Genomic DNA, 72,089 nt, shown 5'->3' with positions numbered 1-72,089 from the left:
AGTTACAGCAGGCACAGCATACCTGTCCAACCTGTCGCCACTGGACCTCCCCTGTCCGTATTTCTCAATAAACTCTATGCCTCGTACCCCGTCTCTCCCTTGGTCTCCTGGGAGCCTATCCCACTACCTGTAATAGTTACATGGCCCTATCTACCTAAAATCTAAATCCTCCGAAAGATTAGCTAGAAGAAAAGAAGACTAGAGTTGAAAGCATGCTCAGGGCCCAGGCAAACTTTTTACCAAACTATTATTTGTTCTTTGGGCCTTTACATCTCCCCTAAAAATCATCTACTCTTCTAAAATTGCCTACAGCGTTCACTTCCCTCTCCCCTATGAAGAGGGTATTTAAGCTTCAACCATCTGGCCCTTCTTCAAGTTTATTATTTTGTGTGGCTCCTTTGTACTTGCATGTTAAAATTTGTACACCTTTTCTCCAGTCAGTTTGTCAACTGTCCATCTGCTATCCAGACTCTCATTGTCAAAGCTTTTGGGGAGTGAAAAGTTCCTTTCACCTTACACACTTAAGAGTTAGATTCTGTGTAGGTAATTGAGATGGTCATCTATGAAACAGCCAAGGCTGGTCACAAAGCCTCTCAACCAATGCAGATTTCAATGAGCCAAGAATTCAGATAAAAAGTCCTGAAGTTTTCCTTGACTCTTCTTCTCAGATCCAATCCATCAACAAATCCAACTGAACAATTCCTATTGGCTGGATATTTAAAACGTGCTCTTGAATTTCCCACTGGGTTAATTGCACTGGTGTACAACTGTAATCTCAGTACTTGGGAGGCTGAGACAGGAGGATGGCAGGTTCCAGGCCACCCTCAGAAACCTAGGGGCGCCCTTAGCAGTTCAACAAGACTTTGTTTCAAAATAAAAAGGGCTGGAGCCGGGCGTGGTGGCGCCCACTTGTAATCCCCGCGCTTGGGAGGCGGAGACAGGAGGATCACTCAGGTTCGAAGCCAGCCTCACTGGCTTAAGAGATCCTGTTTCCAAATAGAATATAAAAAAAAATAGGTCCGGGAGTGTAGCCCAGAGGTAGATGGGTTCCATCCCCAATACCACCAAAAAATAATAAATAAATAAATAAATAAATAAATAAAGGCTGGAACAGTGTCTTACAACCCCCTTGGCTGGACCCCAGGGTAATTCTATGCGAGCTTGGCAAGGCTCCCCCACGATAGGCCCTAGACCCTAGACCCAGGGCTCTGGCAGCCTCCACCCACCGGCCCACCCTACATTAGTGCATCATGTGACCCTGGATCCATGTGACTCTGGAAACAAATGGCTGAATGAATATCCATATGACGAGAAAAACAATAAAGAATATCAACACCTTTGAGAACAAAATGTTAATGCTTGAATGGATACTGGCAGTCAGTCAAAACAGTTTTCGGAATCTGAACAAGAGGCACCAAATATAGATGAAAAAGTAGACCTTCATTTTATTGCATTAGTACACGTAGATAAGCATCTCTATGAATTAGGTGGGTGGAAACCATTTCCAATTAACCATGGGAAAACTCTAGTGGTGAAACTTTATTAGAGGATGCCATAGAAGTTTGCAGGTTTATGGAATGTACTCCTGATGAATTAAGATTTAAAGCAATTGCTCTTTCTGCAGCATAGCTTGTCAATAATGGAAACACCAAGTACTGTATTATATGCAAAAAAATTTAAACATCCGCTGCCATACACTCACAAATTTTGATATTTTCATTAACTTGACTGAATAAACTTTATGTGAATTAAATAAATGAATAAATAAATAAATAAAAAGGGCTGGGTGGGGTATAATATCCTCAGAGGTAGAATGTCCCTGGGTTCAAACCCCAGTACCACCAAAACAGAAAACAAAAAGAAAGAAGAGAGAGAGAATGAATGGGCAGTGCTCACTGTCACAACATTTATGAGTACCACACACTAGAAATTTGACATAACCCTGATGACTGCCTTGTCACAGAAGTAAACTTAGAATGGTCCTCCCAATGGCCAACCACAGTGCTTCAAAAACTGTCTGAGTTTTCAAAACACCATGATAAGCATAACAATACTGCCTGTAGAATACTGGCTATGGCACTGGGCCCAATGTGGCCTGGAATTCCATCTCTGCCAGCTTTGTGGCTGTGTGATCTTGTACATGTCCTTTAACAACTTCTGGGCTCTCTCACTCCCACACGGTCTGTATAACTCAGGTAAGAACACCTGCTCCTCAGAGCTGTGAGAGGATGCCACCTCCAGCGTCATGGAGTCCAAGTACATCTCGCCCTGTACTTCTCGCCCCAAGCAAGGAGAGACTGAGACTTGAGAAGCCAGCCTGCAACCGGAGGAAGAGCAGATCGCTGGAAGATGGGAGTCTGTGAAGCCGTAGCCCCCCAGCCCCTGCGCCTGCAGAACACCACCCCCAGCAGTCTGCTAACTGGAGTCACTATTAGGTGATGGACACACACACATTCTTTCTCTTTCTCTTTCTCTTTCTCTTTCTCCCTCTTCTCTTCTCTTCTCTTCTCTTCTCTTCTCTTCTCTCTCTCTTCTCTCTCTCTCTCTCTCTCTCTCTCTCTCTCTCTCTCTCTCTCTCTCTCTCTCTCTCTTCCCTCCCTCCCTCCCTCCCTCTCTCTCCGCACACTCAGACCACGAGATGCAAGGAGGAAGTTGTCCGCGAACCCTGCTCCCCTCCCGCCCGGGATCGCGGCGCGGGATCTGCCCGGTGGGCGGCGCCGGTACCTGGATCACGCCCCGCTGGAGCAGGGCGCTGTGCACGCAGCCGGGGACCGAGCCCAGCAGCTCCAGGGAGCCGTTCTCGCTGCGGATCAGCCAGCTTCCCCGCAAGCTGACGCTGCGCGCCGCGGCCTCGGAGCCCGCCGGGCACAGCGCGAGCAGCAGGAGCAGGAGCGGCCGCATCCCCGAGGCCGGCGCCGCGGAGCCCTCGGAGCCGGTGCAGCGGGGCGCCCGCTCCCCCGGGGCCCAGAGCCGCGCAGGCCTCAGTGAACCCACGGAGGGATCGCCCGCCCCGGCCAGGCCCCGCCCCCAGGCTAGGCCCCGCCCCGGGATCGGCCCCGCCCCCACGGCTAGGCTCCGCCCCCTGCTTAGGCCCCGCCCCAGGTCCGCTGAGCGCGGGCCGCAGGACTCCAGGCCGCAACTGCGGGACAGAAACCCGGCGTCGGCCCTTGCGAGTGGCTACAAACTGAAGGCTTGAGGGCTGCGTCTTCTTTCCGCTTCCCCCAAGGACAGGGCGGAAAGAAGAACCCTTGGGCGGTAATTGGCACACACATCCCTGAGCGCAAAGTTGCAGCTGTTATGGGAGATCAGGCACCCACAGTAAGTGGAGCCCACAGGGGAAGAGGAGCCCCGAAGCCGCAGAGAGCCGAGCAGGGAGACAGCCCCCTTCCGGCCCTGACGAGTCGCCGGGCTTGGCCACGCTCGGGCGGCCGGGCAGTGGGATGCACACCCAATGAGGCCCGGCCAGCTGAGCTCCATGCACACCCGGTCCTTTTTTTTTTTTTTTTCCCGGTGGTACTGGGGTTCCTGGAAGCCCTTCTACCTCCGGGCTACACTCCCACGGGTTACACTCCCAGACCTTTTTACTTTTTATGTGGAAACAGGGTCTCTTAAGCCAGCAAGGCTGGCTCCGAACCAGCGCGATCCTCCTGTCTCCGCCTCCCAAGCTGGGGATTACAAGCGTGCGCCACCACGCCCGGCCACCCGGTCCTTTAAAGACATGAACAAGTGCTATCGTGCCTCGCTGCATGGGAGTTCTGAAGACAGAAAATGTGACTACTGCGTGCAGCATGGGGCCGGGCCCAGAGAAAGAAAGCACAGGCCTGTTAGGTGCTAGTGGCTAGTAGCCTCCTTAGGTTTCCAAGGGGGCAAAAATTTATTTGAAATTCTAAGCCTCACAGAAGAGGCTCCTGAGGTTCTGGGAATGTGCAGGTGAGTTTAAATTCCTCTGCCCTCACTAGCTGCCAATTTGGGGCAAACCATGAAATCTGTGTAGACAGGCAGTTCTCAGATTATCTACATAAAGTGACTTAGCTCACATGACTGCATCTAACAATGCCAGGGGCCTCTCGCAACACCACGCTTGTTTCAGATCTCATAATTACATAGTCTACCTGAGTCCCAAATCTGCAATAGGGTGTTAGGCCAGTAATCCCAGTAAGGTGAAGAGAAATGTCACAATGTGTAAAATACTTATGCAGGTATTGATGGTATCTGCAAGCTCTCCTCTCCTCGAATATGAACTTTGTTCTGCTTTCTTATTTTTATTTTATTTTATTTTATTTATTTTTTATTTTTTGGTGGTACTGTACTGGAGTTCCTGGAAGCCCTTCTACCTCTGGGCTCCACTCCCACACCTATTTTATACTTTTTATTTGGAAACAGGGTCTCTTAAGCCAACGCAGCTGGCTTCTAACCTGCGTGATCCTCCTGTCTTCGCCTCCCAAGCGCGAGGATTACAAGCCTGCTCCACCACGCCCGGCCTATCTTGTTTTATTTTATTTTATTTTTTTTTTTCCTGTACTGGGAATGGAACCCACAGGCATTCTACCTCCGAACTGTACCCCAAACCCTATTTTTTATTCTGTTGTTTTTTGGTACTGGGGATGGAACCCAGGGGCATTCTACCTCAAGCTATACCTCCACCCCTACTTTTTATTCTTTATTTTGAAACAGGGTCTCACTGAGTTGCAAAGGTCCTCACTAAGTAGCTGAGGCTGTTTATGAACCAGATCCTCCTGTCTCAACCTCCCAAATGCTGGGATTACAAGACTGCACCACCTTGCCCAACTCTATTTTGTATTCTTCCCCCTCCCTCTATTTTTTATTCTTTGGAAGGGTCTGGGGATGGAACCCAGGGGCATTCAACCTCTGAGCTACACCCCCTGCCCTTTTTTTATTCTTTATTTTGAAACAAGGTTTCACTGAGTTCCAAAGGGCCTCACTAAGTAGCTGAGTTGTTCAAGAACCTGGATCCACCTGAGTCTGTAAGCCAGAAAGATAAGTCACTTCCGCAGGGTCAGCATTTTTATGAGCCTAGCATCTTGCTTAGGCTCACAATACATTTTCTAGCTCAATCCCCTGGGAGACCTGAGTCCAAAGGGGTCAGCTGACTTGTCTATCATACAGTGGCAGGCAGGATCAGAACCCTCTTTTCCTGGTTTCTACTCTCCTTTCAGTGGAACTCAAACGATGTTACAGGAGAAAGGCGATAGCTGATTCAAAGCCTTCTTTACTCCAAGGGCATTTTTACTTTTGATAGGAACAGAGTTCTCCATTCAACAAGTGTCTGTGTGACAGTGATATTGCAGCTTATATCAATAAGAGCAGCAATTGAATTTTTTTATAAGTCCCAGAGAATCCATTGCACCAAATCAAAGGAAAATTCACCCAATTCCACATGTGGATCTTTTCTGCTTTCTATGGAGTATTTCAGAGAAATCATTTTCTAGGAAAAAAAAAAATATTGAGGTGGTCCCACCTTTCATTGCAGGGGTCGTGCATGGTATCATTTGGGTCACTGCACTTTGAGAATGAGTTTCGAAGACAGATCAAGGCTTCTCCTAAAATTGGATTGACAGAGATGACAGGACAAACTTCTTATTTTGTTGTAGGATAATTTTTTGTCCATGATTTCCTTGAAAATGAATCTTCCTTAGAATAATAATAGACTCCGGGCGTGGTGGTGCACACTTGTCCAGCATTCAGGAGGCTGAGACCAGAGGATCGTGGTTTGCAGACAGCCTCAGCTACTTAGGGAGGCCCTCCGCAACTCAGTGAGACCCTGTTTCAAAATAAAGAATAAAAAAATAGGGAAGGGGTGTAGCTCAGAAGTCAAATGCCCCTGGGTTCCATCCCCAGACACACACACACACACACACACACACACACACACACACACACACACACAAATAATAATAAAGTTTCTCAGCTACATACAATTTAAATTCATGGCACTAAAGACAACTATTTATGTATTTATTGTGGTACTGGGAATTGAACACAGGGAATTCTATCTCTGAACTAAATTAAACCCCCAGCCCTATTTTATTTTTGTATTTTGAAACAAGGTCTCTCTAAGTTGCTGAGAAGTTGCTGAGGCTGGTCTCTAACCTGTAACTCTCATCTCAGCCTCCCAAGCACTGGAATTACAGGAGTGCATCAACATGACCAACAAGACTAAAATTTCATTTTATTTTATTTTATTTTGTTTTGTTTTAGGGGTACTGGGGTTGAACCCAGGGGCATTCTATCTCTGAGTCTCTGAGCTATACCCCCAGCCCTATTTCATTTTCATTGTGAAACAGGGTCTCACTAGGTTGATGATAGTCTCCCTACTTGCTGAGGCTGTCCTCAAAACTGTGATCTTTCTGTCTCAGCCTCCCAAGTTCTGGGATTACAGGGATACATTATTATTATTATTATTATTATTATTATTATTATTATTTTATTTTTTTGCAGTACTAGGGACGGAGCCCAGGGACTCTGTACCTCCCAGCTACATCCCCAGCCCAATTAGCCCTATTTTTTTGTCTTTTTTTTTTTTTGGTGGTAGTGGGGATGGAACCCTTCTACCTCCGGGCTACACTCCCAGACTTATATTTTTATATTTTATTTGGAAACAGGGTCTCTTAAGCCAGCAAGGTTGGCTTCGAACCTGCGCGATCCTCCTGTCTCTGCCTCCCAAGCGCGGGGATTACAAGCGTGCGCCACCACATCCGGCAACCCAGGGGCTTTCTACCTCCGGGTTATACTCCCAGACCTATTTTATATTTTATTTGGAAACAGGGCCTCACTAAGTTGCTGAGAGCCTCACTAAGTAGCTGAGGCTGGCTTTGAACCTGTGCAATTCTTCTGTCTCAGCCTCCCAAGCGCAGGGATTACAAACGTGCGCCACCACGCCCGGCAAGTCTTTTTATTTTTGAAACAGGGTCTCACTGAGTTGTGAAGGGCCTCGCTAAAAAGCTGAGGTGTAACCCTAACCCTAACCACAATCCTCTGGACTCGGCCTCCCAAATGCTAGGATTACAAGCATGCACCACCACTCCCAGCTTCGGCCTAAACTTTTAAATTGAATTGAACTGGACTTTTTTAATACCTGAAGACAAGAAAAAAAAAGTTCCACTATCTAACTGAAATATCATTAACAGGAGAGATCAAACAATGAACTCTCTCATGAGAACTTTGCCTGTTTGTTACATTATAACATTTCTGGTACTACAAAAGAAACTTATCTCTTAGTGATTCAAAGTGTGCATTTTAATACTCTCACTACCAATATTCCTGTGTTACCTAGAGTGAAGAGCAGTGATCAAGTTGAGACCACAGAGCCTGAGTTATGGAAAACATGATTATTACCCTTATTTTCAGTAGGTAGGCATAAAGACCTAATTGTGAGCAGGGTGTGGTGGGACTCACTTGTAATCCCAGGTGTACTGGGAAGGAGGAGACAGGAGGATGACAGATTTGAGGACAGCCTCACCAATTTAGCAAGACCCTCAGCAACCTAGTGAGACCTTGTTCCAAAATTTAAAAAATAAGCTAGGTGTGGTGGCATATGGCTGTAATCCCAATATTGGGAGGATGAGAGAGGAGGATTGTAGATTCATTGTCAGCTTCAGCAACACAGGCCCTTCGCAACTTAGTGAGACCCTATTTTAAAATAAAATAAGGCCGGGCGTGGTGGAGCACACTTGTAATCTCTGTGCTTGGGAGGCTGAGACAGGAGGATCGCACAGGTTCGAAGCCAGCCTCTCTGGCTTAAGAGACCCTGTTTCCAAATTTAAAAATATATATAAAATAGGTCTGGGAGTGTAGCCCGGAGGTAGAAGATCTCTGGATTCCATCCCCAGTACCACCAAAAAAATAAAAAATAAAATAAATAATTTATTACTACTACTACTGCTGCTGCTGCTGCTACTATTTTGTAGTACTGGGGGTAGAACCCAGAGGCTTTCTACCCCCGGACTATACTCCCAGACCTATTTTATATTTTATTTGGAAACAGGGTCTCACTAAGTTGCTGAGAGCCTCAGTAAGTAGCTGATGCTGGCTTTGAATATGTACGATTCTTCTGTCTCAGCCTCTCAAGTGCAGGGATTTCAAGTGTGTACCACCAGGTCCAGCTAAAATAAATAATTAAAAGGCATAGGGGTGAACCTCAGAGGTAGAATGCCCCTGAGCTCAATCCCCAGTGTCAAAAACAAAAGAATACAAAATGAACAAAAATCAAATTAAAATAGGTTAAATATTTCAGTGAAAGACCCAAAACTGAAAGTATGAGAAGAAAACACAGAAAATGCTTCAAGAAGGCAGGCGTGGTGGCGCACGCTTGTAATCCCAGCATTCAGGAGGCTGTGACCAGAGTATCACAGTTCGAGTACAGCCTCAGCTACTTAGTGAGGACCTCTGTAACTTAGTGAGACCCTGCTTCAAAATAAAGAATAAAAAATAGGGCAGAGGGTGTAGCTCAGAGGTTGAATGCCCCTGAGTTCCTTCCCCAGACCTTCAAAAAAAAATGCTCAAGGACATTGGTTTGGTCAAAGGATTTATGTTTGCTTTTTTTTTTGTTTTGTTTTGTTTTGTTTTGTTTTGTTTTGTTTTGTTTTGTTTTGTTTGCAGTGCCAGGGATCAAACCCAGGACCTTGTATGTGCTAGGCAAGTGCTCTACCTTTGAGCTAATTAAAGAACTTTTTAATATGCTCCAAAGCACAGGCAACAAAAGTAAAAACTGACCAATGGGATGATATCAAACCAAAAGGCTTGAGCATTGCAAAGGAAATGATCAAGAATTAAGAGATGGGGCTCGGGGGTGTAGCTCAGCGGCAGAACACTTGCCTAGCAAGTGAGGGGCCCTGAGTTAGAACCCAGGCACTGCAAAATTACACAGATAACAAGAAGAGTTATGAGAAACCTACAGAATGTCAGAAAATATTTGCAAGCTATTTCTATGACTAGGGATTAATATTAAGAATATATGCTGGAGCCGGGCGTGGTGGTGCACACTTGTAATCCCAGCATTTGGGAGGCTGAGACAGGAGGATTGTGGTTCGCCGACAGCCTCAGCTACTTAGTGAGGCCCTTTGCACCTCAGTGAGACCCTGTTTCAAAATAAAAAGAATAAAAATGGAGCTGGGAGTGTAGCTCAGAGATAGAATGCCTCTGGGTTCTGTCCCGAGTACTGAAAAAAAAAAAAAGAAAAGAAAAAAGAAAAGAAAGAATATATGCCGGGAGTGGTTGCGCATGCCTGTAATCCCAGCATTTGAGAGGCTGAGACAGGAGGATCCAGGTTCGTGGCCAGCCTCAGATACTTAGTGAGGCTCTTTGCAACTCAGTGAGACCCTGTTTCAAAACAAAGAATAAAAAAGAGGGCTGGGGATGTAGATTAAAGATAGAATGCCCCTGGGTTCCATCCCCAGCGCTGCAGAAAAAAAAAAAAAGTACAGGCTGGGCATGGTGGCATCTGCACACCCAGAGCTTGTTGCAACAGCCTCAGTAATAGCCAAGGTGTGAAATCAACTTAGGTGTCCAGGAGTGGAACTGGAGGACATTATGTTAAGTGAAACAAGTCAGTCACAGAAAAAAAAAAAAAAACAGTGCATGTTCTCACTTGTACAGAGATTTCATAGAAATAGAGAGTAGAATAGTGCTCTCCCATGGCTGGGAAGGGTTGTGGCAAAAAAGGATGTTGAGAGAAAGGTTAATGGGTACAGGGCACAGTTGGATAGGAGAAATGATGGCTGATGCTTTATAACAGAGTAGGGCATCTATGATTGAACACACTTAATCCACTATTCAAAGAGCTACTAGAGAGTAGTGTGTGTGTGTGTGTGTGTGTGTGTGTGTGTGTGTGTGGCGCGCGCACCTAGTGCTAGTGATAAAAGCCAGAGACATTCTACCTTTGAGCTATACTCTCAGCCTATTTTTTTTTTTTTTTTTTGGTGGTACTGGGGTTCCTGGAAGCCCTTCTACCTCCGGGCTACACTCCCAGACCTATTTTTTACATTTTCATTTTGGAAACAGGGTCTCCTAAACCAGCGCGCGCGGCTGGCTTCGAACCTGCGCGATCCTCCTGTCTCTGCCTCCCAAGCGCGGGGATTACAAGCGTGCGCCACCACGCCCGGCGTTTTTTTGTTTTTTGTTTTTTGTTTTTTTTTGAAACAGGGTCTCACAAAGTTGCTGAGAGACTTCCTAGATTGCCAAGGCTGGCTTTGAACCTGCGATCTTGCCGGGCGTGGTGGCGCACGCTTGTAATACCCGCACTTGGGAGGCAGAGACAGGAGGATTGCGCTAATTTGAAGCCGGCCCCACTGGCTTAAGTGACCCTGTTTCAAAAAATAGAGGTAGAAGGGCTTCCAGGAACCCCAGTACCACCAAAAACAAAACAAAACAACAACAAAAAAACCAACCAAAAAACAAAACAGAACCTGTGATCTTTCTGTTTCAATTTCCCAAATACTGGGATTACAGAGGTATGTGTTACCATGCCTGGCTCACTAGAGAGGATTTTGAATGTTCTTGATACAAAGGAATGATAAATGTTAGAGGGTAGGCGTACACCAGTTACCCTGATCTAGCCATTGTACGTTGTTTAGAAGGCCCGTGGTCTCCTGAAGACATTAACCTTGGCATCTAGGAGCCGAAGACCTGTCATGCCGCAGGAGTCAAATGTGGGCAGGGCCTCTGTGCAGGGGCAGCGGGCACACCTGTCCTGCCTCCCCGAGATTGTCTCTCGGTTTGCTTCAGACACACCGAGACTGCCACAAGGAGGCTGCCGTTTTGGGTGTGTTGCTGGGGATCGAACCCAGGGCTCCAGCATGGTAGGGGACAAGCCCTCCACCACGCAGCTACATCCCCAGGCCCTTAGCTACTTTTTCTTTCTTTATCCCAGAAACTATCATTGTTTCATATTTCATACAATTAATGTTTGTTTGATTTACGCAATTTTTACTACTTTATGATTCCTCCTTTCATATCTGAGATTTCATCAAAATATCTGTACAAATATATTTGCTTCTTCTTGGTAGCCATTTTCTTTTTCTTTTCTTTTTTTTTTTTCCCCCGGGTCTAGGGATGTAACCCAGGAGCATTTGACTGCCAAACTACACCCCCTGCCCTATTTTTTATTCTTTATTTTGAAACCGGATCTCACTGAGTTGCAGAGGGCCTCACTATATAGCTGAGGCTGTCGGTGAACCACGATCCTCTGGTCTCAGCCTCCCAAATGCTGGGATTACAAGAGTGCGCCACCACACCCGGCTGCCATTTTCTTTGAATCAGCTCTGAAAAAAGAGTTGTCAGATTTTTTTTTTTTTAACCCAGGGGCATTCTATCTCCAAGTTACACCCCAAGCCCCATTTTTTTTTAAATTATTATTCTTTATTTTGAAGGGTCTCACTAAGTTGAAGAGAGCTTCACTAAGTAGCTGAGGCCGGCCGTGAACCTGTGATCCTCCAGTCTCAGCCTCCCAAGTACTGGGTTTACAAGTGTGCGCCACCACGCCCGGCTGTTGTCAGTTTTGTTTTATTTGTAGTGCTTGGAATGGAACCCAGGGCCTTGTACATGTAAAGCAGTTATCTGAAAATTGAGCTCTACCCCTGGTGCCAGAAGCCAGCTTTTTATTCACTTGATTGTTTTTAGTTCACCCTCCTCTTCCTCCTCCTCCTCCTCCTCCTCCTCCTCCTCCTCCTCCTCTTCTTTCTTCTTTTTAATGAGGTAATGTATATAATGCTCAGATCTTAAGCATACAGCTCACCAATTTGGGGCAAATGTATTCACCTGTGTGAATACACCTGTGTTCAGCAAAGCTTGAACGGAAAGATAGGAGAGGAAGAAAGCTGAGGTTGTTCAATGGAGGAGCTACATACGAATATGTGTAACAGCATAAATACAACATGGTTAACCTGGACACTCGCTATTGGGGGGGGGGAAATGGAGGAGGAAGGGCATGAAGCACAACCTAAATGTACACCACTTTCAATATGTTCCATTTATAAAAAATAAAAAATAAAAATTAAAAAAGTATAAAATAGGTCTGAGAGTATAGCTCAGAGATAGAAAGCCCTTGGGTTCCATCTCTAGGATCAAAAAAAAAAAATCGCCATTTTAAAATATCCTTGTTTTTGAAATAGGGTCTCACTAAGTTGCTGAAGGCCTCACTAAGTAGCTGAGGCTGGCTTTGAACCTGTGTGATCCTCCCGCCTCAGCCTCCCAAGCACTGGGATTACAAGCATGTACCACCACGCCCAGCTTAAAATGTTTTAAATATTTAAAAATCTTTTTCATTTAGTAGAGTGTCTTTTTACTATGATTATGTCATTTGACACAAACATTACAATTTTAATAAGTCCAGCTATTTTTTTCTTTTGTTGCTTATGCGTTTGCTTTTTTTTTTTTTTTTGCAGTACTGGGGGTGAAACCCAGTGGCATTCTACCTCCAAGTGACACCCCTAACCCTATTTTATTCTTTGTTTTGAAACAGGGTGTCACTGTGTTGCAAAGAGCCTAAGTAGCTGAGGCTGTCCGCGAACTGCAATCCTCCTTTCAGCCTCCCAAATGCTGTGATTACAAGCGTGCACCACCAGGCCCGGCTTCATTGCTTTTGCTTTGGTATCATATCTGAATATTGCCAAATCGAAGGGCATCAACATACTAGTTTTCTTCTAAGAGTTTTGTTTTAGCTCTCACTTTTAGGACTTTGAGTTAATTTTTGAATATGATGTGAGGTAGAAACCCAAATTATATATTTATCTAGTTGTCAAGTACCATTTGTTGAAGAGACTATTTTTCCCCACTGAACACCCTTTTTAAACATCAGTTGACTATAAATGTACAGGTTTCTCAATCCTATTTCATGGATGGGCCTATATATTTATCCTTATGCTACTACCAGTTTAGATTATGCAGCTTTGAGGTGGTGGTGGAGTATACCCTGGAGGTAGAAGGCCCCTGGGTTTCATCCCCAGTACCACCACCAAAAAAAAAAAAAAAAAAAAAGATAGCCAGACGTGGTGGCACGCGCTTTGTAATCCCAGCATTCGGGAGGCTGAGACTGAAGGATCGTGGTTCACCGACAGCCTCAGCTACTACTTAGTGAGGCCCTCTGCAACTCAGTGAGACCCTGTTTCAAAATAAAGAATAAAAAATGGGGCAAGGGGAGTAGCTTGGAGGTCAAATGCCTCAGGGTTCCATACCCAAACCCGCAAAAAAAAAAAAAAAAAAAAAAAGATTATGCAGCTTTGTAGTAGTTTTAAAATTGGGAAGTCTTTTACTGTGTGTGTGTGTGTGTGTGTGTGTGTGTGTGTGTTGTGTTGTTACTGGGGATTGAAACCAGTGGTATTCTATTTGAGCTATATTGCCAGTTCTATTTTTATACTGAAGCAGGGTCTTAATAAGTTGATGAGTCTCACTACTTCCTAGGCTATCCTCAAATCTGATATCCTCCAGTCCCAGCCTCCCAAATACTGGGATTACAAGAGTGCACCACCACACAGCCAGTTTACTTTGTGTGTGTGTGTGTGTGTGGTACAAGGGATTGAACCCAGGGGCAGTCTATCTCTGAGCTATACCCTTAGCCCTATTTTATTTTATATATATATATATATATATATATATATATATATATATATATATATATATATATATATATCTCCTCTGGTCTACACTCCCAGGCCTATTTTATATATTTTTTAAATTTGGAAACAGGATCTCTTAAGCCAGCGTGGCTGGCTTCGAACCTGCGCGATCTTCCTGTCTCTGCCTCCCAAGCGCAGGGATTACAAGCGTGCGCCACCACGCCCAGCTTTATTCTATATTTTGAAACAGGGTCTCACTAAGTTACAGAGGGCTTAAATAACTGAGGCTGGCTACGAATCTGAGATTCTGTCTCAGCCTTCCAAGTACCGGGATTACAAAGCCACGCCCTGCTCTGGTTTACCTTTGTGTTTTTTTAATTTAATTTTAATTTTTTTGTGGGTGTGGCAATGGGGTTCCTGGAAGCCCTTCTACCTCGGGGCTACACTCCCAGACCTATTTTGTATTTTTAAATTTGGAAACAGGGTCTCTTAAGCCAGCAAGGCTAGCTTCGAACCAGCGCGATCCTCCTGTCTCCGGCTCCCAAGCAAGGGGGATTACAAGCGTGCACCACCACGCTGGGCCTTACCCTTGTGTTTTAAAGTGCTGGAGTCTATAATACCTCATAAACTTCTGAATCTTTTTTCTATAAGGCAGTCACTGGATTTTGATAGGTGTTGCACTGAATCTGCAGACTGCTTTGAAATCATATCACAACTATCAAATCTTCTAATCCATGAATGCAGGATTGTTTCCATTTTGGTACTTTTCTAATTCCTTTCAGAAATGCCTCATAGTTTTCAGTGTACCAGGTTTGTCCTTTCAGAGTTGATTCCTATTTTATTCTTTTTTATGCTATTGTAAATGTATTTTTGTTAATTATAAAACTAATTTTTTTCTGTGATTTTGTATAAATTTGCCGGAGCCAGGCATGGTGGCACACACTTGTAATCCCAGCATTTGGGAGGCTGAGACCGGAGGATAGCAGTTCCCAGACAGCCTCAGCTACTTAGTGAGGCCCTCCGCAACTTAATGATACGGTTTCAAAATAAAGAATAATGGCGGGGCTTGGTGGCACACGCTTTTAATCCCAGCGCTTGGGAGGCTGACAGGAGGATTGCACAAGTTCGAAGCCAGCCTCAGGAATTTAGTGAGACCCTGTTTCCAAATAAAATATAAAATCTTATTTGGAGTATTTTATTTGGAATATAGCCTGGAGGTAGAAAAAGATCCTGGGTTCCACCACAGTACCACAAAAAAGAATAAAAAAAAAGTAGGGCAAGGGGTGTAGCTCAGAGGCCAAATACCCGTGTTCCAATTCTGGACCTGCAAAAAAAAAAAAAAAAAAAAAAAAAAAAAAGCTGAATTCATTTATTAGCTGTTTTCCAATAATTTTCTTTTGTGTGTATGTGCATGCACACACGTGTGCATTCGCACTGAAGACTGAACCCAGGGTCTTGATGTAAGACATACAGCCAGGCATTCTATGTATGAGCTAGGATTTCCCACATCCAAGATCATATCATCAGTGAAAATAGTTTATTCCAATTTGGATGGTTTTTTTTTTTTTTTTTGCAGGTCCGGGATGGAACCCAGGGGCATTTGACCTCCAAGCTACACCCACTTTTTATTCTTTATTTTGAAACAGGGTCTCACTAAATTGTGGAGGGCCTAAGTAGCTGAGGCTGTCCGTGAACCATCATCCACTGGTCCCAGCCTTCCGAATTGGGATTAATTCGGTGGCACAGGTTTGGGATTACAAGCCTGTGCCACCACGCCCAGATGACCAATTTTTTTTTTTGGGGGGGGGAATGGGGGTAGAACCCAAAGGCTATCTCCGGGTTATACTCCCAGACCTGTTGTATACTTTACTTGGAAACAGTCTCACTAAGTTGCTGAGAGCCTTACTCAGTAGCTGAGGCTGGCTTTGAACCTGTGCGATCCTCCAGTCTCAGCCTCCAAGCACTGGGATTACAAGCGTGCGCCACCACGCTGGGCTGGTTGACCTATTTTTAATGTTTAAGATTTTTGCACATTGGCTGGCTCCCACTCATAGTGCTATGTTCCCTTGTATGTTTCCTATTTTAAACTGAGCTGTCGAGTTCCTGCAGAGTATTTTGCTTTGGTTGCTCTATGGATTTGTAACTATTTTAAGACAAATCCTCTGCATGAGCTTTTCTGGGACCACTTACATAAAATTTTGGGCTATAAATCTTCAAAAAGGCCAAATTACTTCAAACCCTTAGAGCAAATATTCCATCATGGAGCATCAAGGTTCACAGTACACAGAGAGCTGTTTGACACTTTTTTTTTTTTTTGGTCAGGACCATAAAAATCAATGCTCAACATTTACTTAGTGCTTAGTGTTCATGATGAAAGTTGGTTACTGGGTATGTCTGCTATCTCTTTGGGTTCCTGATTTGTTTATGGCCTGAGAGTGCTCATTTCTTGATAAATCATTCATACATACTTTTTTTTTTGGGGGGGGTCTGGGGATGGAACCCAGGGGCATTTGACCTCCGAGCTACAGTCCCTGCCCTATTTTTTATTCTTTATTTTTTTTGGTGGTGCTGGGTTTCCTGGAAACCCTTCTTCCTTGGGTTACACTCCCAGACCTATTTTTTATACTTTTTATTTGGAAACAGGATCTGCGTGATCCTCCTGTCTCTGCCTCCCAAGCGCGGGGATTACAAGCATGCACCACCAGCCCAGCTTTATTCTTTATTTTGAAACCGGGTCTCACTGAGTTGCAGAGGGCCTAAGTAGCTGAGGCTGTCCACAAACCATGATCCTCCGGTCTCAGCCTCCCGAATGCTGGGATTACAATGCTGGGATTACAAGTGTGTGCCACCACGCCTGGCTCTTAAGCTTTTTTGAGCAAATTTGTTTTATTAAGGAATCATTCTGACAGAAACTCAAATGTCTACTCAGTTAATAAAAAAATTCAATTACCTGGGCGTGGTGGCACACATTTGTAATCCCAGTAAGATCGCAGGATCAAGGCCAGCCTCAGCTAGTGAGGCTCTCAGCAACTTGGTGAGACTGCTTCCAAATAAAGTATAAAATAGGTCTGGGAGTATAGCCTGAAGGTAGAAAAGCCTCTGGGTTCCACCCCCAGCACCAAACACACACAGAATTAAAAAATAAGGCTGGGTGTGTATCTCGGAGGTAGAATGCTCCTGGGTTCCATCCCCAGTCAGTACCACAAAAAAAAAAAAAAAGGAATATTTTTGGCAAAGACTAAGTTTAGCTTATAGCCACTTTAGTGTAGCAAATATTTGGCCACCCACAAAGTGCAGTCCTATAATCATTAAACCCAAAAGAACAAAATATTTGTCCTAGCAGTTTACATTCTGGGTGAGGGAGAACCAAACAATAAATATCCAATTCTCGGTGGAGGGAGGCCTCCTTGAGTTGGGATGAGGAAGCAAGCAAACAAGAGTGATTAGATGTAGAGGCATGATTGCAGAGAAGTCATACATAGACTTTTGGGTTCCTTTAGATATTTGGTTTTTAATATGAATGATGACAACTATTGGGTTAGGAGGAAAGCCATGTCATTATCTGACACAGTTATGTTGCCTATGGGATAATTACTGCAAGACAGGAAGCAGGGAGATCACTCAAGAGGCTACTGAAATAATTCAAATGATGGAGCTTTAGATCAAGTGGGCTTCGTGAAACCAGCAGATTCTCCAGTGGGTAGTTTTCTTTTCCTTTGGTGGTACTACTGGAGATTGAATCCAGAGACATTCTACCTCTGAAACACACCCCCAGCCCTACTTTTTCTTTGCAGCACTAGGGATAGAACCCAAGGGGCATTCTACCTCCAAGCTGTACCCCATCCCTGCCCTATTTTTCCTCACTGTGCTGCATAAAGTTTAAGTAGCTGAGGATGTCCCAACCACAATCATGTCTCAGCCTCCCACTAATTTTTTTTTTTTTTTTTGGTGGTACTAGGGGTGAAACCCTGGGGCGTTTCTACCTCCGGGGTATACTCCCAGCATATGTTTTACTTGGAAACAGGATCTAAGTTGCTGAGAGCCTAAGTAGCTGAGGCTGGCTTCAAACCTGGGCGATCCTCCCGTCTCAGCTTCCCAGGTGCAGGGATTACAAGCATACACCATCACACCTGGCACTTTTTTTGGTGGCACTGAGGACGGAACCCTTCTACCTCCAGGCTACACTACCAGACCTACTTTATATTTTTTATTTGGAAACAGGGTTTCTTAAGCCAGCGAGGCTGGCTTCAAACCTGTGCGATCCTCCTGTCTCTGCCTCCCTAGTGTGGGGATTACAAGCATGCGCCACCATGCTTGGCACTATTTTACATTTTGATACAAGGTCTATGTGTTGAGGCTGGCCACAAACTTGCAATCCTGTCTCAGCTTTGCAAGTACTGGGTTTACAAGTGTGTGCCACCACACTCAGCTCTGAAAAGATTGCTGTTAGTTTCTGGGAGACTGAAAAGTCAGATGTTTGGGCCAGAGCATCTTACATTTATTGAGGAAGATGACCGTGTAAGAATGACCAGTTGTAGCCATTTTAAACATGCCCTTGAGATGGCTGAGTAATGAATAGGAAAAAAAGCTACTAGTAGTAAACACTGATGGCTGTGTTCCTAAGCACTCAGAGTATCAAAGCACTTGTTTGGACTTTCTTGCATATGGCAAACAAGAAATCAAGAAGTTACATAGAGGTTCAGTCAAGTCTGCAAAAAGCAATGTTGCTGGTCATGGTGGTACATGCCTACAATTTCAGTACTTTGTAGGGCTGAGACAGGTGGTCTTAGGTTCAAGAACAGTAGTACTGAGATCCTATTTCAAAAAATTAAAATGGAGCTGGGGTTATAGGTTGGAGGTAGAATACCTCTAGATTGCGTTCACAGTGCCACCTCCCCCGTTTTTTTTTTTTTCCATAAAACCATTACAGGGAAAAACTGAGGGGTCTTAAAAAAGATCTCGTTTGGAAATAGCATAGGTTGGAAAGAGATAATTGACAATGGTATCTTAAGGAAAATAAGACTCCAAGAGTCTTAAAATGAGTACAGAAGAGTACTGCAAGTTATAGGGTAGGAAATAATGCAGTGATTACAGTCGACATCAATCCTCCCTACAGAAATTTAACATTGTTCCTGTTAGTACTTTGGTTGTTGCTAAGGGCTTTGTGGCCTATGCTTGTAATCCCAACCTTTGGGAGGCTGAGGCTGGAGGATCATGGTTTGCAGATAGCCTCAGCTACTTAGTGAGGCCCTCCACAACTTACTGAGACCCTGTCTCAAAATAAAAACTAGGGCAGAGGGTGTAGCTCGGAGGACGAAAGCCCCTGGGTTCCATCCACAGACCCGCAAAATAATGAAATAAAAAATAAAACCCCATCTCCAAACATCTTTATCATTTATTTTCCATTACCTTGAGAAGGCACAAAGAAGCTTTAAAACACCTAGAATACATTTATTGTGTTAATTCAAACTGCCTTTTTGGTAACACTGGGGAATGAACCCAGGAGGAGATACACCTCTGGCCCCGTTTTAATTCTGAAACAGGCTCTTGCCGAGTTGTGGAGCACATTGCTAAATTGCTGTCTGTGAAACTCCTGTCTCATCTTCTCAAGTACTGGGATTGTAAGCAGGCACCACCAAATATTTGGTTGCTGCAACATTTTACTTTCCATTAGGAAGGAAAAAGAAATTGCCTAGTAGAGAACAGGGTTCAAATCTTTATTCAGCTATCTATCCAGCACACTTAACAGGTAGACTCTTGAATTTGGTTACTTTTTTAATACTTAACCATTGATTAAATTATGCATAGTAGAAATAAATTCATATAAAAATGTAAGGTAATAAAGTTTAGTACTTAAGACACACAAGATACATTCTCTATATAACAAATGAGCAAAGCTGTAAAATTACTACAGTTTCAAAGATTACTAGTTGTAGTTTGTCACAGGGGAATACTAGGAACAGCCTTTCTGAAGCAGTAGAACAAGGGCAGGACCTGCTAATTTGCATTTTTAAAGAATCTCCCAAATGATTTTGGTATTGTTGCTGAGTCATTTTGAAAACCATTGTATCTTCATAGGCCAGTTTTTCTGTAACTGCTAGTATGTCCAAAATCAAGCTCACACATAAATATTAAGTGTGACTTCATGTTATCTAGAATTACTGAGTAAGACCAAAGTGTCTTTAAACACAGACTTTAATGGTAACAATTCCTTTAAAGCTCAAATTAACTTTAGCTTTTACAAGTCTTATGCAGATGTCACTAGACAACATTTAGTGACTTGCACTGGGTTCCTCATAAAATAGACAAATTCACTTGAGTGTAATCAACAATCATTTAACAGTTTTATGTCCAACACAAAACATGGCTAATTTGAGTCAACCCCCCAAATCACTAACACAGCATGATCAGTATCTAAAGTATACTCCAAACTAAGCCATAAAAAAAAGTGAGTGTTTCACTACCCCTGAGACCACTATGTTTACTGTGGTTCATACTTAATGTGAGTACACCCACACAAAAAAAGCAACTTTAATCAGTTAAAAAAAAATCTGATTATCACATTGCAAACCTGCCCAGGAAAAAGTGAGCCACTTAACATGTAAATGTACCATTAACAGGTCAACTGGACTCTAACTCTTACAGATTAAGAGAAATTTAAGAATTTAAAGTTTATGCATTAGAAGATACAGGAAACACAGGAATTCCCAACCAATACTTAAATCTAATAATCACTTCAGTTCTATACATGGCACAAGCAATGTCAAATTTACTGGGTGGGGCAGGGAAACAGCAAATTCTTGAACTCTTTTGAAAGTTTCATTGTAGATGATCCCTAGGTGTTCATACATTCAACAACGTTGGTTTTCCAGGTACTTTACTGTTCTTTTAAACCTGGAGAAGCCGCTATGGCTTATTCCCTTAGAAGCGACATATGAAATGTTGTATAAAGCATCAAGTCAAAGACATATTCACTAATTATTACATCAATGGTTTAAGAAGTCACCTCTGCAAATACTTGATTGCCCATAGGCTAAAAAAGATCAATTTGAAAGCCAAATTAGGGATCCACTGTTTTGTTATAAAAATGTTTTATTCATGTTTGGCTTTCAAGAAATATGCCTACTAAAGCTGTTGAGAGTAGAATCTCAGAAGTATTTTTAAAATAGAGCCAGAGAGCAGTATTTCTTACTGGTGGTACACTAATTTCTTATTCATAATTTGAATCTATAAAAGTTAACAGCATGACATCTACCCTGAAGAACCCATGATTTTTTAAGCAAAAGATAAAATGAGAAAATTCAGTCACTGGAAATATTATATAGCTGGATTAATACTTCCCAATGAAATGCTTATTACAGAATCAACAAAGCCAGAACATCTTCAGAAGGCATGCATTTCACTTTCAGTTTAGAGAAGAACCTCAAGCCAATAAATTATGTCCAAACTACATATTGTTTATAAAAATTAAGCTTCAACATTTCTAGCTTTCCACATCTGTGTGCAGACAAGGAGTAAGATTGCACAGAAATGTAAGCAGTGCAAAATGTGGAAGTGAGGACGTCACATGTACTAGAAACTGAATACAAGACTTTTACTTTTAAGAAATAAAGCATATGATTAAATCAAAATAACTAGAAAAAAAGGTAAAATTATAGGATCATAATTAGGAAAGGTGAAGAATGGTAATGCCCTTGTTACTACAGAAGTTTAGTGGCACAGATAGCACTTGTCAAACAAAAAATAATCCAATAGCATTGACTTTTATTCATTCATGTTAAGTCACCTGAAATGATATCTGTTGCATTTAAATGCTCATTAATGTAAATGGCTGAACAATCCATTTAAATGGATACTCAATATCCCACATTGTTAAGTCACTTCAACACAGCCTCATGACAACTCCCACACCAAAACAGTACTTTATTGTAAATTTTGACCCATTATTACTCCCATGTTGTTTTTTTTTCAGCTGTCAAGTGTACAAGGTGAAGATAAATTCAATTAGATGGGGGATGCACCTGGAAAATAAATCTCCATATACACGTTTCAAAACTGCTGGGTCCCAAGTCCACTTATGAACACCAGGGCTGCCAGTTATGTGCAGCATATTAAAGCTACACTATTTGAATAGCTTATTAATTCTGCATAAATCAGGTCAATCAATGTGTCAACCTGTAACAGACTGTGCACTTTAACTGAACATGGCAAAATATTCACTCTTTTGAACTTTACATCATCATTTGATGTCAAACAATGAAGCAAATCCCAACAGTATATACAAAAAACAGCTTTGCATTTACAAAAGATTGTTTCCCATACTGATTAATCCAGGCAGCTAACTCATTGGTTTATGCAACTTTATTGAAGAAAAATAAATCAATTACTAGCAGAGCTATTAGTTGATCGCTCATCCATTGACAACTTGCATCATTTATTCAGTGCTATATTAAACAGTGTATTGGAAGATAGATTAACTAATAGCTCCAAGCCTCCTAACAATTTAAATGAAAATTACAAAATGTTTTGAGACCCTATTTTGGAATACAAAGGGTGTTTGACTTCCAATTTCCATTCTCTGTAGAACAAGAACAGGTCATTCCTTTATTGACATGCATAAAATACATCACATTTTCTGTTCTGCTGATGCTATAAATTCAACACCAATTCTCCAGCCACATCAGTTATGAGCATAAAGTATATCATGTAACCTCAAATCTCTAACAGGAAGGTTTAAACAGAATGGATGCTGCTAGAATAATGCTGCTTCCTTTGATGTGACAACTGCGCATCCATCTCCCTCCCCCTCAGATGATTTCTTCAGCATGTTAGAGCAGTGAGGAATGGTTTAGTCTCATAACCAAGTTAGAGTGAAGACATTGGCCACATAATACACATGCTCCATTTTTTAAAAAATTCTGAATCTTGGGCAACTGTTCTCTTGTAACTACTTTACAGTTTCTAAAAGCAGTTATTGTCCAAAGCTGGAAGAACTTAAGTCTTCTCAGATGAGCATGTGAATGAATGGAGGGAGGTAAACAAAAAATAAAATTAAAAAAGATGAGGTCTGATAGGGGAGCAGCCGGATAAGAAAATCAAAAAAAGGAACAGTAATTTAAAGTTTATTCCAGCTATAATGCAGGTTATTCTGACTTTAAGGTAGCATCACATGGCATACTTCTGAGTCCATTCCCGAGATATTCTGTTGTACCTGTAAATAAAGAAGTAGTTAATTTTAAAAAAAAAGCAAAAGATTAATATTTTAAAGTAAAGGAAGATTTCTATTTTACCTACAGATTCATCATAAAGTAATTTTAATGGCAATTTTAATAAAAGCCAACAAGGGAAAAATAGCATTGATACAACAAGTACCTTATGCTTTCAAAACAGTATTAAACTTAAGAAGGTAGTACTGATATTGGGAAGCTAATAAAAAAAGAGTAAGCCGTGTGTGTTCGCGGACAGCCTCAGCTACTTAGTGAGGCCCTTCACAACTCAGTGAGACCCGGTTTCAAAATAAAGTATAGCCGGGTGTGGTGGCGCACGCTTGTAATCCCCGCGCTTGGGAGGCGGAGACAGGAGGATCGCACAGGTTCAAAGCCAGCCGCACTGGCGTAAGAGACCCTGTTTCAAAAATATAAAATAGGTCTGGGAGTGTAGCCCGGAGGAAGAAGGGCTTCCAGGAACCCCAGTACCACCAAAAAAAAAAAAAAAAAAAAAAGTATAAAAATAGGGCAGGGGGTGTAGCTTGGAGGTCGAATGCCCCTAGGTTCCATCCCCAGACCCACAAAAGGAAAAAAAAAAAAAGAGCCGCACATGATGGCACATCCCAGGAATTGGGAGGCTGAGAAAGAAGGACCACAGGTTCTCAGTCAGCAACTTAGTGAGACCCTGTTTCAAAAAAAGAATTAAAAGCCGGGCGTGGTGACACACCCTTGTAATCCCAGAGCTTGGGAGGCTGAGACAGGAGAATTGCACAGGTTCAAAGACAGCCTCAGCTACTTAGTGAGACCCTGTTTCCAAATAAAGTATAAAATAGGTCTAAAATAGGTCTGGGAGTATAGTCCGGAGGTAAAAAAGCCCCTGGGTTCCACCCTCAGTATTACGAAAATAAACAAAGGGCTGGATATAGCTTGGAGGTAGAATGCTTCTGGGTTCTATCTCTAGTTCTAGGAAAACAGCCCCCCCCAAAAAAAAACCCCAAAAACAACAACAAAGAGTCCTCTCTACGATCATTCTATCAGCAACTCTAAAAAGTGGCCAGACATTAGAACAAATTTTAATAGAATTATTTTAGCCAGGCACAGTTACACATGCCTGTAATCCCAGGTAACGTGGAGGCCCAGGCAAGAGATCACAAATTTGAGGCCAGTGCATGCAACTTAGTGAGGCTGCATTTGAAAATAAAAAAATATTTGGGTATGTATCTCGGTGGTGAATGCCCCTGGGTTTAATCCCCAGTCCTGTAAAGTAATTAAATTTATAGTTCATCATAATGGTCAAATAGTATACATATTCTATATCAACAGACATTTCCATCAAAGCTGAATCCAAATGTACATAGCTACTAAAAACCAGAATACAACAAATCCTAGCTTTTTAGGTATTATTTGAATCTGGGTATTACCAGAAGAGAAAATGCCTTTGAGACTTAGGCCAGAAAAGTCACATGGAGAAGTGAGATAATTTTTAAGAAGGAGTGGGTGGCCGGGCGTGGTGGCACATGCTTGTAATCCCAGTGCTTGGGAGGCTGAGACAGGAGGATCACACAGGTTCAAAGCCAGCCTCAGCTACGTAAGTGAGGCTCCCAGCAACTTAGTGAGACCCTGTTTCCAAATAAAGTATAAAATTGGTCTGGGAGTATAGCCCAGAGGTAGAAAGCCCCTGGGTTTCACCCCTCAGTACCACAAAATTAAAAAGAAGTGAGTTATTAATGTTAGTGAGGTTCTCAGCAACTTAGTGAGACCCTGTTTCCAAGTAAAAATAGGCCGGGCATGGTGGCGCACGCTTGTAATCCCCGCGCTTGGGAGGCAGAGACAGGAGGATCATGCAGGTTTGAAGCCAGCCGTGCTGGCTTAAGAGACCCTGTTTCCAAAATATAAAATAGGTCTGGGAGTGTAGCCTGGGGGAAAAAAAAAAAAAAGGTCTGGAAGTATAGCCCAGAGGTAGACAATCCCCTGGGTTCCACTCCCAGTACCACCACCACCACCACCAAAAAAAAAAACAAAAAACAAAAAACAAAAAACAAAACAAAACAAAAAAACAAAACAAACAAAAAAAAAAAAAACCAGGCTGGGTGGCCCATGCCCAAAAGATAGCCTCACCAAGCAATGAGACTCTTAGCAACCTAGAGACACTTTTCAAATAAAAATAGGGATTGGGTGTATCTAAGAGGTAGATTGCTTCTGGGTTCAATCCTCAGTACCAGACAGACAGACAGACAGACAGACAGAAGGAAGAGAAGCAAGAGAAAGAAAGGGAAGGAGGGAGAAAAAAAGAAAATGGAAAGGAAAGGAAGGAAAATAAAAGAGGTGTGGTGAATGGTGCTAATAAGCCTCGAGGAGATGTACTGAGCAGGAATCTCCAGGTGTAATAACGACACATCTTAGGATCAACAGTTAGTGCATCCACAAGCCAAGTTGTAACTGAGGAAGATCACTAATACTGACAAATACTATTAACTTCTCCTTAAGATTACATTCATGGACTAAATAAAAATGTAATGATAACCTTAAACGAACACACATCAAAGGGTATAGATTTGTATTCATACTAAAAAATATTACTAGCTTCATTTTAAAGCTATAACTAAATTAGACTATTTTTCTAAACTTTTAAAGATAAAGTTCTTTCTACACAAATTTAAGGTTTCCCTCTTCAAAAAGCTAGTATTTCAAAACAAAAGCTTTACTTAGCATACAGGAAGCCACAAACTATAGCTGACACTAATGCATGCTTGTCAGTAATGAACATTGAGTTTAGATGCTTAGGCTTAAAGTATTTTTACCTTCCAATACTACATCCTGGCAAAATTCATATAAAATGACCACATTCCACATTGTAATGGTACAAAATTTCAAGCTAAAAACTTATTGCCATGGTAGTTTGATAAAGGCACTCTTACATTTCTATTTCTTACTGGTGCTATATAACTGCTTTGCCATGCAAAAATACTTTTAAGGAGTAGTTGACTACCGGGTATACTTTCACATTAAACAGGTCAAGCAGTTAAATGTACAAGTTTTTAGAAAATTTCCACATCGGTTACCTTTTGTTAGTTTTATACAGTGCCTTAAAGCATGCAGCACTCAAGTGCTGGCAATACCATGAATAAGTGCACCATAGAGTGCAGGTCCTCTTACCCTACAACATAGCGTATTTCTCTGTCCACTCTCTTGCTAACCTATTGTACCTAATTGAACAAGTACACTTAGTATTAATTATAGCATATGGAAGTTATGATGGTTAAATTGAACATAAAGATAATTCAAATACCTGAGAAATTTAGACCAAATTTTTACAACAGCATTAATATTTTTTGGAAAACATACATGGGGTGAAGACAAAGTATTTTCTTTATCCAAACTTGAGAGTAAAGTAATAAAGTATTTGACACATTAGAAAAAAAAAAAAGGATATTTTTGAAGAGGATATTCACTTATTTTAAAATAATCACATTTTACATAACTATCTCTTTGCACATTTTGACTATTATCTTTCTAGAAATGAGCATCAAGTCTTCCTGGCATTGGTTCAACTTAGAACAAAATATGTGACTAACTCTTAAGTAAAACCACTTTATAATATTTCCTTTAACTACAGAATACTTACTTATCTCTGTCTGTTTTATAGATCCGTGCAATCTCTGGCACTAAGGGGTCATCTGGGTTTGGATCACATAGCAGTGAACAAATGGATAAAAGAACTGCAAGCAAACAAACGGATAATAGACAAGTGTCAAAAGGACTTAACACATTAAAACCGCAATCTTCAAGTTTTTATTAGCTTAAAATTTTAATTTCAATGAGAAATAGTTCTACTAGCAATAGCTTCACAAAAGAGAAGCTCCTGGTAAATAAAAAGTGCTAAAAATAACTTTGTGGATATCAAAACCAATATTCACAGCTGGGTGTGGTGGTGCACACTTGCAATCCCAGTGCCTGGGAGGCTGAGACAGGAGGATCACACAGGTTCGAAGCCAGCCCCAGCTACTTAGTGAGGCTCTCAGCAACTTAGTTGAGACTCTGTTTCCAAATAAAATATCAAATAGATCTGGGAGCGTAGCCCAGAGGTAGAAAGTCTCTGGGTTCCACCCCTAGTACCACCAAAAAAAAACCCCCAAAACAAAAAAGCAATACTGACTAGCTATACAAATACTCCCATAAAAGTTCTGAGGTAAAAACATAAACAGATGTTAAAACATCATTCTACTAAGAGAGCAAGTGAAATGAAAATAATACCAAGATCTCGTGGAACCAAGTGAGCCTTCACAGCTCTAGTTTTTACTTGACCTAATTCAACATACCAACATGATACCAGCATGATAGAACATTCATTCTGAGTACTTGTTGGGGGTCAGTCACCATGCATATATAATATTTTAAGTTATAAATGCTCAAAGTTGTGACAATCATTGGATAAAGGAAAATAAATCAACAGTAAAAAAATTATTCTCACATAAGCTAAATATTTGCTGACAGCAGTAAATACAATTTATTTCAAACTCATATGCATGGGGGGGTAATATAATCACAGAATAAAAGAAATCTTGGATACAAAGGCATAAAAAATTTCAACGGTGACAACTAGTTTAATAAATTAGCAAAGTATGACTGCCAAAAACAAACAACAAAACATCAATTCAACCTGGGTTTATGTAAATAGTTTAAGTATTATAGTGCATCACAGAAACAGAAAAAGTTAGTACTCGCTGGGCATGGTGGCGCACGCTTGTAATCCCCACGCTTGGGAGGCAGAGACAGGAGGATCGCGCAGGTTCGAAGCCAGCCGTGCTGGCTTACGAGACCCGGTTTCCAAATAAAGTATACAAAATAGGTCTGGGAGTGTAGCCCGGAGGTAGAAGGGCTTCCAGGAACCCCACTACCACCAAAAATAAAAAAGTATTCGCCATTTGGGTATGAGACTGATTTGAAAAGAAACTGATCAAAGCCAGATATGGTGGCACATGTCTGTAATCGCTGTACATAGGAAGCAGATCTTAGGTGCAAGGACAGCCTCGTCAATCAGTGAGACTCTTAGCAACTAGTGGGATCCTGTTTCATAAAAAAGGCTTGGCATGCCTGCCATGATAGTGCACGCTTATAATCCCAGTATTTGGGAGGCTGAGACAGGAGGATCCTGGTTGGCAGACTGCCTCAGTTACTACCTAGTGAGGCCCTCCACAACTCAGTGAGATGTGAGACCCTGTTCCAAAATAAAGAATAAAAAATAGGGATAAGGAGGTAGCTTGGAGGTAGAAAGCCCCTGAGTTCCATCTCCAGTACCAAATACATAAATAAAAAATAAAAACAAAGGCTTGGCATATAACTTAGAATGCCCCAGGGTTTAATTCTCAGCACCACACACAAAAAACCCCAAACAAAATAATTATTCAGAGTATATAATTTGCCCCAAATTTGAGAGATGCTGCACTGAAGCACTGAACTAGAATTCTTAGATGCTCTCTTCAAATAATCTTAAGAGTCATTATTAGAAATATACAAAAACAACCAGCATCATTCAATGTCAGAAACTTAGTGAGAACCTGTTTCAAAATAAAAACAAAGCTCTCCAATGTCCCTGAATTCAACCCCCAGCACTCCCCCCCTCCACACAACCGTGCTGGGCATGGTGGCACATGCTTGTAATCCCAGTACTTAAAGGTGAAACAAAGATCTCAGGTTTCAGGTCAGCCTCAGCTACAAAGGGAGGCCCTCTGTAACTTAAAGAGACCCTGTTTCAAAATAAAGAGTAAAAATAGGGTTGGGGTATAGCTTCGAGGTAGAATGTACCGAGGTTTAATTCTCAATGAAGAAAAAAAAAAAAATCAGAAATTATCTACACACCTGTTCAAAACCATAGTTTTAGAATGCCATTATCAGATAAAAACAACTGATCAAGGTTGTGTGTGGTTTAGACTGGAAAAGTATGCAAGTATACTTTGCTATTATGTGATGAAGAACGCTCCCCTATACCTTGAAGCTGAATTTCAACTTCTTTCCACAAAATCTTTAATACAATGCTAAAAGTAAAAAATAACAAGGAACTTCTTCTTTCTTCCCTACTTCTCACCAAAATGTTGCAACAGAAATTCTCAGAGAGGTAGATTCAAGGTTGACACTATTAGAAAATCAAAGCAGCTCAAGAATATTCCACAAGTATTTTTTACCTTTAGAAATAGTTAAAGCAGGAGACCACTGTGATCTTAGAATATCGAGACAAATGCTGCCATTACTGTTAATATTTGGATGATAAATTCTTGTTGTAAATGCAACCTAAAATAAATTAAAAAACTTTTAGGCACTATACCCAAATAGAAACAAGTATCTTAAACATAAGCAAAAGACTTTTAAAAGGTTAAAAAATACTGTCACAAACTGAAGAGAAAAACATCAAAGTACCAAAGTTACAGAATTTTTTTTTTTAAACATTCTGACTATGGTCTCTCCACAGCCACCAGGGAAAATACCTTTAATTAAAATGAAAAGTATAACTCTGAGGCAAAAATCCTATGATTGGTAGATAATATGATGAAAAGTTCTGAAGGTGTAACTTTGGTGCAATAATATTAAGTATCAAAGGGCAATTTGAAGAGTTAACATTCATTACAAAAGAAAGGTCTTGGAGATAACCCAAATTTACTTAAAACTTTACTGGGTTATACAGATACATATTGAAGCTTAGCTTTCTACTATACATAAAATATAAACTTGAATATATCACAAAAGTATTTCATATAAAGGAACTGTCAAATGGCACCTTTAAGGTGACTAAATTGTTAACAGTGATAGTCAAACTGCAACACCAACTTAGTATTAAAGTTGTAGCACTATACAGAAATATATAATGGAAGCTGGCCATCTGATGCCTACTACTAACACAATAGGGTCAATAGTCCAAATCTGTGTTGTATGGGAGTAACAAAGGAAAAGAGCTTTCACATGTATATTTGAGCTTATGTATATACATTTGGTGTGATACTGGGGATGGAAACCAGGGGCATTCTACCTCTGAGTTACATCCCCAGCCCTATTTTGTATTATTTATTTTGAAACAGGTCCTCACTAAGTTGCAGAGGGCCTCAGCTACTTAGAATTTGTTTCAAAATAGTGCTGGAGTTGTGTTTGAAGGTAGAATGCCCCTAGGTTCCATTCCTAGAATTACAAAAACAAAAAGACAAATCTTTCTCTATTTACCAAGTTCAAATCTACATTTATGTCTTTTACAGCAAGCAAACACCAGTGATTCAATATATATATTTATCCTTTTTTATTTTTTACATATAGCCTTAAATTCTTAACTACATATTCAACAGCCTCAATCACCCTGAACCTAATTTCTAAGACTGTACTAACATCTCTGAAACAAAGCATAAACCTATACTAAAGACTTTGAGAACAAAATACTTGCCTTAGGTGGTTTGAAGGGGTAGTCTGTAGGAAAATGAATTGTCAAAAAGAATACACCACCTTGATATGGACTGTCATTCTGTGAAGAGAAAAATATGCTTAATCTTAACCTTTAAGCCTCAAGATTTCAATTCTGTGATTAGTTCAACGAAACGGACACAGGTGCATTAAAAAAGGTCGAAGGGGGTGCAGTTGTGCAACACCTATAATCCCAATATTTGGGAGACAAAGATAGATCACAGGTTCAAGGACAGTCTCAGCAAGAAGTACGACTCATTAATCTAGTGAGACTGTTTAAAAAAAAAAAATAGGGCTGGAGTTATAGCTTAGTGGCAGAATGCCTCTGGATTCAATCACAAATACCACACACAAAAAAGTACAAACAGGTTGGGATCATAATCTAAAACATATATATTAAATATGAACAGAAAATAAGCATTATTATAATTATATATTATACTTAAGTATTAGACCCTATAATTAAGTCTTTTTGTGGTAGTGGTAGTACTGGGAATTGAACCCAAGGACATTTTTTTTTAAGTACTTGGGATGGAACCCAGGGGCTTGGGCTTTCTTACTCCTGGGATACATGCCCAGACCTATTTTATATTTTATTGGGAAACAGGGTCTCACCAAGCTGCTGAGAGCCTCACTAAGTAGCTACAGCTGGCTTCAAACCCACGCGATCCTCCTGTCTCAGCCTCCCAAGTACTGGGATTACAAGCGTGCGCCACCATGTCCAGTTTAGCCCAAGGACATTCTATTACTGAGCTATCCCCAGCCAAATTTTATATTGAATGAGGGTCTCACTAAGTTGCTGAGGCTAGCCTCCAACCTGTGATCCTTCCGTATCAGCCTCCCAAGTACTGAGATTATAGGCATATGCACCACCAGGTCTGTTTTATTTTTAGCTTTCCAAATAATGGGATCACAAAGGTGTGCACAACCATGCCCACCTTTAGTTTTATTCTGAAACAGGGTTTTACTATTTGCTACGGGTCCAGCTAAATTACTGAGGCCATTTTGAACCTGTGATCCTGTCTCAGCATCCCAAATACTGGGATTATAAGCATGTACCACCATGCTGGCTAATATCTTAAAAACCACTACTAAATAAACAAACCTCTTAGCATTTTAATTTTCCAAGCATTTCTTTAATATTGAACCAAAATGACCTATACTGCAGTAAATATTCCAAAAAAGTTCAGTTTACATTAATGGAGGAAAAACAATCTAAATTTACTCTAATCAAAACACTAATTTACTTAGATCCAATTTTACAAATCATCAGAGTTGCTTTTTTTGTGTGATAACAGGGATGGAAGGGGCATTCTACCTCCAGAGCTACCCCCCAGCCCTATTTTTTATTCTTTATTTTGAAAAAGAGTCTCACCAAGTTGTGAAGGGCCTCACTAAGTAGCTGAGGCTGTCTCCGAACCGCAATCCTTCTGTCTCAGCCTCCCGAATGCTGGGAATTACAATCATGCGCCACCACGAACAGCTCTATCAGAGTTTAAGTAACAAAAGTGGCTGGGTGTGGTGGTGAACACCTATAACCCCAGTAAGTACTTGGGAGGCTGAGACGAGAGTATCACAGATTTGAGGGGAGCCTCAGCAACTTTTGAGACCCTGTTTCAAAACAAAAAGGCATAACAGAATGCCCCTAATACACACACACACACACACACACGCACGCACGCACGCATACACACACACACGCATGTTTAGTTTACAACTGACTCCTCAAATCCTCATTAAGTGATGAAAACATTTTCTTCAAAAGCTTAACAAGCTGGGATGTGGTGGTACATGCCTGTAATCCTAGCAACTTAGTCTGAGGCAAGAGGGGCCCAAATTTAAGGCTAGCTTTTGCTGGCCTTAACAAATGAGATCCTCTCAGAAAAGTACACTTTTAATTCTCAATTTCTCTTGTTATGAAATTTTGGGGCACTCAAATTCAACAAGAGCCAGGCATGGCTGTGCATGCGTATAATCTCATTACTTGGGATGCTGAGACAGGAGGATCAAATGTTTGCTGCCAGCCGGGCGTGGTGGCGTATGCTTGTAATCCCAGCATTTGGGAGGCTGAGACAGGAGGATCACGATTTGTGGCCAGCCTCAGCTACTTAGTGAGGTCCTTTGCAACTCAATGAGACCCTGTCCCAAAGTAAAGAATAAAAAATAGGGCTGGGGGTATAGCTCAGAGGTAGAATGCCCCTGGGTTCCAACCCCAGTACTGTTAAAAAAGTTTGCTGCCAGCCTCAGAAACTTAGCACGGTCCCCTGCAACTTAGACCCCTTTTCAAAAAAAAAAAAAAAAAAAATCAAATAAGCTGGGTGTGGCGGTGCTTTTATGTCTAATCCCAGTACTTGGTAGGCTGAAACAGGGAGTCACAGGTTCTTGGCCAACTTTAACTATTTAGTGAGGCTCTATAACTGAGTGAGACCCTGTTTCAAAATAAAGAATATAAAACAGGGATGGAGGTGTAGCTTGAAGGTAGAATGCCCCTGGGTTCAACCCTCATTACTGTAAGTAAGTAAATAAATAAGGCTGAGGGCACAGAAACTTGAAGGCAGAATGCCCTTGGAGGTTTCAATCCCCAGTATCCCCCCCAAAAAACTGTTGAATGAGAAAGTTGGGTGTGGAGGTACACACCTGTAATCCCAGGTTCTCAGGAGGCCCAGGCAGGGAGGATCACAAATTTAAGGCCAGTGTGTATGCTTAGCAAGACCCTGTCTCACAATTTAAAAAGGATTGGGTGTGTAGCTTAGTGGTCCAGTGACCCTTGGGTTTGGATACCCAATACCTCCCAAAACAAACACCACAATGAATCCTTCAAAGTATGTCAACAGATCTGGAAAACAATGTGGAATGTTTAAGCTACACAGTATTCTCCTTGGCTATTTTTCTCACAATATTTATTTATGTGGTGCTGGGAATTGATCAGGGGCATTCTACCTCCAAATAACACACCCAGCCCTACTTTAATTTTTAAACAGGATCTCACTAAGTTGCTGATAGTCTAAGTTGCTAAGGCTAGCTTTGAACCTGAGATCCTTCTCTATCTCAGTGTTCCAAGATGTACAACATGACGCCTGGCTGAAACCGGCTTCTCATTAGAATTTTAAGAATTCCCTCAGCAAGTAAACATGTTACCTACATTTCAGATAAACTACTTTTGAGTTTTCATTTTAATTTAATACTGGAAAATAAATAACATTGTTTATATTTTATGAATGACGAAAATGGTATTCAAATGGCAAATCATGATCCAAATACAAGACATCTGAAAACCACTTTTGAGACAACATGATTGAGAAAGTAGTAACAAAGTATAGTAACTTACTATAGGACTTGAACTTAAAAATACAAAATGGCCTAATTGCCTTTATTTCAAGAGTCTACCTGAAGGAATGTCTTAAAATGTATAGTAGCTGGGTTGTTACCAACAATCATTCTTCTCTGGGTATGTACATACATAGTTATATTCCTTTTTACTATGCCTGTTCTGGATGTCAGGTAAATAACTTTTATAGGTGGGAAACATGCTCCATTAATTTCAACCTGTCTGTAAAATAATTAAAACATCAGGCTCAAGCTGGGTGTGGTGGCACACGATTGTAATCCCAGCATTTGGAAGACTAAGACTGAAGGATTGCAGTTCCTGTACAGCCTCAGCTATTTAGTGAGGCCCTCTGTAACTTTGTGAGACACTGTGTCAAAATAAAGAATAAAAAATAAGCTGGGTGTGGTGGGGGTGCACACTTGTAATCCCAGCGCTTGTGAGGTGCAGACAGGAGGATTGGGCTGGTTCGAAGCCAGCCTTGCTGGTTTAAGAGACCCTGTTTCCAAATAAAAGTATAAAATGGGTCTGGGAGTGTAGCCCGTAGATAGAAGGGTTTCCAGGAACCCCAGTACCACTCACCCCCCCCAAAAAAAAAGAGCAGAGAGTGTAGCTCAGAAGTCAAATGCCTCTGGGTTCCATCCCTAGACCCACAAAACAAAACAAACCCAAACCAAACCAAACAAACAAAAAACACACACATCAGGTTCTATGAAATCCTTCTATATGCTAGATGTATGAAACAGGCCGAGATCAAATTCTTTAGTCTTGATGAGCTTACACTGTTACAGACTCAAAGTGAATGCAATGAAATGTTACAGGTATTATGCAAAATGGGTGTTAAGGAATAAAATCAATTTATTGATGGAGAATCAGGCTAAAATCTACAACCAATAAATGTAAAAACGACTACTTGAGTCCTACAAAATTTTAATAAAAATTTAAGAGCACAGACAGCACTTGAGAACTATAGAAAGGGGAAGGAGGAGACAACCTTGTTGGTACACAGCTATAATCCCAGTGCCTAGGAGGCTGAGACAGGACTGCAGGTTGGAGGACAGCCTCAACTAGTAGTAAGACTCATGAACTGGTGAGACCTTGTTTCAAAATAAAAATAAAGGATAAGAGTGTAGCTCAGAGATAGAATGGATTTGGGATTAATCCCCAATACAAGGAAAAAAATTCCTAACAGACCATCCAGAATGTGATCTGGGCTTATTGGATGAAGATATCCTTGCTAAATAGTTTTGCTACATTAACTGGAAATAGATATTTCATACAGCATGTAGAAAACAGATGAACAATCTCCAATATTAAAAAATTTTAGCGGGCGTGGTGGCGCACTCTTGTAATCCCTGCGCTTGGGAGGCAGAGACAGGAGGATCACGCTGGTTCTAAGAGACCCTGTTTCCAAAAATAAAAAAGTAAAAACAGGTCTGGGAGTGTAGCCTGGAGGTAGAAGGGCTTCCAGGAACCCCTGTACCACAAAACAAACGAACAAACAAGAAACAAAAAAACCCCCCTAATTTCAGAAGTTCAGTTTAAGCTTCAATCTGTTGTATACAATCAAGTTATCACCGACTGTGTCAGAGATATCCCACTGCTGCTGCAATTCAAACAAAGTCAAATATCATTTGTTTAAAAAAAAAAGCAAAGAGCCAGGCATGGTGACACACGCTTGCAATCCCAGCATATGGGAGGCTGAGACTGTAATATCACGGTTCGCGGACAGCCTCAGCTATTTAGTGAGGCCCTTTGCAACTCAGTGAGAGCCTGTTTCAAATTAAAGAATAAAAAAAAAAGGCAGGGGATGTAGCTCAGAGGTTGAATGCCCCTGGGTTCCATCTCCATACCCGCCAAAAAAAAAAAAAAAGCAAAAAAATCTTAATATTTTCATGTTGTAATGTTTCCACTACAAAGAGGAAAAACTAGCAGAACCACAAGATTCAGATAATGGTGACACGAAGATACATCCAAAATTTATGTTCAATCTTTTTTATGATCCTTCTACCCTCTTTTTAAGACCCCATAAGTCCCAGCTGCTCCCTCATAGTCTCTACTGTGGCAACCATAAAATGTTGGTATTTTAGAGATCCACTGCTGCTTTAGAACTCCTATCCCCAACTATTTCCCAAACTCTTCAATTTTTCCTTAGTTCACTCCTGTGTATAGTAAAATGTCTATTCAAACTATTTGGAGACCTCATTACATGATACAAAACTCAAACTCCCAGTCTCCCCAATTCTATTTTTCCTATCAATAGTAAACTATGATAGATAGGCACAGAATAGGAACTTACTGTTGATTCTTCCTCTCACCTCTGACTCGAGTCAAAATAGTTACACCAAGTCCTAAGAGAACTTTAAAATTCATTACCTTCTCTCCTTTATGTCCAATATCACCATTTTAGTTCAAGATCTTTAGTCTTTTGCTTAACATTCTGGCAATGGTTTACTACTGATATTCCTGCCTTTTACTCTCTTTGTCTTCTAATTCAATCCTTCATCTTACATGTAATGTGATCTTGGAATCTGTCATGGTTTTTTGGGGAAGAAACTCAAATTCCCAATTACAAAGGGTGCTTTTTGTGGGGGAGTCTGGGGATGGAACCCAGGGGCATTCAGCCTCTGAGCTATACCCCCTGCCCTATTTTCTTTTTATTCATTTTGAAACAAGTTGCAGAGGGCCTCTCTAAGTAGCTGAGGTTGTCTGTGAATCACAATCCCCTAGTCTCAGCCTCCTGAATCCTGGGATTACAAGCGTGCGCCACCATGCCCGGCTACAAAGGGTGCTTTATGATCTGGATTCCCAACAATTTGGTTTCATCATCTATCAATTCTAGTAACATGCTCTATTACACATACTGTATTAGGAGGATATCTCAATTTTCACATTTCTTTTTTCCCCTACTTCTTTTCTCAATTTAAAAGTCGTCTAGCTGGGCAGAGTGGCTCATGCCCAAAATCTCAATACTTGGGAAACTGAGACAGGAGATTTCAGGTTATAGGCCTGCCGTTTCAAAATAAAAAAATATAACAAGGCTGAAGTAGAATATCCCTTTAAGGTTTAATCCCCAGTTCATCGCCCAACACATACACAGAAGGTCTTTCTTATAATACAGCCCTTCCTTTAGTCCAATTTCCTGGCTATCCTTTTAATACCTGTTTATGTACTAGTCACCATTATCCACCATATTTATAATCCTTTCACTTTTCTCCTCTAGACTACAAAAAAAGTTCCCTGAAGAGTAAGGTAAGGAAGAAAAAAGTTCTCATCTATCATTAGCCTTTGTGGGAAATGACATAATATACTCAAAATAAGTCAGAACAATAACCTTTATAGACCAGTAAAATATACTATAGTTTCATTTCAGATGGCTTTTGTAGTTGATTAGGCTCAAGCTGCTACTAACAGATATAGTTCTATCTTCTACAGCTATGTCATGGATTAGATAGAAGTGTGGTTTTCCAAATAATTAACATATCTTTCTGTAACTTCACTTAAAATTAAAGAAAAATTAAATATGCAATGTAAGGAAATTAACCTCATTGCATCAACTCTTGTTGGGAACTGACTTAAAATTATTTTTTTTGCTGTACTGGTGATAAAACCCAGAGGCATTCTACTTCTGAGCTACAGCCCTAGTCTTTTTTTCTTTATTTTGAAACAGATAGTCTAAGTTGCAGAGGGGCTCACTAAGTAGCTGAGGTTGGTCTTAAACTGTGATCTTCCTGTCTCAGTCTCCCAAGCACTGGGATTATAAGAGAGCACCACCAAGCCTGGGTTCCCAAATTTTAAAAACCACACTAACTAGCAATACTAATCAGTTCTTTCAAGGCTTTAGTTCACATCAGTATTTGTACTTCCAATGTATCTTGCCTTCAGAAATAACAGTATTTAATATCAGCTTATTAAAATAATCCAAGCATATTGTTATTAAATCCAAGCATTTTGTGCCATCTAATTAAAATAATTTGGAGTATCTCCTGAAAACAAATGAAATTCAATAGCTAATCCTTACTGAAATTTAAACTAGATGATCCATTCCATAAAATGCCAGGAATCTTTAGTTCTGTGGTACTACTACCACCTTAACTGACCTATGAAGTACTCCAAAGCAAAAGTGATTTTGTTACTATCCAGTTCTACCAGCAAATCTGCAATTTATGAACTCTTACATTACTACTGGCCCCTACTGTTTTGGTTCATAATTGCATGTCATACAGGGCAATCATATTCGCAAAATAAGCTGGTTATCTTATAGTGTAATACTTTGTCACATAGATGCATTCAGAAATCAAAAGAACAATATGAAGCCAGGTGTGTTGATGCACACCTGAAATCCCAGTACTTAGGAAGCCAAGACAGGATGATTTCGAGTTTGAAGATAGGCCTAGCAATATAGCAAAAGACCCTGTTTCCATATAAAAAAATAAGATCAGTGTGGGGGTGTAGCTCATAGGTAGAACATCTGTGCATTCAATCTCCAACCATCCCTCAACACACACACACCAAAAAATGAAAACATGAGCTATTCACTGTGCAATGTGTAGTGTGCACATAATTAACTACTTTAAGCTTGCATCAAATTTTATGTGCTCACTTATACAAAAGACAGTAAAATCTACATTTTGTGTACATTTTTACAACCTTTAATTCCTTTCTGAAATTATCCTAACACTGAGGATTAACCTTTTTAACTGAAAACAAATATACTTTAGGAAATACTGTTACCAAAGCAAAATTCTACAGTTGTGGTACAAATTCATCCATTTTACTTTGGTTGTTAATTAGGAAATACTTAAGCAGTTCATCAATTATTTCTGGTTTTAAAAGCAATTCTGGTCATAAATCAGGATAATCCCAATCTCTGGAAAATCACTAACACACACACACACACACACACACTCATTCACATTCTTCAATTATGCTTTGCTTTTATTACTTAAGAATATCGTTTGGAAAGGGAATTATATTGTTCAAAACAATGAAGTCTCAAATGCTAAGAAAAAAATTTTTTAACACTGAAGTCTTAATAAACCTGAGTATCAATCCAAGTGCTTTTTTAGTATTGACAATTTGTATGAGACTATCCTAAAGTACCCTCTGAATCAAAGATGAGCTTTGCCTTCCAAATACTGAAATAACTGGCATGTGCCACTATGCTCAGCTTAGTAAGTCAAATGAGAACATTCTTGAGGTTAAAAAGGCAATTGCTTATTAATATCTGGAAAGAAAATATAAAGTGAACCCAATAGGATCTATAGTAGATACATATCCCAACTAAATAGGGGGAGATAAACCTGGGTGTGGTGGAGCATGCCTGTAATCCTTTCCCAGTTCTTGAGAGGCTGAGACAGAAGGACCCTAGGTTCAAAACAGACTTAGCATCATAGTAAAAATCTCAGCAACTTACTTAGACCCTGTTTCAAAACCAAAAACAGTGGTGGTGCACACTTGTAATACCAATACTTGGGAGGCTGAGACAGAAAGATCACAGGTTCACAGCCAGCCTCAGCTTAGTGAGGCCTTCTGCAACTTTGTGGGACCCTGTTTCAAAATAAAGAATAAAAAATAGGGCTGAGGGTGTAGCTTGGAGAATGCCCCTGGGTTCAATCACCAGCACTGCAAAAATAAAAGTAAAAAGTAAAATAACGCAAAAATAAAGTCAAGCATGGTGGCATATGCTTGTAATTCCTGTACTTGGGAGGCTGAGACATGAGGATCACAGGTTTGAGCAACGTAGCGAGGCTCTCAGCAACATGGTGAGATACCATTTCCAAATAAAAGATAAAAAAAATAGGCCTGGGGGTACAACCCAGAGGTAGAAGGCCCCTGGGTTCCATCGCTAATATCCCCTAAACTCACACACAAAAAATAAAATAAAATAGCAGGCTGGGGGTGTATCTCAGAGGCAGAAAATGCCTCTGGGTTCAAATCCCAGAGGGAAATAAACCAAAAAAAAGAAAAAGAAAGAAAGAAAGAAAGAAAGAAAGAAAGAAAGAAAGAAAGAAAGAAAGGAAGGAAGGAAGGAAGGAAGGAAAGGAAAAGAAACGAACTAATGGGTGTCCCAGTGGTTAATCCATCCCATGTCGTTGTTGCTTGTGGTATGAGAGGGCCTAAATGGTTTTTACTTGAAGACCACCAACTTTTTTTTGGTGGTACTGGGGATAGAACCCAAGGGCCTTCTATCTCCGGGCTACACTCCTAGACCTATTTTACATTTTATTTGGAAACAGGGTCTCTTAAACCAGTTGAGGCTGGCTTCGAACCTGTGCAATCCTCCTGTCTCAGTCTCCCAAGCGCAGGGATTACAAGTGTGCACCGCCACGCCGGGCTCAAGACCACCAACTTTTAAAAGCACTGTGCAGGTCAAGCTGGGTAAATCAATTATTAACTCTAATCATTACTGAATTAGACAAGAAAAAAAAAAAGAAAAATAATCAGAGGTTACAAAATACATTAATTCTGGGTTTTTGGTTTTAAAGACAAGTCATTATTTTAATTTAGTAGCTGCCCCCATCATGTCTTGATTTGTCCCCTACCTTTAGTTGTGAATTTCACAATTATTCTAACTCAATGATTGCAATCATGACTTACCACAAATTTCTTTTAATTAGCACTTTACTAATATAGTACTCATCATCACAATTTTGCTTACATATATATCTATTAATTTCATTTTAATAGATTTATTTGTAACCTTACTTTTGGACATGCAGAAAAGTACTTACATTTCTTGAGGCAGAAAAATGATTTAAGCTATTAAAATCAGAACTGCTCAATAAATACTTATAGATTAAACCTATCCAACCAGGGCTAACTCTTCCAAAGAAGGAAAGAAGCAGAAAGTTTTCAGTGAAATATAAAGTAACTTAGAATTGAGTATCAAAATACAATTAAGCTTCCAATTTTTGGTAGCTAAAGGAATAGGGTAATATCTTTGAAAGTGTCACATGCCTGTAATCCCAGTAACTTGGGAGGCTGAGATAGGAGAATTGCAGGTTTGAGACAGCGTCAGCTAGTAGAGAAACCCTATTTAATTAAAAAAAAAAAAAAAAAAAGCGCCCTGGGGATGTAGCTAAGAAGTAGAATGCTCCTGGGTTTAATCTCTACTATCAAAATGACAAACAAATCTTTGAGTAACTCACAGTAGCATTAAGGCTAGTGAATTTTTTTCTAAAAAGAAACTCAATGCAGTGCTTTACACTGCTATAAAACTGAATTGTGGTAAGTAAGAGACTTGGTAGACAGGAGATGGATACATAATGTAATAAATGACTAACTCATCATATTGTTTCTTTTAAAAGCAGTACAACCATGGCATATCCAAAACAGAGTAACTACATAATAAACCTACAAACTAAGTATTTGCAATCAGACCAATGCTCAGTTTATAATGAAAAATGAAAGTTAGTAAAGTCTTAATACTTACAGGTCCCATAATTGTGGCTTGCCAATGAAACACTAGAAAAAGAAAAAACCCCAAAAACTCTTAGTATCATCTCAAAATATACAAGTGTTCTTGAAGTCAGTTATCTAAAACAACTTAGAAGTTACTTACTATCATCCCCAACTGGACCTGCAGAACATTGTGCTGGAGGGTCACGGGCCAAATCACTAAGTTCCTATTCAAAGACATAAAATGACTGGTTATATAATCTTAGTTTAAGAAAACAATGGTGTTAACTGCTTCCATTTTAAACCTCTATTTTTATTGTCTTTGCAGTATTGGGAACTGAACCCACAATGCTGCACATTAGGCAAATACTCTACCACTGACCTTCGTTTCCAAGTTCTTTGTGTGTGTGTGTGTGTGTGGAGGGGGATACTGGGGATTGAACCTGGCGTTCTACCTCTGAGCTACACACTCAGCCCAATTTTATTTTTTATTCTGTAATTAATTTGCTGAGGCTGGTCTCAAACCAGTGCTCCTATCTCAGCCTAACAAATACTGGGATTTACAAGTGTGTACCACCACACTCAGCTTTTTAAAAGTTGTTATTAAAAATGCTTATTTAAAAAGATATAATTTCACACTTGTATTCCCAGCATTCAAGAGGCAGAGACCAGTGGATAGTGGTTCACAGACAGCCAGCAGCTACTTAGTGAGGCACTTTGCAATTCAGTGAGACCCTGCTCAAAAACAAAAGGACTTAGCCCCACGTGGTGCAGCAAGCTTATAATCCACCCCCCCACCCCCGCTTGGGAGGTGGAGACAGGAAGATGGCGCAGATTCGAAGCCAGCCTCTGGCTTAAGAGACCCTATTTCCAAATAAAAATATAAAAAAATAGGTGTCTGGGAGTGTAGCCTGGAGGTAGAATGATTTCCAGGAACCCCAGAGGTACAATGCCCCTGGATTCCATGCCAGTTATGCAAAAAAAAAAAAAAAAAAAAAAAGAGTACTATTTTCTTAAAAAAAAAATACTTGGCATCATGTAACCCTTACCTTGCCCAGCTTTTTTTTTTTTTCTTTTCTTTTTGGTGGTACTAGGGATGGAACTCAGAGGTTTTCTACCTCCGGGCCATACTCCCAGAACCATTTTATATTTTATTTGGAAACAGGGTCTAAGTTGCTGAGAGCCTCACTAAGTAGTTGAGGCTGGCTTCGAACCCGTGCGATCCTCCTGTCTCAGCCTCCCAAGCGCGGGGATTACAAGCGTGCGCCACCACGCCCGGCTAAACATAGTTTTTGAAATAGGATTCTGTCTCCAAAGTTGCTCAGGCAGGCCTCAAAATTCAAAATTGAAATCATCCTGCCTTAACCTCACAAGTAGATGAGAAATAAGAGCCACCACACCTGGCTGCTATTCCATTCCTTGTTAAGACAATGCAACTGCAATTCTCAATACATTCTATCATGAGAAAGAAAATATAATCTTAAGTCTAGTTCCTGAACATCTTAGGGATATTTTTAAATGGATACATACTGAGAACCATCATCTTGTTTAGAATTCATAAATGAAAAGTATACATACATCATTATAAAAATTACTGCATACACAAAAGATATGGTTTACAAATCAGATGCAACAGAGTCATGTCATTTGCTAAACTTGATCTCAGAAGCCCTCTTACCTGTCTCTGCTCTTCCAAACCACTTTCTATCTAAAAACTCACTGACAAGCCAGGCGTGGTGGCACACGCTTGTAATCCCAGCACTTGAGAGGCTGAGACAGGAGGATCGCACGGGTTCAAAGCCAGCCTCAAGCTGGGCGTGGTGGCTCATGCCTGTAATCCCCGCGCTTGGGAGGCTGAGACAGGAGGATCGCACAGGTTCGAAGCCAGCCTCAGCTACTCAGTGAGGCTTTCAGCAACTTAGTGAGACCCTGTTTCCAAATAAAAAATATAAAAAAGGTCTGGGAGCATAGCCCTGAGGTAGAAAGCCTCTGGGTTCCACCCCCAGTACCACCAAAAAAAAAAAAAAAAAAAAAAAAGCCAGCCTCAGCTACTTAGTGAGGCTTTCAACAACTTAGTGAGACCCTGTTTCCAAATAAATTATAAAAAAGGTCTGGGAGTATAGCCCGAAGGTAGAAAGCCTCTGGGTTCCACCCCTAGTACAACCAAATAAATAAATAAAAACTCACCGATCCCAATTTCCATGTTAAAAAAAAATCTCTCATAAGAGCCAGGTGGATCCACAATTCAAGGCTAGCTTGGCAACTTAGGCAAACCTTTCTCAAGGAAAAAAACAAACAAACAAACAAAAACAAACAAACAAAAAAAACCAACAACAACAAAGAAATGCAGCTCAATGATAAGAGTACTTGCCTTGCGTGTGCAAGGCAAGGCCCTAGGTTCAATACCTAGGTCAGAAGGGGGAGAAATTCTCCAAAACAATCCCTTCTAAAAAAAACTTCTAAGGTTAAGTACTCTTCTGTATTTAATCTCTTCATTACCTCAACCTTTTAACTCAAAATTCACTTTTAATTATTCTTAAAATTCTCTCTGGAAGAACCAACTTTTTTTTTCCAGGTAAAAAAATTTATGCTTGCCGAGCATGATGGCACAGGCCTGTAATCCCAGGATTTGTGAGGCTGAGATAGGATCAGGGCTCGCAGACAGCCTCAGCTACTTACTGAGGTCCTTTGCAATTCAGTGAGACCTGTTTCAAAATAAAGAATAAAAAATAGGGCTGGGGGTGTAGCTTGGAGGTTGAATGCCCCTGGGTTCCATCTCCAGTACCACAAAAATGTTTGTGCTTAGTAAAACATGCAATTTCCACAATTTCATATGAACTAATTATCTTCAACAAAAGTCAGTATGTGCCAGGCATGGTGGCACATGTTTGTAATCCCAGCATTTGAGAGGCCAAGACAAGAGGATCTAGGTTCCCAGACAGCCTCAGCCACTTAGTGAGGCCCTTGGTAACACAGTGAGACCCCATTTCAAAATAAAGAATAAAAAATAGGGCTGGGAGTATAGCTTGGAGCTAGAATGCCCCTGGACTCCACCCCAGTACTACAAAACAAAAACACACACAAAACATCCCCATTCTTTGTTTCTTAAATTCTTATTTTTATCTTTATCTTTGCAATTTCCAGCGGAATGTTTCCTTTTTCTACGTGCTGCTCTGGACTCCTTAAAGACCTCTTGAGTCCACGGCCAGACAACATGGATGGATAGACTCCATTCCAGTACCGCAAAAAAAAAAAAAAAAAAAAAGAGTCTGTATGTAAATAACCCTTCTAAGACTTATAGTTAATAGGTTACACTAGTATGAAGTCATTTCCTAAATTTTTTTGTGTGTATGTTGTGGTACTGGGAATGGAACCAGGGACTTTATCTCTGGGCTACACTCCTAGACCTATTTTATATTTTGTTTGGAAACAGGGTCTCACTAAGATGCCGACAGCCTAAGTAGCTAAGGCTGGCTCTGAACCTGTGCAATCCTCTCTTAGCCTCCCAAGTACTGGGATTACAAGCATGCACCATCACCCACCACACCCAGCTCAAATAAATTTTTTTCACAGTCTTGGGGATAAAACCTAGTGGAATTCTACTTCCAAGCTATCCCCAACTCTATTCTTTAATTCTTTATTTTGAAACAGAGTCTAAATTGGTAAAGGACCTCACTAAGCTGTGGAGGCTGGCTGTGAACCAAGATCCTCCTGTCTTAGCCTCCTGAATGCTGGGATTACAAGCATGTGCCACCATGCCGGCTCATTTCCTAAGTTTTTATAAAAAAATTTTTAGAGTGTAGTTCCATCTTACAAATGATGTAACTAATGTTTCATCATCAAGAATTAAAAAGATAAGCCAAATCAATGTTAATACACTGCTGCCTTCCACATTTTCAAATAAACAATTTCTCTTAAAATTCAAGCTGTGGCATAAGTCCCATCCTTTTTGGGGTGGGGTAAGAGTTCAGAGATCACTCTAAGTTCTTCAGCCCTTTTCTTGTTTAAACATGGAAACATCAAGAACAAAACAGACCAAAAAAGCTGAAATGTTGTCATATACAAAAGACCATGAGCTCAAAAGCAGAAATATGAATGCCCCACCCCCTACTTCCTCTGCTGCAAACTGAACCTAGGGCCTTGCAAATGGTAGGAAACAGTTCTATCAGGTAACTACATCCCTAACCCAAAACAAATGTTTGGGCATTGAACTTTCCATCCTTTACCATTAGTCCTTTAAAATGTAGGATTATAAACCGGGCGTGGTGGCGCAAGTTTGTAATCTCCGGGCTTGGGAGGTTAAGACAGGAGGATCGTGCAGGTTCAAAGCCAGCCTCTCTGGCTTAAGAGACACTGTTTCCAAATAAAAAATATATATACAAAATAGGTCTGGGAGTGTAGCCCAAACTAGAACGGTTTCCAGGAACCCCAGTACCACACAAAACAAAACAAAGGCTGGGATTATAGAAGAACATTTGGCCGAAACAGGAGGATCGTAGTTCACAGATAGCCTCAACTACTTAGTGAGGCCCTTTGCAACTCAGTGAGACCGTTTCAAAAAAAAAAAAAAAAAAAAAAAAAAAAAAAAAAAAATAGGGCTCATTGCTTGGAGGTAAAATGAACTTGGGTTCCATTCCCAGTACCGGGGGGGGGGGGGGGGGATACAAGGAAGAATAATGAGCCCTAGCAACAATCTACCATAATATCAAGGCATTTATATCTTTGAAACATTACTTTTCTTATTTAATCTACAAAAGCAATATATTCACTGTTAAAGACAGGAATTCAACTACATGGAAATTTCCAAATTTCTTAAATTCATTTTCTTTCCTCAACTCTGATTTTTTACTTTTACTGTGAAGCCAAGGACTTAAGATGTACAATATTCAGGTAAGCTCCTCCCCCAAGAATGCAGAAAACAGAAGACTTCTCAATTTAAATTCCAGAATAACAATGGTCTTATGGAAGAATGCAGGCTCTTACAGCACTTGCTAATAAAGGAAAACTATAACCACCACGGAAAAAGCTGTGTCAAGAATTTGTATTATTATTTTAAAAATCCAGGTACTATTTTCAGTTTCTTTATATACCATCGCAGATTACATATACATATGTACTTATATATCAAGTTTATTACAACCTTATATATTTGATATACAAAATGATTCCCAGCTCAAGTGTGGGGATTTTAACATGTACTAATTTATCTTTAAAAGTACAAAGCTTTAAAATTTTAAGTCATGGACTACAAAAAAAAATCTAAAGTGAAATTTCAGTAAGTTTAAAGGTCTCCTAAAATGATCATTGGACCTTGTTTACAAAGGAGTACATTTTCATCAATCATGGCATGCAATTTGGTTTACTTTTTGTTCCACATTTTTTTCCTAAGTTAATTAGCTACAATAAAGTAGGCCAGGCATGGTGGCACATACCTGTAATCCCAATACTTGGAAGGCAGAGACAGAAGGATCACAGACAGGTTCAAGCCCAGTCTGAGCACACACTTGTAACCCCAGCATTTGGGAGGCTGAGACGGGAGGACCCTGGTTCTCAGACAGTCTCAGCTACTTAGTGAGGCCCTTTGAAACTCAGTCAGATCCTATTGGAAATATAAAGACTAAAAGGTAGAATGCCCCTTTGTTTCATCCCAGTACCGCAAAAAAAAAAGTATTATAGATAGCTTTCAATGTAATGCTACTTTTATAGCAAACTCAGACACTGATGTGATTATTTTCATTCACTACATGGAATCAAAACAAAGCTTTTCTAAAACCATTTGGTTAAAGATAAAATACCTTCTTTTTTGCGGGTGTGGGGGTGGAACCCAGGGACATTCAACCTCTGAGCTACACCTCCTGGCCTATTTTTTATTCTTTATTTGGAAACCAGGTCTCACTGAGTTGCAGAGGGCCTCACTAAGTAAGTAGCTGAGGCTGTCTGTGAACTGGAACCGATTCTTTGGTGGTCTCAGCCTCCGAAGAATGCGTGCACCACCACACCTGACTTAAAATACCTATGTTTTTTGTAGATGTAAGTCAAATTTAACAATGAAGATAAAGACTTGTTAAAAAAATTTAAAGAGAGCGCATGGTGGCATGTAATCACCAGGCTTAGCGGAGACAGGAGGATCGCACAGGTTTGGAGCCAGCCTCACTGACTTAAGAGACCCTGTTTCCAAATAAAATATGTCTGGGAGTGGAACCTGGAGCCCGGAGGTAGAAGGGTTTCAGTGTTTAAAGGACTTTTATGTAATAAACTGATATAAAGGCCCTATTCTGGTGAGATTGGGGGGGGAGGGTAAGTGAGTCCTCTAAAAATTATATTTCTTTTAAAGAATTGGTTGAAAGTCTTTGAAAATGAGACTGAGAGGTACAGAAAAAATATGCTTTTAGCAAATTTAAACAAGAAAATGCTAATTTTTCCTTACAAAACTGAAGAACTAAATAAAGTTATATAAGACCTCAAAAGAATACAGTGCTTTAAATATTTCAATTTATGAAGAAATCTCTTCTGATGGAGCTTCTATTTTAACTGAATAGGTTGTATTATGTACTAGTATGTTATAAAATTAAGATGGCTTTCAATGTTGAATTCACACCTGTGAAATACTGAAAAGAATAAAGACTAAATTAATTACATGAAGAGCTTTTACTTTTTTGTGTGTGGTACTGGAGATTGAACCCAGGGGCATTCTACCTCCAAGCCACACTCCCCAGCCCTATTTTCACATATTTATTTATTTATTTAGGTGGTACTGGGGTTCCTGGAAACCCTTCTATCTCTGGGTTATACTCCCAGATATTTTTACTTGGAAACAGGGTCTCTTAGGCTGCCCCCCCCTCAACAGTGTTATCCTCCTGTCTCTGCCTCCCAGGTGTGGGGATTACAAGCCTGCCACCACAGGCTATTTTTTATATTTTGAAACACTGTCTCACTAAGCTGCAAAGGGCCTCACAACTTGCTGAGGCTGGCCTGCAAACCTGCAATCCTCCTGTCTGTCTTCCAAATACTGGGATTACAAGTGTGTACCACCATACCTGTCTTAAGAATTTTATAAAAAGCATATATATATATATATATATATATATATATATATATATATATATATATATATATATGGTACATGCCTGACATTCCAGTACTTGGAAGGCTGAGACAGGAGGATTCCAGGTTGGAGGGCAACTTAATAGAAGTATCAACACTCCTGGCAACCTAGGCAGACCTTTTCAAACAAACTAAAATTGGCTGGGGTATAGGTCAGAGGCAGAATGGCCCTGGGTTCAATCCCTAGTATCACAAAAACAATTGCTAATAAACTAGGTTTTGAATATAGACATTTAACAGTTCTACCAAAAAACCTCATATTTGTTGATCAATAATCTATTTTAAGAAATTATAGTTGGGCTTGTTGGCACATGCCTGTAATCTCAGTAATGGAAGGCAAAGACAGAAAGATTATAGGTTTGAAGCCAGTCTCAGCAACTTAGCAAGACTAGCTTCAAAATAAAAAACAGTGCTGGGGATGTAGTTTGGAGGTAGAACCCCCGAGTTTAATCCCTAGTACTTAAAAAAAAAAAAAAAAGTGCCTCTGTGTATATGTATATATACATACACATACTAAATATATTTATATACGCAAATACTATGTATATGTATATATACACATATATATATAGTACATTGGACATCTGGAAAGAATAAGGGATCATGATGCTAGTGAGATTTTTGACCTGAACAAAGCATTAGGTAGAATTCCAAATCGGTGGTGAAGCTTTCTGGCAGATGAAAATATAACATTCAAGATTCACCAAGTGCAGGGCCAACTAGAAAAGTATATATACATGTCTAGGCTGGGATAGAAAGGGTTGAAGCAGTTATTAAGGTATCTCTATGCAAATAATATAGTCATTAGAATTGGTGAGAATGCTCTATAATATAGAATGTTCTAGCACTGAACTCTTAACTAATTCAACATCAAGAAAGGGATCTGGTGCCCTGATGGTTAAATAAAAAAAATAAAGATAGTAGTGATCAAATTCATCTAAAGTTAATAGTTCAAGTAAATCTTGGCCATAATAAACAACACTGTAGGAAGAAAAGAGCAAATCATCTCTATCTTAGGTTCAAAACACAATTCAAAACATGTGTGCATGTAATCCCTAGTACTTGCGGAGGCTGACAAATGAGGATCGAAAGGCAATTTAAGGAGACTAGGCAACTTAAAGAGATCCTGTCTCAAAATGGGCAGGGAATGTAGCTCAGTAGTAGAGCACCTCTGGGTTCCTACCCTTTTCATTTTTTAATTTGGAACAGGGTCTTGCTGAGTTCCTGAGAGGATGACCCAGCTACTGAGGCTGGCCTCAAATCTGTGATTCTCTAGGGTATTGCTAAATTGCTGAGTGTGGTCTCAAACCCCAAATCCTCCCAAATACTGGAATTATAGGCATGTGCTACCACACCTGGCCTCTAGTCTCATTTTAAAACTAACTCAGATCAAACTGGGCCTGGTGGCGCACTCTTTTAATACCAGCGCTTGGGAGGCTGATACAGGAGGATCACACAGGTTCGAAGTCAGCCTCAGCTACTTAGTGAGGCTTTCAGCAACTCAGTGAGACCCTGTTTCCAAATAAAATATAAAACTGGTCTGGGAGTATAGCCCAGAGGTAGAAAGCCCCTGTGTTCCATTCCTGGTACCACAAAAAATAAATAAATAAAATAAAAAATTAAAATTAAGTAAAACTAGCTCAGATCTACTATTTCTTAGGCTTATTTCCTCATCTCTAAAATAGAAATGTCTAAACCAGGAGTGGTGATGCAAATTTGTAATCCCTGTATTTGGGAGATTGAGAAAGGAAGATCACAGGTACAAGGCCAGCCTTGGCAACTTTGTATGCCTCTCAGCAACCTAGTGAGACCATGTTTCCATGTTTCTAAATAAGAAAGAAAGCTGGGCTGGGCATGTAGCTTAGAGGTAGAATGCCTGTGGGTTCAAATCTCCAATACCAGAAGAAAAGAAAAGAAAAAAAAAAAAAAAAAAAAAAGAAAAAAAAAAGAAAAGAAAGGGCTATGTTTACAGAGATTTTTGAGAAGATGAATAGAACTTATAAGCACTCTAACACACTACCTAGCAAATAGTGTACTAACTAGATACTTAATAAACAGACCACTTTTAGGTCACTGTCTTAAAAGCAATCTGATTTATAGGCAACATTATAGCCCTATGGTTCACTTAAATCTTTGGACTATATGGAAATCTTTATATTGTGCTGTCTAAAATATCTATTATGCACCTCAATTCAAGTCATAATATTAAAAACACTATTCGTTTCTTAGGTGTCAACCCCTAATTGGATGCTTAATAAACATGCTATACTTTAATTCTTTTTTTTGGGGGGGGGGGGTCTAGGGATGGAACCCAGGGGCATTTGACCTCCGAGCTACAACCCCCGCCCTATTTATTTTATTCTTTATTTTGAAACCGTGTCTCACTGAATTGCAGAGTGCCTCACTAAGTAGCTGAGGCTGTCTGCGAACTGCGATCCTCAGGTCTTAGCCTCCGGAATGCTGGGATTACAAATGTATGCCACCACGCCCGGCATGTTATACTTTAATTCTAATAGATTAAAATGTCTTAGAAAAAACATTTCGTAGTTTTAATGATGATTGGTCTAAATAAAATACCCTGTAATTATGCTGAAATGCCTTCATCCATTAAAAATACTATACAAATAGTCTAAAATTTGTCAATACATAGCCAGGTGGGGTGGCGCATGCTTGTAATCCCAGAGCTTGGGAGGCTGAGACAGGAGGATCCCACAGGTTAGAAGCCAGCCTCAGCTAGAGAGACTCTTGGCAACTTGGTGAAACCTTGTTTCCAAATAAAATATAAAATAGGTCTGGGAGTACAGCCTGGGGTACTAAAGTCCCAGGTCTCCACCCCCACTATCCCCCCCATGGCAATTATTTGAAAGTCACACATTTGAATTAAGAAGAATGTTAAGAAAGCACTGCTTGGCAGGCAGGCATGGTGGCACACCTTGGAATCCCGGGCTTGGGAGGTGAAGACAGGAGGATCACACTGGTTCGAAGTCAGCTCAGCTGGCTTGAGACCCTGTTTCCAAATTTAAAAAAGTATAAAAATAGGTCTGGGAGTGTAACCCAGAGGTAGAAGGGTTTCCAGAAACCCCAGTACCACCAAAAAAGAAAAAAAAGAAAAAAAAAAAAAAAGAAAAAACACTTCTTGGGACAAGTTTTTCTGCAAACTAGTATTTATGAATTTATAAACCCTGCTCTAACATTTCTTTAAAATTTTTTTTCCAGAGCTAATCAATTTCAGCTCTTCATTCTCATAATTTCTGGCTCTTACTAATCAAATCATTTCTTTCTTTCTTTTTTTTTTTTGGTGGTACTGGGGTTCCTTCTACCTCTGGGCTACACTTCCAGACCTTTTTTTTTTTTTTTTTTTAATATTTTTTATTTGGAAACAGGGTCTCTTAAACCAGAGAGGGCTGGCTTCGAACCTGCACGATCCTGTCTCTGCCTCCCAAGCGTGGGGATGACAAGTGCGCGCCACCACACACGGCTATTCAAATCATTTCTAAGTGTCTTATTTTCAAAGTTCTCCATGTCCAGGACACCTTTTAAAGAAACAAGCAAAAGTCTAAATTAGAAGCCAGGTGTGGTAATCCCAGCATTTGGAAGGATGAGACTGGAGAATCGTAGTCAGCCTCAGCTAATTAAGTGAGACAGTTTCAAAATAAAAATACCAAATAGGACAGAAGATGTAGCTCAGGGTTCAAATGCCCTGCGTTCCATCCCTGGAGACCCCTACACAAAAGAGTCTAAATTAGGCCAATACATACATACATACATACATACATACATACATACATACATACAAAAATATATTTTATATTCAGCTTTGAAAAATGACTTAAAAGTATTTATTATTTTTTTGGTACTGGGATTCCTGGAAACTCTTCTACCTCCGGGCTACACTCCCAGACCTATTTTATATTTTTATTTGGAAATAGGGTCTCTTAAGCCAGCAAGCCTGGCTTCAAACCAGCGCGATCCTCCTGGTTCTTACAGCTATTCCTTTGATTGTTAAACATACTAGTTTTCTTCTAATAAATTCCTTAATCTAGGTCATACCAAGAAAGGGGTTGGGAAGAGCAACTGCTACCTGCCCTCCTTTATCAAGTATGTAGATTTTAAGTCACTAAAACAATGCAATGCCCAAGTATTGCTGGAAAACAAAATATAAATGAAGCAAAATCTCAAAATTAAACTAGAAAACAAGCCAAGCATCTTTCTAATAATCAATTTTCAATCCAGCACAGAAACTACATAGTAATTCCATATATATATATATATATATATTTTTTTTTTTTTTTGGTGGTACTGGGGTTCCTGGAAGCCCTTCTACCTCTGGGCTACACTCCCAGACCTATTTTTTATACTTTTTTATTTGGAAACAGGGTCTCATAAGCTAGCGCGCACGGCTGGCTTCGAACATGCGCGATCCTGTCTCTGCCTCCCAAGCGCGGGGATTACAAGCGTGCGCCACCACGCCCGGCCTATAGTAATTCCATTTCTAAAATGATAAGTGAAGCTGGGCGTGGTGGCGCATGCTTGTAATCCCAACATTCGGGAGAGACCAGAGTAGCGTGGTTCGCAGACAGCCTCAGCTACTTAGGCCCTCCGCAACTTACTTGAGACCCTGTTTCAAAATAAGTAATAAAAAATTGGCCAGGGGGTGTAGCTTGGAGGTCAAATGCCTCTGGGTTCCATCCCCAGACCCACAAAAAAATAAAAAAATAAAAATGATAAGTGTAATGTTAAGCTACGAGCTAAAATTTTATCATCATTCATTCATTCATTCATTCATTCATTCATTCATTCATATGAATACTGCCTTTTTGGTACCAAGCATTTGTTAAGTCTGTAAATACCAATATAAAATACGAATACCTCTTCTCAAGAGGCTAACAAAGCAGGTTCAAGACCAAAGATAAGAGGCATTCAAATGCTTTCTAAATCCTGAAAAGATAACCATTAACTTTGCCTGGGTTTAAAACAGTGACATTTGAATTGGTTCTAGCTGGAGGAATAAGTATTTCTTTGCCAAAGAACAAAAGAGCCATTTTTATTTTGAGGCAGTGGTCTCAATCAGGCTGGCCTCCAGAGCACCTAAGATTATAAGCTTGCATTATCACATCTGGTTGGGGTTTTGTTTTCTTTGTTTTTTGGTGGTACTGGGGTTCCTGGAAACCCTTCTACTGCCGGGCTACACTCCCAGATCTATTTTATATATATATATTTTTTGGAAACAGGGTCTCTTAAAAGCCAGCGAGGCTGGTTTTGAACCTACACGATCCTCCTGTCTCTGCCTCCCAAGCTTGGGGATTACAAGTGTGTGTCACCACACCCAGCTGCTGCTGTTTTTTTTTTTTTTTTGGGGGGGGGTTCGTTTCTGTATTATCACATATACTTAAGCACATAAGTATTATTTCTTACATTTTCAAATAATAAATGGCATAGAACATCACTTAGATACCACTCAGAACAATGATCCTTAAAACTATTTGTAACAAACAATGCTAAAATCGGGTAAACTAATGACCCCTCTAGTTCCCTATTTACATGTCCACACACAATTTTAGCTTGTGGGATTAGACCCTCTAACTAACCCCATATGGTAGAAAATCCCTACTACTGAGAACAGATTAAATATAGAACTACATTAGGAAGCTACATAAGTTAATTTAGATGATAGAACATGAAAAATTCACTAGGGATGAAAATTCCTTAAGCACAAAGTATTTTAATCCTCACAATCATCTTACAGAATCAGGCTCATTTGTTTTAGAACCCCTTAATAGGTGAAAGGAATACTGAGTTCAACAGTAGGATATATTGAACTTCTGGATAGGTGGGAGAACAAAGTGGAATATATTCTAACTAAATTAACTGAAAACAAGACTACGGATAAGTTTCAAAATGGCTCTCTTCACAAGGTGTCATGCATCAAAAATGTACTTAAGATTTTTTGCTTGGTAATGGCGACTGAACCTAGGGGGCCCTAACCACTGAGTTATATTCCCAGCCCTTTTCGTTTTATAAAAGGGTCTCAATGAGTTGCTGAACCATCTCAGTGTCCCAAATTTTATACCTAGCAGGTGTCTGCCCAGATAAGTTTAAAAGTTACCTAATGAATAAATGCCTCCAAATTGGATATAGAAGAACTTTTTTTAGGACCAGTTCCCCCCAAATTATCTAGTTAAGCCTACATTTCAGTGTGTTTAGTGTGTGTAGTGTTACCTATTTTTCAAGTTACATGGCCTTTAAATGAAAGTGAAGTGAGAAATCGTCATTCCACTGCAAGAAAAAAACATTTTTTTTTGGAATTGAGGTCAATTTTAATGAAGAAAAAGGTTGTGGAAAGAACAGTACATACTGAGAGTTGCTAAAGGCTCCATTCACCTAAGATGAGAACACCAAGATGGATCAAGGATATATAGAATTGGGCACAATGCTAAGAAACTACTCCCGGGCATGGTGGCGCACGCTTGTAATCCCCGCGCTTGGGAGGCAGAGACAGGAGGATCGTGCAGGTTCGAAGCCAGCCACGTGCGCTGGCTTAGGAGGATCGTGCAGGTTCGAAGCCAGCCACGTGCGCTGGCTTAGGAGACCCTGTTTCCAAATAAAAATGTAAAAATAGGTCTGGGAGTGTAGCCCGGAGATAGAAGGGCTTCCAGGAACCCCAGTACCACCAAAAAAAAAAAAAAAAAAAAAAAAAGTTGACAGACATTGGCCTAAAAGCCTAAATATAACGCTTTGCCCCTGTGTTCCCTCACTCAATAATGGGTGAGACTACACCAAACACATGCCTGTAAATCCCAATACTTCGGAGGCTGAGATAGGAGAACTGCAGGTTTGAATGAGCCTCAGCAACTTAGCAAGACCCTGTTTTCAAATAAAAAAATAAAACTATAAAAACTATGCTGGGCGTGGAGCTACATGATTATAATCCAAATACTAGGGAGACTGAGACAGGAGGATCGCATGTTTGCAGCTAGCCTCTGCTACTCAGTGAGACTGTTTCAATATAAAGAATAATTTAAGAAATAGTCTCTAGCCAGGCATGGTGGCGCATGTTTGGGAGGCTGAGACAGGAAGATCACAGTTCGAGGACAGCCTCAGCTACTATTTAGCGAGGCCCTCTTCAACTCAGAGAGAACCTGTTTCAAAATAAAGAATAAAATATAGGGCTGGGGGCGTAGCTCAGAGGTAGAATGTCCTTGAGTGCCATCCCCAGTACCAAAAAAAAAAAAAAAAAAAAAGAGAAATGATCTCTAGTTAAGGTATGGTTGTGTATCCTGTAGCAACAGCTACTTGGGAGACTGAGGCAGGAGGACTGCAAGTTCAAGACCAGCCTAGACAACTTTGCAAGACCCTGTTTCAAAGGAAAAAAAAAAAAAAAATTCAGCCAGGTGTGGTGGGAAATGTTTGTAATCCTAGTACTTGGGAGGCCGAGATAGGAGGATAACAGGTTTGCAACCAGCCTCAGCTACTTAGTTAGGCCCACTGTAACTAAGGAAGACCTCCTTTCAAAATATAAAGAATAAAAAAAAAGAATAAAGAATAAAAAATTGGGCTGAGGGCATAACTCAGAAATAGAAGGCCTCTGGGTTCAATCCTCAGAACTACAAAAAAAAAAAAAAAGTGAAATCTCTCATTGAACTTATACTTCATTATACAAAAAACAAAATTAAGTAGTACAGAGTTCTTCCCAGCACTTTTGCCATTACTTAATTTGTGTTTTACTAATCTAACACTTTTGGTGTGTGTGTGGGGGGGTGCTGGGGATTGAACCCAGGGGCATTCTACTTCCAGGCTATATCCCCAGCCTTTTTTAAACTATTTTGAAACAGGGTCTCACTAAATTGCTGAGGCTGGCCACAAACCTGAGATCTTCCCATCTCAGCCTCTCAAGTACTGGGATTGCAAACGTGTGCCACCACACCCAGCTCTAATGCTATTTTTAAGGATTGTAATAAAATCTCAGCATCTCACCATAAATGTTTTATTTCCATAACACTTATACTGAGCAACATTACTTTAGGGGCTGGATGACATTCTGAGATCAAGAATTATGCTCAGCTAATCACTGAGCAGAAATATAGTTATTAGCAGGTATTTCAAGAGAAAAATACTTCGCAAAATGTTTTGTTTTTGCAGTTGTGGGGGTGGAACCCAGGGGCCTTCTACCTCCAGGCTACACTCCCAGACCTATTTTATATTTGGAAACAGGGTCTCATTAAGTTGCTGAGAGCCTCACTAAGTAGCTGAGGCTGGCTTTTTTTTATTTTTTGGTGGTATTGGGGTTCCTGGAAACCCTTCTACCTCCGGGCTACACTCCCAGACCTATTTTTTAATATTTATTTCTATTTGGAAACAGGGTCTCTTAAGCCCGCGCAGATGGCTTTGAACCTGTGCTATCCTCCTGTCTCTGCCTCCCAAGCACGGGAATTACAAGCGTGCGCCACCATGCCCGGTGCTGAGGCTGGTTTTGAACCTGTACCATCCTCCTAAGCCTCCCAAGTACTAGGATTACAAGCATGCGCCACCACTCCCAGCTGCAAAATGCTTTAAGACAAAATTCTCACAGGACTCCACATTTAAGAATCACATGGAATACTTCCTTTAATCCCATTTGTAATTGCTTCTGAGAAATCCTGAAAATTTCTTTCATCTTAAGGACTAAAAGATAGATTTGGTATACTGGGCCTCAATACATCATTGACAAGGCATAAACTTCCTGTTAGTTCTAATTATAGGTGAGACAAACATACTTGTTCCTTAAACAAGGTACTAAGAATGGTTGTATGAATAATACTATAAATTTTTTTCCCTTCAGATCACTCTTAAAGGTAAGTTACTAAAGATTACTTAATGATCTTTAGTAACTTAAAGATGTCTGAGCCCAGAATTATAAGGCTAGAGTAGGTTAACACAGCAATATCTAGTCTCAAAAATAAATATTGTTCAAAGATGTTCTTTTTTGACCATCATTCGGAATGATGCCAAGACAACTAGCCAAATTAAGGTCCTTAAATTTGATCCATGAAATCAAATAAAGCATTTCATAGAAATGAAGAAAAAAAAAGTTAAGAGCAGTACAGAGGCAGGAAACATCAAATTATACATCTGCCATGAAATTATAGAAAAGTTAGGATAATGTGAATAATCATTCCACCCTGAAACAAGTAACAACAAAAAAAAACACCAGTGACTCACAACTGAGTGACCTCAAACATTAAACAGCACAAAGTTGACTGAAGGTCTCTGTACAACAGAAAACAAGATTAAGGTATAGTTGGGAGACAAATTCAGATGGTATAATACTGAACTTTTCCCCTCCCCATATTAACAAAGCTGAAGATACATTTCCAAGAAGCAATTTTATCCAGTAAGATAAACTGGCTAATAAGATAGTAAATTAATCTGCTAATTACATATTCAATTTTGAAATAACACTGCTATAGCACCAAGATTAACTTTAGACCACAAAATTCCCAGTTAGAGAATGAAAGGCTTAATTTTGCTAATTTTAAAATACTGGATTGTTTTGGCAAGGGGAATTAAATATTTTTAATAACAATGGTGCAGAAATTTAGATAAACTTATCCACAGTAATGAGGCAAACCTGACGTATCAACATACCCCTTAATCTCTCTTTTTTGCCGGGCTTGGTGGTGCATGCTTGTAATCCCGCGCTTGGGAGGCTGAGACAGGAGGATAGCACGGGTTCGAAGCCAGCCTGAGCTACTTAGTGAGGCTTTCAGCAACTTAGTGAGACGCTGTTTCCAAATAAAAATATTTAAAAAAAAAAGGGGGGGGTCTGGGAGTATAGCCCAGAGGTAGAAAGCTTCTGGGTTCCACCCCTAGTACCACCAAAAAAAACCAAACAAACAAACAAAAAAAAAACCCATCTCTTTTTTGTTGTACTGGAGATGGAACCCAGGGGCATTCTACCTCCCAGTTAAATCCCCAGCCTTTTTAAAAAATTCTTTATTTTGAAACAGGGTCTCACTGAGTTGCAGAGGGCCTCCCTAAGTAGCTGAGGCTGTCCACAAACCAGAATCCTCCTGTCTCAGCCTCCCAAATGCTGGGTTTGCAAGCGTGCGACACCACATCTGGCCTTCTAAGATTTCTAACATATATATATATATATATATATATATATATATATATATATATATATCCCCCCCCCTTTTTTTTGCAGTACTAGGAATTGAACCCAGAGGCATTCTACCTCCGAGCTACACTCCCAGCCCTATTTTTTTTTTTATTCTTTATTTTGATACAGGGTCTGCAATCCTCCTGTCTCAGCAGCCTCCCAAGTAATGGGATTACAAGCCTGTGCCACAACAGCCACCACACCCAGCCTAACATATTCTTGACAGGTAAACTGTACGAAGTAACAAACATCTATTCTTTTTCTACATGCTTGTCTTCCCCACTCCAAGAGATCTTTAAGGGTAATGAGCCTTCCTTATTTTTTATCCCCTAAGACTATTGTGCCTAAGAAAGATTATGATCCCAGGAAATAAAGAGGGGCTTCAGAATCACCTGGAGAACATTCCAAAATTACTTCCAAAGAAATTAGGTCTAAATAAGATACTATACAATTATACTTTTAAAACTCAGCATTCTGGAGGCTGACACCAAAGGATCACAGTTTGTGGACAGCCTCAGCTACTTAGTGAGGCCCTTTGCAACTCAGTGAGACCCTGTTTCAAAAATAAAAAGACTAAAAAATAGGGCTGAGGGCATACCTCGGAGGTACAATGCTCCTGGGTTCTGTCCTGAGTATCGCAACAAACAAACAACAACAACAAAAACACCTTAGCATTCTGAAATTAAAATGTAACACGTCAAAACCCATATATACAGTAATAAAATATAGTCAGCTCTTATACAGGATAGAAACCACTCCTGAACACCAGGAGGCTGAGATAAAAGAATTGAAGGACATCCAGGCCAACCTCAGCAATTTAGAGACCCTATTTCACAATTAAAAAGGGCTGTGGGTAGCCAAGAATGGTGGTGCATGCCTGTAACACCAGTATTTAGGAAGCTGAAACAGGAAAACTGCAGGTTCAGGGGCTAGTCTCAGCAACTTAACAAGGCCCTCAGTAGCTTAGTGAGATGCTGTTTAAAAACAAGCCAGGCGTGGTGGTGCACACGCTCGTAATCCCAGCATTTGGGAGGATGAGACAGGAGGATCACAGTTCACAGACAGCCTCAGCTACTTAGTGAGGGCCTTTGCAACTCTGTGAAACCCTGTTTCAAAATAAAGAAAAATAGGGCTGGGGGAGTAGCTCGAAAGTAGAATGCCCCTGGGCTCCATCCTCAGTATCGAAAAAAATAAAAAAGCCAGGCATAATGGCACACAGTTGTAATCCAAGTGTTTAGGAGGCTGAGACAGGAGGATCCCACAGGTTCAAAGCCAGCCTCAGTTACAAAGTGAGGTTCTCAGTAACTTAGTGAGACCCTGTTCCCAAATAAAGTATAAAATAGGTCTGGGAGTATAGCCCGGTGGTAGAAAAGCCCCTGGGCTCCACCTCCAGTACCACTTTAAAAAAAAAAAAAAACTAGGATCAAAGGGCTGGGTGTTAGCTCAGCAGGTGGGGGTTCAAATTCAAAAGGCTGTGTAACTGAGGTAGAATGCTAATTGGTTCAATACACAGCATCAAAAAACACATACAAATCCAATCTAGGATTTGAGAATTTAATCTGAACTTTTTAAACTCGGTGTTAGAAATTTAGTTTAATAGAGGAGTAATCACTACAGTAAACTGCTTTAAAGAACCCTCAATAACCGACTTATTTTGGGTAACTAGAGACACCTGAATCTAGGAGTTAACGTATAAAACTTGCCTAAACAACCTATTTACACAAATAGTTTTTCCAAACCTTAGAAACAAACTTAACATCTATGTGAGTAACAGAAACTAGATTCAATAAAGCAGATGATCATGATGAAAGAAAAGGATAGTGCTACAGCCACTCTTTTTCAAATTAAATATCAAGGTCATTATACGATTAGTATCCCTTAGTGACCCAACTAGCCTGCATAATAAGTTAGCTATAAACAAGCCTTCAAGACCATTAAAAAAAAAACAACAAAAAAACCACTCAATAGACAGTCTATATCACCTACAGACTGTTGGGAATAAGATACCCCAGTACTTAACCTGCACAAGGCAGTTTCTTGACCTTAAAGAGACTACCCAAAAAGAATTAAATGCACTCCTCTCAAAACATATTACCTCAAATTAGCTATAACCTAAGAATAAAGTTAAATCCCAATAATTTAAATATGAAATGAGAAAAAGGAAGCTTATTTCAGGTTAACAAAATGAAAATAACATTTACGATAAAATTTGTATTGAAATGAAAAAAAGATCTCCACACTGGGCATGGGGACATATGCCTGTAATCCCAACACTTATAAGGCCAAGAAAGGTTTGAGACCAGTCCCAGCAATTTGGCATATGACTTAGCAAAAGATTCTTCCAAAGTAAAATAAAAAGGGTGGGATTATAGCCTAAAGGTAGAGTGGTTGGGGGTTCAATCTTCTTGGTACACACACACACACACACACACACACACACACACACAAGTCGACCTTTTTGAGACAAACTATTTGATTCAAATCTTAGTCACTTATTGTGTGACAAGTAACTTCACCTGTTTCTGTGCCTATACCCTCACCCATTTAATGGGAGTATCTCACAGGTAGGCTGTTTTAAGGATTATTCAAAAGGCTTAGAAACAATGTTTTACACATAATAAAGGCTACATTACCTCTTTGCTGTATTAGTAGCAGATAATATGCACAGCCCCCCCAAAAGCCTTCGAAAATGACAGATTTATAAATGTAGTGATTAAGAGACCACTCTGGAACCAGGTGGCCTGGGTTCTAATATCAACTCTGCCACAATATGAACCTGTCCCCCCCCCCTTAACCCCTGTGCCCTAGTTTTCTGATTCAAAATGGAGATACAATTGTACCCACTTCCTCCATTTGTTATCAGTTAATACAAGTTATTGTTTCAAATACTTATATCTCATTGCAAACACTGAAAAAGGGAGTTATTCTTTTTAAGAGAATTGGTTCACTTTAGACTTTAGGAAATATAAAATTCTCAAACATTCCCCAAATCCATACTGTCTTCATTATGGTCTATGGTCCCCAAAAATCAATTTAGAGTACCATTTTAAGCTTTTGTTAATAGCCCTATTTAAGACCATATTCAGTTTGATCCAAATAAGGAATATAGCAATAGACAGTTCCTTGATTACTAAAAAACAATCATACAAAAAAATTTGAAGAGATTTCAACGACTTGCTCTAAGCTTAAAAGTTTCAACAGTAAGCATTTCAGTAAAATTACTAGCAAGGAATACAGATGTATCTTGGTATCTGTCAGGGGGTCTTCAGATAAGAATAAATTTAAAATAGGTAAAGCCACACACAAAAGCCACACTGATGTCAACAAGCTAACTTGACTGCTGAGAAGTGCCTTAAGAAGTACCCCTGCTGAACAATGCTGACTAAAATTATGTATGGATCTGCGGTACACCTTTTAAATGCTTCCTCATGTGACTCGGACAGTAACATCTGAAAATAAACGAGATACTCATCAAAAATGTTTCTACAAGTTGAAGCAACCATTTCCACACAAACATTGGTTTTCCAACTTGTATTTTATGTCAAAGATCACTGCTATAATTCTTAAAAATACTTAGACTATCAAAAGTCAGTTTACTTAATTTTTAAGTTTGAGAATTATACATGTGATATTTATTACAACTTTTTAATATCACGTGTCATATGCCAGGGACCTGTGCAATGCCACACATTAATCTATTTAACCTTCAAAAATAGCTTGGAAATTCATTGCTGCTGTCCTAGTACCTATATATCTAGAACATTGCCTGGTTATCTATTAGGCACATAACTATTTAGTGTTCTTATAGCAAATAAGAATCTTATAATAAAACATGGATAACTTGCTCAGAGCTAGAATAGTAACTGAAACATTTCTGCTCAATATTCACTCCCTTAATCATTATGCTATATTGCCTCACTAGAGCTTTTAAATCATTAAAGTGGTGTCACAGCAGCTGGATATCACTTGTAAAAGAAATCAATGAGACCCTCCTTCCTTTAAAGTGCTCTGTTCCATTTGTATAAAAAGCTACAGATCTGAGATTATTCCACACTGTAATGGTTTGAATATCTATAAATAAAAAGTTTTTATTTGTACTGAATGTTATGTTCTGTTTAAGTATGCTATAAAATAAAACTATGCTTCTCCAATGTGACGCTAACCCCTGAAGTGGCCACAGAAAGTGATAAAGTCTTAAATCCTAAAGTTTTTCTTCCTCTCCTATCATTTTAAAAGTACAAAGATTTAAATTAGTATTTTGTATTAACCCAGCGACAATACAATATTACAAAGAATCAATATCTAAGAGTGAAGATTTAAACCTTCAACTTTCATAAAACTTCAGTTGTTCCAACTCCAAAGTCATACCTAGTGAATAACTACACATTAAGCAGCATCAGTCTATTTTAGAAAAGCCAAGTCCTTGCCATTCCATCCACTGAAATCTTTTAAAAAGTATCCTACCAAAACCAAGAGTTTCCAACCTACAATCTCTGGTCTTCTATTTTTTTAGTAAGGCTGAATTTATTCCATTACATTTTTTTCAAGTTAGCTGTAAATACTCCACCCTACTGGATTGTGCAAGAACCAAATACACCACACACACACACACACACACACACACACACACACACACACACTACAAAAAAGGGAAACACAGAGTCTGAATTTAGATAAAACTTGAGCAGGGGACTCTAATAGCGATGCACGATGTGATATAACATTTAATACTTAACAGAGTGTTACTTCGTATTAAGAAAGGGGATGCCGGAAAAGAGCCTGAACCAGTTAAAGCAGCCGCCATCTTAAAATGCGGGATAGAAGTTAAGAGCAAGAAAATGAGACTAAACCACCGGAGGTGTAGGTTCCGCTCACACCCAGCCTCGAAAAATCCTAGCCTTTTTCAACTTAAATCGGTAATTTACTATCAAACAACATTTTAAGTAGCGAAAAAAATCCTCCTCGAGGACACTATTAAGTGGTCGGAGGCAAAAATAGGTGTACCTATTTTCCTTTACTGCCAACATAACCCTGACCTCCCCCTCCCAGAGCAAAAGAAAAAGGGAGCTTCCAGAAGGCATTTACATCAGTTCCCGGTGCCACGGAAAAATAGCTTCGGGTGAAAGCTGCAACTATCAAACAAAGTAGCAACACTGTGTCAGCCCACTACCTCCCAACCCCACTGACTCTTGTGTAACCTGCCCAGAGTCGATTACATTTCCGACTGGATTCATTCACTGCCCTTCAGGAGACCAGATTTCTACCCTTAACCTCTGTGAAGTTCGGGACCCATCAGATTTCTCTGATCGTCTCCATTCTTAATTTCTTTTCCTCTCAAGAAGGCCTACAGGCTTGACCTTATAACTAAAAGTTTTGAGAACCAAGAATAGGCAGCACCATGACATAAGCTGAAGCGTCTCTCCGCAATTCCAGCCCCCTAAGCCGGACTTTAAGCAGGAAATCAGGATACCATAAGTCACTCTTCCTCGCTCATAGCTTGCACCAATTCCACTGAAACTCAGCGTAACACGTCGCTTTGCCACAAGTGTTCTCTTTTCCCCAGCCCTATACTTCATTTCATATAGTATATCCGCCTTCTTCACCTCCCCCTAAAAAAGTGGCTCAAGAAGAGTATTTTCAGTTATACTACCACCACCCCGCTTTCCTCTGGGCCTGAGCCTTTCTTTCCGCCCACGACCCCATTCTTTTCAGCTCAATTTACCTTATTAATCCGTTTCAGCGCCATAGTCTGTGCTTTTCGTCTAGCTCCTCACTATCTGGTGTGTGATCAAAGGTCCGGCCAAAACTCTTGATTATCCGGGCTGCGGGAAGGATGGTCTCTCCGACTCACACCGGCTCTCCGGACACAGGCGCCTTTTGCAAAAACGGAGCAGATCAGCACTCGCACGGGCCCCGGAAAGACCGATGAATCCAGGTCCCTTAAAACAGCCGCGATCCGGGGTGGGTGGGGTGGCGAGGCCACCAACGCCTCTATGCCGTGCTCCGGCCCGAGGAGGGGGCGAGGGTGACGGGCAGAGCCGGAGCGTGCCTACAAGTCTAACTTCCCGGCCTCTCAGAAGGACGAGACCGGGTGGGAGAGGAGGAAGCGTAGGAGAAAGGGTGGGTGCGGGGCCGGGGCCGGAGGCAGAGGAGGAGCCGGGCCTAGTCGGCGCTACGCGGGCGTCACTAGGGCAGAGAAAGGCAAGGGGGGAGGGGAGCGGGGCCGCCGGGCCGCCGCCGGCCTCTTTCGGTTTCGGCTCGAGGGCTTGGCCCGGGAAGAGAAGGGAATAAAGGAGAGGCTTAATGTGCGCTCCTGTCCCCGGAGCCAGAGCTCTGCCGTGTCGCCCTGACGCCACCGTACACTCCGCCTGCCAGCGCGCCCCCGCCCGCCGCCGCCACGCGCCCGGCCGCCGCGGCCCCGGCTCCGCGCGAGGGCGCGCCCCCTCCCCAGGCCCGGCCGCCCCGACCCCCGCCGCACCCACCCGGCCAGCCCGCCCGCCGCGGCCCGAGCCGGCCAGCCCGCGCGGCCGGCCTCCTCCCTGCCCGTCCACACCCACGCGTACAGAGGGGCCGGGGCCTCCCTCAAGCTGCGGCCTCGGCCTCCTCCCCGCGCGGCAGCTGGTGCCTCCCCGGCCCTACGGGGCTCACGCGCACGACACAGCCACAAGATGTCCGCTCTGACGGAACTACTGCCAGCTGCCACGCTCCGCCCCTCCCCCTCCTCCTGCCTCTTCACCGCCGCGGATCAGTCCGCCAACGCCGCGTCGCGGGCCGGCCAGCCGCAGGCCCGAGCGGTGCGCTTCCCACGCCGGCCGAGGAGGCTGTGCCGCCCTTTTGCCGTCTCCCTTTTGGAACTGCACCTTCTTACTAAACAGATCAGAGGTTGGACCGGGAGGGCGGGGGACGGAGGCGGGACATGGGCCGAGGGGAGGGCGGGCGAGTAGCGGAAACCCTTAGACTCAGAGAAGCATCGAGAACCGGAAGGGGACCATGGGAGGAAGGTAACCAGCGGCAGCTGCGCGGTGAGCCCCACGCCCCTCCCAACCGCGTCCCCGTTTCCTCACTTGGTATCGGGGGGATCTCGCGAGAACCTCGTGGCCGGCTAACCGGAGCAGCAGCCCTGCAGTGACTTAAGGGCAGTTTTGTGCGCTCTTTCTACCCGGGGCCCGCCCCCAAGCCCACGAGTTCTCGCGAGATGCTGCAGGACACCGGCTCGCACTGGGACGGGTCGCTGCCGGGGGAGCTCCGCCCTTGGATGCTTATGCTGGTGGGAGGGAGAGGAAATGGAATTCCCTGGGCTGGTCAGCGCATGCGCCGGCAAGTCCTTCGCTCACGCGCCCAATCAGGAATGTGCGGTGGGCGGTGCCATGGATTAACTAGTGGGTACCTTTAGTCAACGCGGAGCTGGGTTCTAAGGCGTCTGGCGAGCAGGTGAACCACATTCACACCCTTACCCTCCTGGGCCGGTTAATCAGCAAGGAGAGACGCTCAGCTAATGGGAACAGTACTTTTAAATAGACCCAGGCGTACTGCTGATAGGTCTCTCCGGTGAAGAAATCGAGCGCATGTCTTATTTAGGGGATCGATACTGGGAAGAGGAGCCGAGGATTTAGTTTAGTGATAGAGCTTGCCCAGCATGCTTCGAATTTAGTCCCAACAACCCCCTACACACACACAGCAACTTAAAAGCACTAACTTGTTTAAGGTTTTCCAACACTCCTTAATGACCTCACCTTCCAAAATGGAAATCTTTTAAGAATTAGATGGAAACATAAACATTTTTAAAACCTGCTATATTAAAAAAAAAAAGGTCTGGCATGGTGGGGCACACTTGTAACCCCATTACTTGGGAGGCTAAGACAGGAGGAACTCAGGTTCGAGGACAGCCTCAACAACTTAGTGAGGCTCTCAACTTAGCGAGACTCTCCAGATAAACAATAAAACAGAGCTGGAGGTGTACCCCAGAGGTAGACTGCCCCTGGGTTCAATGCCCAGTACCACCAAAAACCCCCAAAAGAACAACAAAAGGTTGCAAATTATTAACTAATATAAACTTTCCTGTCAGTAATAGTTTCACATACACTATGAAATATAGTGTCACACTATATAGTGTCACTACAGCAATTAATGAAACAGTACTCTAAAACTAATGTCCATAGGGATCACCTGAGGTTTTGTTCAAAATACATACTAAATCATACTAAATCTTCTAAGCCACCTTGGAACCTGTAGAGATTCTACATTTCTAACAAGCTCACAGGTGATAAAGATTTTTGTGTGTGTCCTGAAAAACTGCATATAGCAAATAACCTAAGAATTCAGCTCATGGCCTACTGGACACCTCTGGCCCTTCCTTCCTGAATTATCTTTCCATTGTTCTCTCTTTTAGCTAGACAATTATAGTAGAAGCTCCTGGTTAGGCATGAAGGTGAGTCCTTGCCTGTTGATTCCTATGTTGTGTGTGATGCTGGTCTGGCTACTCATCTTCTGTTTCTTCACCACTTAACCATATGTAATAATAGCTGTCCTTTGTGGTTCAAGTGACATAAGATTATGAAAGGACACTGTACACATTATAGTGCTGTATAAATGTAAGTTATTAAAGTAACCAGTCAGACATTATCTTGTCATATTGTGAATTATATAGCAATAATAATTGGTGTAGGAAATATTTACAGAACTTACCATATACTAGGTATTGTGCTTGCTAGCCCCCTTTTACAAATGAAGAAACTAAAGCACAGTTTAAATGACTACCCCAGCCGGGCGTGGTGGCGCATGCTTGTAATCCCCGCACTTGGGAGGCAGAGACAGGAGAATCGCGCAGGCTCAAAGCCAGCTGCAGCCCGCTGGCTTAGGAGACCCTGTTTCCAAATAAAAATGTAAAAATAGGTCTGGGAGTGTAGCCCGGAGGTAGAAGGGCTTCTAGGAACCCCAGTACCACCAAAAATAAATAAATAAATAAATAAATAAATAAATAAATAAATAAATAAATTACTACCCCAAGTTGACACAGCTAACAAGTGGCAGAAGTAGACTTTTGAACTCATAAAGTTAGCTTCATAATACTTATTGAAGAGTTTCATAAACTCTACTTGATAAAATTTGTTTGGTAGTTCTACTTTAAATGCCATCCAAATTTAGCTTAGTTTTGACTTATTTCTCCCTCTATTTGTTATTTCAGAAGCCAAGGTACACGGATAGAAGGAAATATTCCCACTTACCTAAAAGAACTCATACTATCCAGGGATGTTCATGAAGAAGAGTTTCAGAGAAACTAATTTGCATTACCTTAATCTAAAGAGCTTCAGTATGAAAGTACAATAGAACATTATTGCAGTGGATTAACAAAGCACAGAAAACTGGGACAAATTTGAAGTCAATGTTCTTATTTGTGCCACAAACCACATTAGCAGACTGATTAACACCATAGGACCTTCTCAGAATAATGTTTTATATGTTTAAAATGAAATTTATTGCACTGTAAAGGAAAACATTTGAAATGCAGTAATCAAAATATTAAGGAAAAATAAATTTTGATGTATGATTTTTCTTTTTTTTTTTTTCTTTTTTTGTGGGTCTGGGGATGGATCCCAGAGGCATTTGACATCCGAGCTACACTCCCTGCCCAGTTTTTTATTCTTTATTTTGAAACAGGGTCTCACTGAGTTGAGCGGAGGGCCTCACAAGTAGCTGAGGCTGTCCGCGAACCGCAATACTCAGGTCTCAGCCTCCCAAATGCTGGGATTACAAGCATGCGCCACCACGCCCGGCTTTGATGTATGATTTAATAGTAAAATCTAGCAGTGGGTCTAATAAAGACCAAAAATTTTGAAATAATCATGCTATTTCCAGAGTTTGTAAGAATTGTAATTGTGATTTCATATAAAGTATCTGTACTTTCTCTTGGTAATACAGCAAGAGGTAGGTATAGCCAATAGTACTGTTGTTTATTTTCTACATTCATAATTGAAGGAATGCTAAATAAAAAGAAGCAAAAATAAGATGTAACTTTTTTCCCACCAAGCTCATGCATTACTCATCAATGCAATCCATGTTTAAAAATCAGTCTTGCCCGGCGAGGTGGCGCACACTCTTTCCCTGTGCTTGGGAGGCTGAGACAGGAGGCTGAGACACAAGTTCAAAGCCAGCCTCAGCTACTTAGTGACGCTCTCAGCAACTTAGTGAGACCTTGTTTCCAAATAAAATGAATAATAGGTCTGGGAGTATAGCCCACAGGTAGAAAAGCCCCTAGGTTCCTCAGTACCACCAAAAAAAAAAAAAAAAAACCAAAAAAAAAACTTAGTCTTGAAAAGATTGTGAAATGTTAACATAACCATAATAACCATAGTGATTTATCAAGAAGTTTACACTAGTATACTTTCTTTAAGGAGGTATCAATGTGTGTAACACATAATATAGGCAATAGTTTTATCCCATTTGTTGATTTTTACCCCCCTTATTTTCAGGTACTTATTAAGGTACTCTACGTAAATGTCAACTATCCAGAATGATTCATTTCTCAAGTAGGGTAACTTAGGTTTTATCACATCCATTTATTCCATGTCTTTGTGGGTTGTTTGTTTGTTTTTGCGGATCTGGGGATGGAACTCGGTCATTCGACCTCCGAGCTACACCCCCTGCCCTATTTTTTATTCTTTATTTTGAAACCGAGTCTCACTGAGTTGCAGAGGGCTGCACTAAATAGCAGAGGCTGTTGGTGAACCGTGATCCTACGGTCTCAGCCTCCCAAATGCTGGGATTACAAGCGTGTGCCATCAGGCCCAGCTCCATGTCTTTGTAAATAAGATATGTGGAAGAATTACAAAATGAAAATAATCAAGGCTGAAAGAGATTAAAATCCTGTATGTTTAACTTATTTTTCAGAGCCGGGCGTGGTGGTGACACTTGTAATCCCAGCATTCAGGAGGCTGAGACCAGAGGATCACAGTTCACGGACAGCCTCAGCTACTTAGTGGGGCTCTCTGCAACTCAGTGAGACCCGGTTTCAAAATAAAGAATAAAAATAGGGAATGGGCTATAACTCGGAGGTCAAATGCCCCTGGGTTCCATCCCCAGACTCACAAAAACAGAACAAAAATAAATAATTTTTCAGAGACTAAGATGGTTTATTTAGAAAAGCAAAAACTACACATTCATGGGAGGTTGCCAAATATCTCCAGAATGAGAGATGCCTTATTTTTTTTGTTTTGTTTTTGGTACTGGGAATTGAATCCAGGGGCATTCTATCTCAGAGCCCTATTTTACCCTAGCCCTATTTTTTTTTTTTTTTTTAAATTTGGAAACAGGATCTCACTAAGTTGTTGACAGCCTCACTAAGTTGCTGAGGCTAGCTTTGAACTTGCAATCCTTCTGTTTCCGCTTGAGATTACAGGTGTGTGCCACGACGCCTGGCTTTATTTTTTATTTAAAAATGAGGTCTTGCCAAGTTGCTAAGGCTGGCCTTGAACCTTTGATCCTCCTGTCTCAGCACCCCCAAATACTGGGATTACAGTTATGCACCACTTCACCTGGTGAAATTTTTTTTTTTTTTTTGGTGGTACTGGGGTGTACACATATATATTCACATATATATATATACACATATATATTCACATATGTACATGTGTGTGTGTTACTGGGGAGTAAACCCAGGGCACTGTACATGCTAGGCAAGCACTTTAACACTGAGCTATATCTCTAGCCCTTTTTATGTTGAGAAAGGGTCTTGCTGAATTGCCCTGGCTACCTTGAACCTGTGATTCTCCTGCCTCTGCCTCAGAGTTGGGATTATAGGCATATGCCACCCATAGATGCATCTTGATGCCTTGTGATAAAGCAAGCTAGGATTAGCTCAAATTATTTTTTTCATTTTTTTTGTGTTACTGGGGATGGAACCCAGGGGCATTCTACCTCCACGCTACACCCCCAGCCCTATTATTTATTCTTTTTATTTTGAAAAAAGGTCTCACTGAGTTGCAAAGGGTCTCACTAAGTAGGTAAGGCTGTCTTCAAACTGCAATCCTCCAGTCTCAGCCTCCCAAATGCTGGGATTACAAGCATGCGCCACCAAGCCCAGCTCAGCTCAAATTTTTAAACACTTCACGATATCTAGTGTTATAAAGAGCCTGCTTTGCAGTTGCAAAAAAGAATAAAATATTTTCATTTTCTGATTTATTGGACTTGTAATGGTAGATTTATCTCCCTCTGAAAAAATAATCATAGCCGGGCGTGGTGGCGCACGCTTGTAATCCCTGCGCTTGGGAGGCAAGACAGGAGGATCGCGCAGGTTCAAAGCCAGCCACGTGCGCTGGCTTAGACCCTGTTTCCAAATAAAAATGTAAAAATAGGTCTGGGAGTGTAGCCCGGAGGTAGAAGGGCTTCCAGGAACCCCAGTACCACCAAGAAAAAAAAAAAAAAAAGAAAAAATAATCATGTATTTTAACTTCACAATATGAGATATGCTGAAAAAGAGTCTAGTTTTAAATACTGGAATAAACATTTACATTCAGAAATAGGTAAAGATAGAAAAAATATTTAAAGTATAAGCTAAAAACAATCCCTTCTTAATGAAAAAGAAGTCTTAAGTGGTGGCGCACACCTGTAATCCCCGTGCTTGGGAGGTGGAGACAGGAGGATCGGCAGGTTGGAAGCCAGCTGCGCTGGCTTAAGAGACCCTGTTTCCAAGTAAAAAAGTATAAAATAGGTCTGGGAGTGTAGCCCAGAGGTAGAAGGGGTTCCAGGAACCCCAGTGCCACCAAAAAAAAGTCTTAAAACTTCATAATTATAGCAGATTATATTTTCTTGCATGAATTGGCATAAAACATGAGAAAAATGTAAACAATCAAAAAAATTATGATGAGATTGAAAAATAACTAATCTAAATAGATTGTGTGCCTGGGTTTCAATATGTGAGTTCTTTAATGAGACCACATTATTGAGTATAGGGGTTTATTAGGTATATTTATAAATATAGATTGATACTATATATATATTGTTTTATGTTTTCATGTCTTTGTAAATTTATCATAGACTCTTATAACTTGCCAAAGAAACTGGTACTAATACAATATGTATACCATTTTATCAGTTTACATTGTAAATACTATGACCAAAAATTTTAATTTTATTAGTACTGGGAACCCAGGGGTGTTGTACCTCTTAGCTACACCCTCAGCTGCCTTCTCCCACTTTTGAAACAGTGTCTTGCTAAGTTGCTCAGTCTCACTAAATTGCTGAGGCTGTCCTTGAACCTACATTTCTCCTGTCTCGATTTTTTAAGTACTGGGATTACAGCCATGTGTTAAGACTTTATATTAAGAACACTTTATATTAAGCCAGGCATAGTGGTGCACGCTTGTAATCCCAGCATTTGGGAGGTGGAGACAGGAGGATCGTGGTTTGAGGACAGCCTCAGCTACTTAGGCCCTTTGCAACTCAGTGAGACTCTGTTTCAAAGAAAGAATAAAAAATAGGACTGGGGGTGTAGCTCAGAGGTAGAATGCCCCTGGGTTTCATCCCAAGTACTGTAAAAAAAAAAAAAAAGAAAAAGAAAAAAAGAACACGCACTTACATATTCTGCTTGTAATAGGTAATCTGGAGCCCAAGTCAACCAAATAGTCCACGTTGTCTGAATTAAAATCAAATTAATCTTTATACTTGCTAGTTCAGTATCTCTTTTTTATTAATATGGTTAAAGAAACATCATTTTTACTTTAGTGAATAGGGGTTTGGGAGCTGGGTGTGGTGGCATATGCCAGTATTTGGGAGGCCGAGACAGGAGGATTCTCGGGTTGGTGGCCAGCCTCAGCTACTTAGGCCTTCAGCAACTTAGTGAAACCATTTCAAAAGAAATAATAAACAGTCTAAGGGTATAGCTCTAAGGTAGAATGCCCCTGGGT

At 40.7% G+C, this 72,089-nt stretch overlaps 2 protein-coding genes across 3 annotated transcripts in view; both read right to left on the bottom strand.

The window, feature by feature from the left end:
- Positions 1–2,940, bottom strand: part of MANBA (mannosidase beta) — a gene marked incomplete at its 3' end in the record, with an annotated part of 141,013 nt that extends 138,073 nt beyond the window's left edge. Inside the window, exon 1 of the mRNA XM_080697738.1 lies at positions 2,725–2,940. Coding sequence (XP_080553864.1) covers positions 2,725–2,901 — 177 coding nt within the window. The 5' untranslated portion in view covers positions 2,902–2,940. The remainder of the gene's footprint in view (positions 1–2,724) is intronic.
- A 19,384-nt stretch (positions 2,941–22,324) lies between these two features.
- Positions 22,325–63,934, bottom strand: UBE2D3 (ubiquitin conjugating enzyme E2 D3; the record flags this gene model as incomplete). 2 transcript variants are annotated; one of them, XM_080697537.1, is made up of 7 exons in its annotated part: positions 22,325–22,782; positions 26,403–26,496; positions 28,960–29,065; positions 30,201–30,278; positions 40,978–41,009; positions 41,107–41,170; positions 63,911–63,934. In XM_080697537.1, 7 exons carry the CDS (start codon positions 63,932–63,934, stop codon positions 22,737–22,739), a joined length of 444 nt encoding a protein of 147 aa, XP_080553663.1. The 2 variants fall into 2 exon arrangements, with proteins under 2 accessions (XP_080553663.1, XP_080553664.1); XM_080697538.1 differs by lacking the exon at positions 22,325–22,782 and adding an exon at positions 25,935–25,983.
- Between the last annotated feature and the right edge of the window lie 8,155 nt (positions 63,935–72,089).

Source organism: Muscardinus avellanarius (genome assembly GCF_963383645.1).
Source record: "Muscardinus avellanarius genome assembly, chromosome: 6".
In the NCBI taxonomy this organism is placed as follows: domain Eukaryota; kingdom Metazoa; phylum Chordata; class Mammalia; order Rodentia; family Gliridae; genus Muscardinus; species Muscardinus avellanarius.
Note: the sequence above shows the minus strand (reverse complement) of the source record. Positions and strands in the feature narration are given on the sequence as shown.